We start from the raw sequence: 72,089 nt of genomic DNA on the forward strand, positions 1-72,089 counted from the left end.
TGTAAGTTCGCGTATAAAAAATATGTACATAATGTAAAAATTTTTAAAAATAAAGATGCAAATTACCTATAAAATAACTCATATTTAAAAAAAAAAAATACATACAAAAATACACATAAGATAATTAAATTTGTATTGAAATAAATATGCAAAATACACATAAAATAATGTAAATTTGTATCAAAATATATACGAATACACACAATAAAATAACGTAAATTTTTATGAAAATATATATACAAAATACACATAAAATAATGTAAATACGTAGAAAAATATATATACAAAATACACATAAAATAATGTAAATTCGTATCAAAATAAATAAACAAAATTCCACTAAGAGAATGTATATTTGTAGGAAAATATATACAAAATACAAATAAAATAACTAAAATTTGTATAAAAATATATAAAAAAACACACAAAAATAATTTAAATTTGTTTGAAAATAGATATGCAAAATATATATAAAATTAGGCAAATTTGTATTGAAATACATATACAAAATACACATAAAATAATGTAAATTTGTATGAAAATATATAAACAAATACACATAAAATAACGTAAATTTCCATAAAATATATATTCAAAATATATATTAAATAATTTAAATATGTATATATATATATATATATATATATATATATATATATATATATATATATATATATATATATATATATATATATATATATATATATATCTATATATGTATAAATATATATATATACAAAATACACATAGAATAATGTAAAATAGTTTAAAAATAAATAAACAGAATATTAATAAAATAATGTAAATTTGTATGAAAATAAATATGCAAAATACCCATATAAAAAAGCATATTTGTTAAAAAATATATATACAAAAATACACATAAAATAATTAAATTTGTATTAAAATAAATATACAAAAGGCACATACAATAAAGAAAATTTGTATTGAAATAGATATGCAAAATACATATAAATAATGAAAATTTGTATCAAAATATATATACGAATACACATAAAATAGAGTAGATTTCTATGAAAATATATATTCAAAATACATATATAATTATGTAAATAAGTATAAAAAAATATATATCAAATACCCCTTAAATGATGTAAATTCGTATCAAAATAAATAAACAAAATTCCGATAAAAGAATGTGTATTTGTAAATATACAAAATACACATCAAATTACGAAAGTTTTTATAAAAATATATACAAAAATACACAAAAATTTCAATTTGTATGAAAATAGATATACAAAATACACATATAATTAGTTAAATTTATATTTAAATACATGAACAAAATACACATAAAATAATGTAAATTTGTATGAAATGAAAACAAATTCACATAAAATAACGTACATTTGTATACAATATATATACAAAATATACATAGAATAATGTAAAATCGTATCAAAATAAATACACAGAATATCAATAAAATAATATAAATTTATATGAAAATAAAGATGCAAAATACCCATAAAATAAAGCATATTAAAAAAAAAAATACATATACAAAAATATACATAGAATAATTAAATTTGCATTAAAATTAATATAAAAACATGCACATACAATAAGGTAAGTTTGTGTTGAAAGAATATCGTAAATACACATAAAACAATGTAAATTTCTATCAAAATATATATACGAATACACACACATAAAATAACGTAGATTTCTATAGAAATATATATACAAAATACATATGAAATACGTATAAAAATATATATACACAATACACATTAAATAATGTAAATTCGTGTCAAAATAAATAAACAAAATATCAATAAAAGAATGAGTATTTGTATGAAAATAGATCTACAAAATACACATAAAATATTGTAAATTTGTATAAAACTCTATACAAAAATACACAAATAATAATTTAAATTTGTATGGAAATAAAAATGCAAAATACACATAAAATTAGGTTAATTTGTGTTGAAACACATATACAAAATACACATCAAATAATGTAAATTTGAATGAAAATATATAAATAAATACACTTAAAATAACGTAAGTTTGTATGAAATATATATACAAAATTTACATTAAATAATGTAAATATGTATAAAAAAATATGTATAAAGCACAAATAGAATAATGTAAAATAGTATCAAAATAAATACACAGAATATTAATAAAATAATGTAAATTTGTATGAAAATAAAGAAGCAAAATACCCATAAAATAACGCATTTTTTATAAAAAATATATATACCAAAATACACATAAAATATTAAAATTTGTATTAAAATAAATATACAAGCTGTACATACAATAAGGTAAATTTGTATTGAAATAGATCTGCAAAATACATATAAAACAATGTAAATTTGTTTCAAAATATATATATACAAATAGACATAAAATAACGTAGATTTCTATAAAAATATATAAAAAATACACATAAAATTATGTAAAAACGTATAAAAAAATGTATACAAAATACACATAAAATAATGTAAATTCGTAACAAAATAAATAAACAAAATACCAATAAAAGAATGTGCATTTGTATAAATATAAATACACAAAATACACATAAAATAACGCAAATTTGTATAAAACTATGTACAAAAATACACAGAAGTAATTAAATTTGTATGAAAATACATATACAAAATCCAGATAAAATAAGCTAAATTTGAATTGAAATTTATATACAAAATACATAAAATAATGTAATTTGTATCAAATTATTTATACAAATACATATAATAACGTAAATTTGTTTGAAAATATATAAATAAAATACACTTTAAGTAATGTATATCCGTATAAAAAATATGTACAATATACACATATAATCATGTAATTCGTATCAAAATAAATAAAAAAATAGCAATAAAATAATGTAAATTTGTATGAGAAAACATATAGAAATACACATAAAATAACGCAAATTTCTATAAAAATATATGAACAAAAATACACATAAAATAAAGTAAATTTGCATAAAAACATAAATACTAAACACACATTAAATAATGTAAATGTGTATAAAAATATGTATACAAAATACCTATGAAATAATTTAAATTCTTATCGAATTAAATTAACAAAATAACAATAAAATAATGTAATTTTGAATGAAAATATATATAGAAAATACACATAAAATAACCTAAATACTAATACAAATATTCACATAAAATAATTTAAAATTAAATGAAATAAATATACAAAATAAACATAAAATAAGGTAAATTTGTAAGAAAATATATGTACAAAATACACATAAAATAATGTAAATTCATATGGAAATATATATACAAATACACATAAAATAACATGAATTCGTATAAATTTTTTATCAAATTATATACGAATACACACAATAAAATAACGTAAGTTTTTATGAAAATATATATACAAAATACACATAAAATAATGTAAATACGTACAAAAACATATATACAAAATACACATAAAATAATGTAAATTCGTATCGAAATAAATAAACAAAATTCCAATAAATGAATGTATAATTTTAAGAAAATATCTATACAAAATACAAATAAAATAACTAAAATTTGTATAAAAATATATACAAAAATACACAAAAATAATTTAAATTTGTTTGAAAATGTATTTGCAAAATACACATAAAATTAGGCAAATTTGTATTGAAATACATATACAAAACACACATAAAATAATGTAAATTTGTATGAAAATATGTAAACAAATACACATAAAATAACGTAAATTTGGATAAAATGTATATACAAAATATACATTAAATAATTTAAATATGTATAAAAATATATATACAAAATAAACATAGAATAATGTAAAATCGTATCAAAATAAATAAACAGAATATCAATAAAATAATGTAAATTTGTATGAAAATAAAGATGCAAAATACCCATATTATAACGTATATTTGTATAAAAATATATATACAAAAATGCATATAAAATATTTAGATTTGTATTAAAATAAATATACAAAATGCAAAAACAATAAAGTAAATTTGTATTGAAACAGATATGCAAAATACACATCAATAATGTAAATTTGAATCAAAATATATATACGAATACTCATAAAATAGAGTAAATTTCTATGAAACTATACATATGCAAACTATACATAAAATTAGGCAAATTTGAATTCAAATACATATACAAAATACACATTAAATAATGTAAAATTGTATGAAAATATATAAACAAATACGCATAAAATAACGTAAATTTGCAAAAAATATATATACAAAATATAAATTAAATAATGTAAATATGTATAAAAATATATATACAAAATACACATAGAATGATGTAAAATCGTTTCAAAATAAATAAACAGAATATCAATAAAATAATGTAAATTTGTATGAAAATAAAGATGCAAAATACCCATATAATAACGCATATTTGAATAAAAATATACATACAAAAAAACACATAAAATAATAAAATTTGTATTGAAATAAATATACAAAATGCACATTTAATAAAGTAAATTTGTATTGAAATAGATATGTAAAATACACATCAATAATAAAAAAAATTATCAAAATATATATATACGAATACATATAAAATAGAGTAAATTTCTATGAAAATATACATACAAAATATATATAAATGATGTAAATAATTATAAAAATATATATACCAAATACACCTAAAATAATGTATATTCGTATCAAAATAAATAAAAAAAAATTATATAAAAGAACGTATATGTAGGAAAATAAATATACAAAATACACATAAAATAACGAAAATTTGTATAAAAATATATACAAAAATACACAAAAATAGTTTCAATTTGTATGAAAATAGATAAACAAAATACACATATAAGTAGTTATATTTGTATTTAAATACATGTATAAAATACACATGAAATAATGTAAATTTGTACGATATGAAAACAAATACACATAATACAACGTACATTTTTATAAAATATATATAAAAAATATACATAGAATAATGTAAAATCGTATCAAGATAAATACACAGAATATCAATAAAATAATGTAAATTTGTATGAAAATAAAGATTCAAAATACCAATAAAATAAAGCATATTTTATAAAAATACATATACAAAAATACACATAGAATAATCAAATTTGTATTAAAATTAATATACAAAATGCACATACAATAAGGTAAATTTGTATTGAAAAAATATGCAAAATACACATAAAAGAATGTAAATTTGTTTCAAAATATATATAAGAATACACATAAAATAACGTAGATTTCTATAGAAATATATTTACAAAATACACATGAAATGATGTAAATACGTATAAAAATATATATACAAAATACACATTAAATAATGTAAATTCGTGTCAATATAAATAAACAAAATATCATGAAAAGAATGTGTATATGTGTGACAATAGATAATAGATAATAAATTTGTATAAAATATATATGCAAGATACACATCAAATAATGTAAATATGTATAAAAATATAGATACAAAAAACAAATAGAATAATGTAAAATAGTATCAAAATAAATAAACAGAATATTAATAAAATAATGTAAATTTGTATGAAAATAAAGATGCAAAATTCACATAAAATAGCGCATTTTTTTATAAAAATATATATACCAAAATACACATAAAATACTTAAATTTGTATTGAAATAAATATACAAAATGCACATACAATAAGGTAAATTTGTATTGAAAGATATATGCAAAAATACATATAAAACAATGTAAATTTGTTTCAAAATATATATACGAATACACATAAAATAACGTAGATTTCTAAAAAAAATTATATGCAAAATACACATAAAATTAATTAAATACGTAAAAAAAAATGTATACAAAATACACATAAAATAACGTAAACTCGAATCAAAATAAATAAACAAAATACCAATAAAAGAATGTGTATTTGTATAAATATAAATATACAAAATACACATAAAATAACGTAAATTTGAATAAAACTATATACAAAAATACACAAAAGTAATTAAATTTGTATGAAAATAGATATAAAAAATACACATAAAATAAGCTAAATTTGAATTGAAATTTATATACAAAATACATAAAATAATGTAAATTTGTATCAAAATATTTATACAAATACACCTATAATAACGTAAATTTGTATAAAAATATATAAACAAAATACTCATTAAATACTTTAAATACGTATAAAAAATATGTACAAAATACACATATAATCATGTAATTTGTATCAAAATAAATATACAAAATACCAATAAATTGAAGTAAATTTTTATGAGAAAACATATACAAAATAAAAATAAAATAACGCAAATTTCTAAAAAAAATATATGTACAAAAATGCACGTAAAATAAAGTAAATTTGCATAAAAAAAAAATATATATATATATATATATATATATATATATATATATATATATATATATATATATATATATATAGATATATATATATATATATATATATATATATATATATATATATATATATATATATATATACAAAACACACATTAAATAATGTAAATGCGTATAAAAATATGTTTACAAAATACCTATGAAATAATCTAAATTCGTATCGAAATAAATTAACAAAATACCAATAAAATAATGTAGTTATGGATGAAAATATATATAGAAAATACATATAAAATAACCTAAATACAAATACAAATATACACATAAAATAATTTAAAATTGAATGAAATAAATATACAAAATAAACATAAAATAAGGTAAATTTGTAATGAATAATATGAGCAAAATACACTTAAAATAATGTCTATTTGTATGAAAATATATATACAAATACACATAAAATACCATGAACTTGTGTAAAAATATATATTCAAAATAAACATTAAATAATGTAAATGCGTATAAAAATATATATACAAAGTACATATAAAATAATGTAAATTCGTATCAAAATAAATCAACAAAATACCAATAAAATAATATATATTTGAATGAAAATAAATTTACAAAATACACATAACATAACTAAAATTTGTTTTAAAATATATACAAAAATACCCAGAAATAATTTGAATTTGTATGAAAATAGATATGCAAAAAACACAAAACTAGGTAAATTTCTATTGAAATATATATACAAAATACCCATAAAATATTGTAAATTTGTGTCAAAATATATAAACAAATACACATAAAATAATGTAAATTTGTATAAAATATATATACAAAATACACATTAAATAATGGAAAAATGTATAAAAAATATATACAAAATACACATAGAATAATGTAAAATCGTATCAAAATAAATGAGCAGAATATCAATAAAATAATGTAAATTTCTATGAAAATAAAGATGCAAAATATCAATAAAATAACGGATATTTGTATATAAATATATATACAAAAATACACATAAAATAATTAAATTTGTATTAAAATAAATACACAAAATGCACGTACAATAAGGTAAATTTGTATTGAAATACATATGCAAAATACACATCAAATAATATAGATTTGTATTAAAATATATATACGAAAACACATAAAATAAAGTAAATTTCTATGAAAATATATATACAAAATACACATAAAATGATGTAAATACGTATAAAAATATATATACAAAATACACCTAAAATAAGGTAAATTCGTCTCAAATTCAATAAACTAAATTTCAATAAAAGAATGTATATATGTAGGAAAATAAATATACAAAATAATATAAAATAACTAAAATTTGTATAAAAATATATACAAAAATACATAAAAATAAATTCAATTTGTATGGAAATAGATATACAAAATACACATTAAATAAGGTAAATTTGTATTGAAATAGATATACAAAATACACATAAAATAATGTAAATTAGTATGAAAATATATAAAGAAATTGACATATAGTAACATATATTTGAATAAAATATATATAGAAAATGCATATTAAATAATGTAAATATGTAAAATAAAATATATAAAAAATACACATAGAACATTGTAAAATCGTATCAAAATAAATACACAGAATATCAATAAAATAATGTAAATTTGTATGAAAATAAAGATGCAAAATACCCATAATAAAAGCATATTTTTATAAAAATATGTATACAAAAACACACATCAAATAATTAAATTTGTATTAAAATAAATATTCAAAATGCACATACAATATTGTAAATTTGTATTGAAATAGATATGCAAAACACACACAAAACAAGGTAAATTTATTTCAAAATATATATACGAATACACATAAAAAAAAACGTAAATTTAAAAAAAAATAAATATAAAAAATACATACAAAAATACACAAAAATAATTTAAATTTGTATGAAAATAAATATACAAAATACACATAAAATTAGGTAAATTTCTATTGAAATACATATACAAAATACACATATAATAATGTAAATTTGAATGAAAATATATAAACAAATACACTTTAAATAACGTAAATTTGTATAAAATATATATACAAAATACACATTAAATAATGCAAATATGTATAAAAAAATATATACAAAACACAAATGGAATAGGGTAAAATCGTATGAAAATAAATACACAGAATATTAATAAAGTAATGTAAATTTGTATGAAAATAAAGATGCAAAATACCCATAAAATAACGCTTTTTTTTTTTTAAATATATGTATAACAAAATATACATAAAATATTTAAATTTGTATTAAAATAAATATACAAAATGCACATTCATTAAGGTAAATTTGTATTGAAATAGATATGCAAAATACATATAAAACTATGTAAATTTGTTTCAAAATATATATACGAATACACAAAATTACGTAGATTTCTATAAATATATAAATATATATATATATATATATATATATATATATATATATATATATATATATATATATATATATATATATATATATATATATATATATATATATATATATATATATATATATATTGGCTGGAGTAGGTAGGAAGACACCTACCGAACGGGCGCAAGCCACTCCCGGTGAGGTTTATATGGGAGGTGAGAAGGGAGCTGAAGCCCTACAAAGACCCTTCCCATGTCCTCACTAACCGTTTCCCTATTGTCTCACCAACACCGGAGAGTAGTTCAGCATGCTCTCTAAAGACAGATCCTCTCTTTATTCACACCACACTACATTCACACAACATATACCCCTTTTCCCAAAATTAAAATTTCAAAATGGCGCACATACACCAGGCCTCGGAGTCCCCGCCTGGGGAGGGGTCCTAAATTCCCCAGGAGGACTCCCCTTCTGGCTGCCGACCCGAGAGGTGTCTTGATAACTCCTCGAACCCCTTTCCTCTCAGTTTCTGCAACATTCGCGGTCTTCGCTCTAATTTTCATTCTGTGGAACATCATCTCTCCTCCTCTAAACCTCACCTTCTCTTCCTTACCGAAACACAGGTTTCTGAGGTTACTGACAGCAATCTCTACTCTGTTCCCTCCTACTATCTCTATCCTCAATTTCAATCCAAAGCTGGATGTTGCGCCTACGTGCGCAACGACATCACTTGCTCTCGTGCCCACGACCTTGACTCTTCATATAGTTCTACCATCAGGCTATTAATTGTCACTCTATTACTAAATACGTCTGTGCTGTTTATCTCTCACCTAACTCTACCAGCTATGTAAAATTCTTTGACTATTTGAATTCTAAAGTGGACCACATCTTGACCCACTCTCCCTTCGCTGAAATCTCCCTCCTAGGAGATTTCAATGTTCACCACCAGCTTTGTCTTTCATCCTCTTTCACTGACCATCCTGGTGAACAAGCCTACAACTTTGCTATCCTCAACGACCTAGAGCAGTTGGTCCAGCACCTACACACGTATTCCCGACCGTCTTGGAGATCCGCCCAACATTCTAGACCTCTTCCTTACCTCAAACCCTTCTGCTTATTCTGTCAAACTGTTCTCTCCGTTGGGCTCCTCCGATCACAATCTTATTTCTGCATCCTGTCCTATCGCTCCAGTACACCCTCTGGACCCACCGAAGAGGCGATGCTTCTGGCATTTTGCTTCAGCTCGGTGGGACGACCTGAGGATGTACTTTTCCATTCCCGTGGAATGATTATTGCTTCCAGGATAGAGACCCCTCTGTGTGTGCTCAGCGCATCACAGAGGTGATTGTCTCTGGAATGGAGGCATACATTCCTCGTTCTTTCTCTACTCCTCACGCAAAAAAGCCTTGGTTTAATCACGCTTGTTCTCGTGCTGTCAATGATAGAGAGGTAGCTCAGAAAAGGTACCAGAGCCTTCAAACTAATGCTAATTATGAACTTTACATTTCTGCCCGAAATCGTGCCAAATCTATTCTCCGACTAACCAAAAATTCTTTCATTAATAGAAAATGTCAAAACCTTGCTTTCTCTAACTCTTCCCGTGACTTCTGGCATCTAGCCAAAAACATCTCCTCCAACTTCACTTCATCATCTTTCCCTCCACTCCTCAGTCCTGACGGCAACACTGCCGTCTCATCTATCTCTAAGGCTGAACTCTTCTCTCAAACTTTTTCTAAAAACTCCACTCTGGACGATTCTGGGCATATTCCTCCTACTCATCCCCCCTCTGACTCCCTTACGCCTGTTATAAAGATTCTTCAAATTGATGCTTTCTACGCCCTTTCTGGCCTCAATCCTCAGAAGGCTTATGGACCTGATGGAGTGCCTCCTATTGTCCTTAATGCTGTCACCCTGCCTGGTCAAACTCTTTCGCCTCTGCCTGTCAACATCTACCTTTCCTTCTTGCTGGAAGTATGCCTTCATACAGCCTGTGCCTAAGAAGGGTGACCGCTCCAGTCCCTCAAACTACCGTCCTATAGCTTTACTTTCTTGTCTATCTAAAGCTTTTGAATCAATCCTTAACCGGAAGATTCAAAAGCACCTTTCCACTTCTGACCTTCTATCTGATCGCCAGTATGGGTTCCGCAAGGGGCGTTCTACTGGTGATCTCCTAGCCTTCTTAACTGACTCTTGGTCATCCTCTCTTAGCCGTTTCGGTGAAACTTTGGTATTGCGCTGGACATATCAAAAGCTTTTGATAGGGTCTGGCACAAATCTTTGCTTTCTAAACTACCTTCCTACGGTTTCTATCCTTCTCTCTGTACCTTTATCTCCAGTTTCCATTCTGACCGTTCTATTTCTAGGTGGTAGACGGTCACTGTTCTTCCCCTAAATCTATTAACAGTGGTGTCCCACAGGGTTCTGTCCTATCTCCCTCTCTTTTTCTGTTGTTCATTGATGATCTTCTTTCCAAAACGAACTGTCCTATCCATTCCTACGCCGATGATTCCACTCTGCATTACTCAACTTCTTTTAATAGAAGACCCACCCTTCAGGAACTTAACGACTCAAGGCTGGAGGCTGCAGAACGCTTAGCCTCAGACCTTACTATTATTTCCGATTGGGGCAAAAAGAACCTGGTGTCCTTCAACGCCTCAAAAACACAGTTTCTCCACCTATCCACTCGACACAATCTTCCAAACAACTATCCCCTATTCTTTGACAACACCCAGCTATCACCTTCCTCAACACTAAACATCCTCGGTCTATCCTTAACTCAAAATCTCAACTGGAAACTTCATATCTCATCTCTTACTAAATCAGCTTCCTCGAGGCTGGGCGTTCTGTACCGTCTCCGGCAGTTCTTCTCCCCTGCACAGTTGCTGTCCATATACAGGGGCCTTGTCCGCCCTCGTATGGAGTATGCATCTCATGTGTGTGGGGGGCTCCACTCAACCAGCTCTGCTGGACAGAGTGGAGGCTAAGGCTCTTCGTCTCATCAGCTCTCCTCCTCATACTGATAGTCTTCTATCTCTTAAATTCCGCCGCAATGTTGCCTCTCTTTCTATCTTCTATCGATATTTCCTCGCTGACTGCTCTTCTGAACTTGCTAACTGCATGCATCCCCCCCTCCCGCGGCCCCGCTGCACTCGACTTTCTACTCATGCTCATCCCTATACTGTCCAAACCCCTTATGCAAGAGTTAACCAGCATCTTCACTCTTTCATCCCTCACGCTGGGAAAATCTGGAACAATCTTCCTTCATCTGTATTTCCTCCTGCCTACGACCTGAACTCTTTCAGGAGAAGGGTATCAGGACACCTCTCCTCCCGTATTTGATCTTCATCTTGGCCACCTCTTTTGTTTCTTTTTTAGGAGCAGCGAGTAGCGGGTTTTTTTTTTTTATTATTGTTTTCTTTTTTTGTGTGCCCTTGAGCTGCCTCCTTTGTTGTAAAAAAAAAAAAAAAAAAAAATATATATATATATATATATATATATATATATATATATATATATATATATATATATATAAAATATATATATAATATATACAAAATACATAGAATGAAGTAAATACTTATTAAAAAAAATGTATACAAAATACAGATATAAATTTGTATGAAAATATTCATACAAATACACATAAAATAACATGAATTTGTATAATATTTGTATCAAAATATATACGAATACACACAATAAAATAACGTAAATTTTTATGAAAATGTATATACAAAATACACATAAAATAATTTAAATACGTAGAAAAATATATATACAAAACACACATAAAATAATAAAAATTCGTAACAAAATAAATAGGCAAAATTCCAATAAAAGAATATATATTTGTTGGAAAATATATATACAAAATACAAATAAAATAACTAAAATTTGTATAAAAATATATACAAAAATACACAAAAATAATTTAAATTTGTTTGAAAATAGATATGCAAAATAAACTTCAAATTAGGCAAATTTGTATTGAAATACATATACAAAATACACATAAAATAATGTAAATTTGCATGAAAATATATAAACAAATACACATAAAATAACGTAAATTTGGATAAAATATATATACAAAATAAACATTAAATAATGTAAATATGTATAAAAAAATATATATACAAAATACACATAGAATAATGTTAAATCTTATCAAAATAAATAAACAGAATATCAATAAAATAATGTAAATTTGTATGAAAATAAAGATGCAAAATACCCATATAATAACGCATATATGCATAAAAATATATATACAAAAATACACATAAAATAATTTAATTTATATTAAAATAAATATTCAAAATGCACATACAATATTGTATGCACATAACTAAATAAGTAATAAATAAGTAAACTTGTATTGAAATAGATATGCAATGTAAATTTGTATCAAAATATCTATTCGAATACACATAAAATAGAGTAAATTTCTATGAAAATATACATACAAAATACATATAAAATGATGTAAATAAGTATAAAAATATATATTCCAAATACACCTAAAATAATGTAAATTCGAATCAAAATAAATAAACAAAATTCCGATAAAATAACGAAAATTTGTATAAAAATATATACAAAAAAAAAATAATAATAATAATTTCAATTTGTATGAAGATAGATATACAAAATACACATATAATTAGTTATATTTGTATTTAATTACATGTACAAAATACACATAAAATAATGTAAATTTGTATGAAATGAAAACAAATATACATAAAATAACGTATATTTGTATAAAATATATATACAAAATACACATAGAATAATGTAAAATCGTATCAAAATAAATACACAGAATATCAATAAAATAATGTAAATTTATATGAAAATAAAGATGCAAAATACCCATTAAATAAAGCATATTTTTATAAAAATATGTATACAAAAACACACGTCAAATAATTAAATATGTATTAAAATAAATATACAAAAAACACATACAATATGGTAAATTTGTATTGAAATAGATATGCAAAGCACACATAAAACAATGTAAATTTAATTCAAAATATATATACGAATACACATAAAAAAACGTAATTTTCAATAAAAATATATATAAAAAATAAATACAAAAATACACAAAAATAATTTAAATTTGTATTGAAATACATATACAAAATACACATAAAATAATGTAAATTTGAATGAAAATATATAAACAAATACACTTTAAATAACGTAAATTTGTATAAAATATATACAAAATATACATTAAATAATGCAAATATGTATGAAAGAAACATATACAAAACACAAATAGAATAGTGTAAAATCGTATCAAAATAAATACACAGAATATTAATAAAATAATGTAGATTTGTATGAAAATAAAGATGCAAAATACCCATAAAATAACGCTTTTTTTTTTTAAATATATATATATATATATATATATATATATATATATATATATATATATATATATATATATATATATATATATATATATATATATATATATATATATATATATATATATATATATATATATATATATATACCAAAATACACATAAAATATTTAAATTTGTATTAAAATAAATATACAAAATGCACATTCATTAAGGTAAATTTGTATTGAAATAGATATGCAAAATACATATAAAACAATGTAAATTTGTTTCAAAATATATATACGAACATACAAAATAACGTAGTTTTCTATAAAAATATATATACAAAATACACATAAAATGAAGTAAATACGTATAAAAAAATGTACACAAAATACATATAAATTAATGTAAATTGGTATCAAAATAGATGAACAAAATACCAATAAAAGAATGAATATTTGTATAAATAAAAATATACAAAATACACATAAAATAACGTAACGTAAAATTTTATACAAAAATACACAAAAGTAATTAAATATGTATGAAAATAGATATACAAAATACACTGAAAATAAGCTAAATTTGAGTTGATATATATATATATATATATATATATATATATATATATATATATATATATATATATATATATATATATATATATATATATATATATATATATATATATATATATATATATACAAAATACATGAAATAAAGTAAATTTGTATCAAAATATTTATACAAATATACATATAATAACGTAAATTTGTTTAAAAATATATAAACAAAATACACATTAAATAATGTAAATACGTATAAAAGATATGTGCAAAATACACATATAATAATGTAATTCGTATCAAAATAAAAAAAACAAAATACCAATAAATTAATGTAAATTTGTATGAGAAAACATATACAAAATACACGTAAAAGAACGGAGATTTTTATAAAAATATATGTTCAAAAATGCACATAAAATAAATTGAATTTGCATAAAAATATATATACAAAACACACATTAAATAATGTAAATGCGTATAAAAATATGTATACAAAATACCTATGAAATAATCTAAAATCTTATCGAATTAAATTAACAAAATAAGAATAAAAAATGTAATTTTTGGATGAAAATATATATAGAAAATAAACATAAAATAACCTAAATACAAATATAAATATGCACATAAAATAATTTAATATTAAATGAAATAAATATACAAAATAAACACAAAATAAGGTAAATTTGTAATGAAATAAATGTACAAAATACACATAAAATAATGTAAATTTATATGAAAATATATATACAAATACTCATAAAATACCATGAATTTGTATAAAAATGTATATTCAAAATAAATTTTAAATAATGTAAATGCGTATAAAAATATATATACAAAGTACATATAAAATAATGTAAATTCGTATCAAAACAAATCAACAAAATACCAATAAAATAATATATATTTGAATGAAAATAAATTTACAAAATACACATAACATAACTAAAATTTGTATTAAAATATATACAAAAATACATAGAAATAATTTGAATTTGTATGAAAATAGATATACAAAATACACATAAAACTAGGTAAATTTCTTTTGAAATATATATACAAAATACCCATAAAATATATAAATATATAAAATATATAAACAAATACACATAAAATAACATAAATTTGTATGAAAAATATACACAAAATACACATAGAATATGTCAAATCAAATCAAAATGAATGAGCTGAATATCAATAAAATAATGTAAATTTGTATGAAAATAGAGATGCAAAATACCCATAAAATAAAGCATATTGTTATAAAAATTCATATACAAAAATACTCATAGAATAATTAAATTTGTATTAAAATTAATATACAAAATGCATATACAATAAGGTAGATGTGTATTGAAAAAATATGCAAAATACACATAAAAGTGTAAATTTGTTTCAAAATCTATATACGAATACACATAAAATAACGGAGATTTCTATAGAAATATATATACAAAATACACATGAAATGATGTAAATACGTGTAAAAATATATACAAAATACACATTAAATAATGTAAATTCGCGTCAAAATAAATAAACAAAATATCAATAATAGAATGTGTATTTGTATGAAAATAGATATACAAAATACACATAAAATAACCTAAATTTGTATAAAACTATATACAAAAATACACAAAAATAATTTAAATTTGTATGAAAATAAATATGCAAAATACACATAAAATTTGGTAAATTTGTATTAAAATACATATAAAAATACACATAAAATAATGTACACAAAAGTAATTTAAATTTGTTTGAAAATATATATGCAAACTATACATAAAATTAGGCAAATTTGAATTGAAATACATATACAAAATACACATTAAATAATGTAAAATTGTATGAAAATATATAAACAAATACGCATAAAATAACGTAAACTTGCATAAAATATATATGCAAAATATACATTAAATAATGTAAATATGTATAAAAATATATATACAAAATACACATAGAATAATGTAAAATCGTTTCAAAATAAATAAACAGAATATCAATAAAATAATGTAAATTTGTATGAAAATAAAGATGCAAAATACCCATATAATAACGCATATTTGTATAATAATACACATACAAAAATAAATATACAAAATGCACATTCAATAAAGTAAATTTGAATTGAAATAGATATGCAAAATACACATCTATAATGTAAATTTGTATCAAAATATATATTCGAATACATATAAAATAGAGTAAATTTCTATGAAAATACATTTAAAATGATGTAAATAAGTATAAAAACATATATACAAACATACCTCAAATAATGTAAATTCGTATCAAAATAAATACACAGAATATCAATAAAATAATGTAAATTTGTATGAAAATAAAGATGCAAAATACCCATAAAATAAAGCATATTTTTTTAAAAAATACATATACAAAAATACACATAGAATAATTAAATTTGTATTAAAATTAATATACAAAATGCACATAATATAAGGTAAATTTGTATTAAAAAAAAATTCAAAATACACATAAAAATATGTAAATTTTTTTTAATATATATATATATATATATATATATATATATATATATATATATATATATATATATATATATATATATATATATATATATATATATATATATATATATATATAACTGTCTGCCCTAATGTCCCTCCCACTTTTGAAGTCCAAATGACGCCCCTGATTGTAACAACGTATCTTGTAACACACACGACTGGGTGCCAGTGCAAATCTCCTCATTTAACACCGATAAATTAATCTAGGCTCTAGGGAACTCGGAAAAATCCAAGTTAGAGAGTGCTGGTTGTGGGGATTGAACCAGTGACCGACATACAAAGCCATGTATGTCAGTCGAGCCAATAAAGGAAAAGGTAAAGTTGGGGCATACGCTGCAGCAGCGCGTGGCCTCGGTGCTCATCTCCGTAACATTGGCCCTTGAGCCTGTGGTGAGGTGGGTACCCCGGGACACAGGGCCAGTGTGACATCCGGGTTACCAGTTTCCCCAGGTTTCCCCAGGTAGTCATTTATCGACCAGCCCGAGAGGGAGGATGATCAGCTGGGTGAGCTGCACGCCGATTGCCCGTGCCGGGATTCGAACCCGGGCCCGCGTAGAAGCCAGGCATGCTGACCAATAGACCACGGAGGCGTATTGAAGCCCAATCTCATGTGAACCCACTCACAATGGCACACAATTTTTTTTTCTGGTAAATTTTGTGCTTTGAATGAATTTGCTAACCATTTCTGTCAAAAAACAGCAGAGATTATTTTTCACCCCTTCCACCCTAACCTCCTCAGTAATAAAAAAAAAGAAAGTGACAAAATCATAGCCTTGAGGCAGTAATATTCAGCCCCAGCATCAAACAATTATACTGCTGCCCTATGAAAGGCATCTCTTAACTCCGATGAAGTAGGTGGTAACTTGCAGTGGCAGGTGTCATTGGGCCAGCAGATGATGAAGCAGTGGCTGTTGCCGGAGCAGCTGATGGTATCTTTTCCACAAGTAATGAACAATGTGCTAGCTGGGATGGTCTCTAGCAATACAGCAGCAGGGGTGAAAAAAAGCGTCATATATTAGTTATGATCAATGCATGTAACTTAACCCCTTAACTGCGGATTTCCTACAAGAAAACATCACCAAACTACAGAAATGGAACAAAAAGTGGCTGTTACAAATCAGTGAAGAAAATGTAGTCCTACACTTTGGGAGGGAATATCCAGCATACCAATACCACATGGGAAACACTCCACTATCCACCGCAGAGGCAGAGAAAGACCTGGGACTATTATGTTACCAGGCTACCAGTGAAAGCCAAATCCATGCCAATCGTAGCAGATGGGTTAAATAGGTACGTAGTTGAAGAAAAAGGGTCTTAAAGGTGAAATATTATTTATTAACAGAAATATTCCACTATTTGTTATTGGTTGTAAAATAATTGACTGATTAAGTGTGTATCTACAAAGAATATGAATTTAAGAGTGATTAATAAATTGTTTTAATGAGAATATAAAAGTTTTTGCCAAAAACATACAGGCCAGTCAATATTTCACTGATGCTGCTGTTGCTGCTGTCTTATCCCTAACACATCATCAGCTGTGTCAATGCTGAATGGCTCTGGTACCCCTTCAAATACATGAGACGAGCAGCCTATGATGTCACACCAGTTTATCTACCACAGTTAATGCCATAGTTAGGTAGGCGCCTGCGTATCTGTGGTGCCACACGTGCGGGGCACTCAGGTGCTGGGGGAAATGTCATTGTTATGAAGGGGCAGGGGTAAACCAGTGTATGCTGTGAGGCCTTGGTGTGGAAGATCCCTGTCTGAACTGTGCAGCTAATCCCCCATACAGTGAGGGCCTTTTTTACTCCCTCAGGGGCTGTGCAGCTGAGAGAGAGGTGTACATGAGTGTGAATGTGTGAGTGTGTGCCTGTCTTGGCTACCACCCTTCATTGGGGGAAGATAGCCAAGGTATTTAGATAGATTGATAGTCATTGACAGATGAACATTAAAAAAAATTCTATATCAAATATGCAGTTCACTGCTATGAACTTATTAACTTTAAGCTGAAATAAAGGCATTGTGGCCAGTATAGCTGCATTCTGTGAGCACATAAAAAACTAACTAATATAAGTTTTACATTTAAAGACATAACAACTAAAAAAAATTACCAGTCTGCCGCTGCTCATTCTTGCACTTGGCAATGCAAGGCTTTGATTTTTGTTGTACGTTGTACCAACGCCTCTCACAGTCATCCTGCGTACGGGGTCCACTCCCAGGGAAGGCACTGTCAGGGTATAAATGTGAAGCAAGTTTCTTAATCGTTTCACTATGGCATGCTTTTTATTTCCCATAACTTCTCCAATAACATTTAATACATGCTGTGATGGAAAGCTATATCAGGACCGGTATTTTATTTACATGCATCAAAAGACATTAACTTTTTAGTTGTTATGAACATGGCCATAAATACTACTTTTCATTACCTACTTTTCTAAAATGCTTTTCTCTAAGTAGGATGATATTACACAATACAGCTATACAAAAAAAATCAAAGATTACTCTTAATTCCATTCTTTTGAGTACTTCTAACCTAACATTATATCACCAGAAACTGTTTGACCAATGCTATCAAAATAATATTTTAATCTTACGTTACCATTCTCATCAAATCTACCTATTCCGATTATAGTCTTAACATAAAATACTTGTAAAAGTGTTGAGAGTCTGGCATGCCCAACCCACCCCCCCCAAAAAAAATCTAAATAAGGAATGAATAAAATAACAGGTAAATATGACTTGACTCTCTTATACTAACCCCCTTTCCACCCTAACAAACTTGGGGACCTACCATGTTAGGTTAGGACGTGTTAGGTAGGACAGGTTTATTTATGTTAGATTGTTGAGGGAGTGGGGGTTGCAGCAGAAATGGTCATGATGATGCTATTCACGTGGAGCAGTAGGAAAAAAGTATGTTCTGTTTGGAAACTCTGTGGTTGTGTTTGTATGCAAAAATACCCATTTGACGAGGTTAGGTTAGTTTGCAAGTTACTTGTATCATGAATATGTGAATATGTAACAAAAAAAATAAAAGCGTTAACCTTAATTTCATTATCTTGAGTACATTCCAGTCTAACATTATATCACCATAATCTGTTTGACCAATGCTATAAATATACTATTTTAATCTTACTTTACCATTCTCACGAAACCTACCTATTCCCATATAGTTTTGACATAAATTAGTTGTAAAAATGTCCATAGTCTGGCATGCCTAGCATCCCCTCCCCCCCAATAAAAAAAATAATAAAAAAATAAAAATAAATAAAGAATAAAAAAAGGGCAAATATGCCTTTACTATCTATACCAACCCCCTCTTCCCCCCCAACAAACTTGGCATGTTAAATTAGGATGTGTTCGGTAGGACGGGACAGATTTGGCATGGTTAGGTTTAGTTATGTTAGGTTGTTGAGGGAGAGGGGGTTGTGGCAGAAATGGTCATAATGAAACTATTCAGATACAGAATGAAAAGGTATGTTCTGTTTGGAAGGTCAGTGGTTGTGTTATTATGCAAAAAATACCCACTTGATTAGGTTAGGTTAGTTTGTAAGCTAATTGAACCATGAATATGTGATTACTAACCTTGTTACAGCTTCTGCCACTTCAGTCCACGCTCTCTTCTTATCCTCAGGGGTGATACTCTTCCCATAACACCCTCTGATTATACGTATTTTTTCATGAATTTGTGCAAGAAGACCGTTTCATCTGGCGACCAATTAAACTTACTCCTTTTCTGCGCTGGTTCTCCGGCCCGTAGATGTGCTCATTGGGGCAGATGACGTGGTTATGGTGCGGTAATTTCAGAAGAGCAAGTTGTGACGCAGGAGGGGAGATAAGGGTATTGAGGAGTGACGAAGTGACGAAGAGGCTGCTTCTGTCTGCCACAAAACTCAATATTTTCTTGTGTTTGCCATTTATTATGTTTTTGTTGTACATTTATACATGTTTTCTTTATTTTTCTTTTGAAATATTTACTTAATTCATGTCGGATGTTTACGTTTTGCACGGAGGCGTCCTTAGCAACGAGCCCGCCATAAAGAAGAAGAAGAAGAAGAAGATAATAGTAGCCAGGATTTGCTAATACCTACACTCAAAGTTGACGAGGATAGCTTTTAATCTTAATAATTTGAAACTATTAACTTTGATAGTAACTTTAAGAGTAAAAGTTAACAGCTCGTGAGGATACGGGCACAGGTGCTTGCTGTATACATTAAGCGCTTTACATGATAAAGCAAAGAAGCAAGCAGAAGATTAAATGACAGGCAAGCAGACAAGTAAAATAAGTAATTTATTGCAATGTTCAAACTGTTTCCAATACTTAAAGAAAAAAAAAGAAGCTAAATAAACACTTCCTTACCTATGAGGGGGGTATGGTCTGTAGATTTCCTTTGCCTTGCATACAGAATAATTCACGACAGGCTTCGTTTACTGATGTCAGATAACTTGTCTTGTCATACATCAAGATCGTGAAGCGTTCTAAAGTTTTGAAGATTTCAGATGTAATGTCTATTTCAGCAAAGGGGTGGTCTATGACACATGCAAAGGCCTCTAAGCCTTCTGGATAGCATTTCAAAACTTTCCATGGTATAATCTTGCCTCGCCTGAAGAATGATGATGTGATGTGTACCAGTGAAAGCCTGGAAAGCTGGTAATGCATGATACTTTTCGGGGCCTAGCTTTTGACATAGGGCATTCATTAATGTTGTAGTAAAAGAAATCCTTTCCTGTACCAAAGGCGACAAACAGTTGTACGTAGGTTGGGCGAGACCTTTAGCAAACTGAAGAATAGGCCAATGAGGATAACTACCACATCTGTGTCACCAGTCCGAACTTTTATTCTTGTGTGTCCTTCCTGCAGGGCATGCTTGATGTTTTGTACCATCCGGGTATCAGCTTCCTCATGCGAGCATTGCTCTATTTCCGACCTATCACCCTTCTTGATCACTGATTCACCAGCTGTGATGTAGACCTCCTTTTCTGCAGGCCAGCTGTTTTTGTCTCCTTCGCTTGACAAGTAATCAAACAATTCCGTTTTGATAGTCGTGTGTCGCAGAAAGTCTTTCCATTTGGTAGGAACCTTGGTTTGGGCAGTTACCTTGATGCGTTTACCGGACCCACGTTTCTCCCTTATACTGTCTTTTAGACTGGCAGAGGGATACCTATCCCAGACTACATCAAAGCGATCACTGAACCTCAGTTCACTCTGAATAGTTCTGAGAAACACATTGGTGGCATACTCACTAAATTTTATTAGGCCAGAAGGTGTTCGGGTGTGAAGCAGGAAAGCGCAATATGGCGTAATTCCTACAAGTCACATCTACAAAATTTCGCTTTTTATAGGGTACCGTCATATCTCCGACACGGATAAGGCGTATCTCCTACTCACAAAAATCTATACCGTCACATTTCCGACACATAAACGGCGTATTTCCTACAGACAGCATATTTCCGACTCATATACAGCGTATTTCCTACACACATAAATCAATACGGTCACATTTCCTACACAATATCCGGCGTATTTCCTACACACAAAAATCTATACCGTCACATTTCCCACACAAGATCCTGTTGTGGTGTCTGTCTCATACATGGCCTGAGTGCACGGTGCGCTGGGTTCGAACCCCGCTCAGGAGTCAATAGTTTTAATATTACAGACTTATTAATACAGACACCGTTACTATACTAAGTTGTTTATTACATGTGTGAACAGCATACTGGGTAGTGTAGGTTAGAGTAGTGTAGGCTTGTATATATTTCCTACACAATATACTTGGCCTGACTGGTGCGGTGGGTTCGAACCCCGCTGACAAATCATAGGTGCGTGGGTTCGACAGTGGCACTATTGCCGTGCAGACATGCTGCATCATGTACTAGTTGTATTGATACCCTACTGGGGGAAGCAGATGAAAACAACCCAGCAAAATGTCCCTCTTGTCGGGGTATTATTCAAGACAGGCCAGAGGTATTTATATAAATGAAATTGTGCCTCTATAATAAAATTGCCAAATATTTCTTTTTTAATGATTTATGTTTATATATATATATATATATATATATATATATATATATATATATATATATATATATATATATATATATATATATATATATATATATTTATATATATATATATATATATATATATATATATATATATATATATATATATATATATATATATATATATATTTTTTTTTTTTTTTATTCTATTGATTAAGACATTTTAATAATTTACCTTCTTAGATGAAACTAAGCATGTCATAATTATATCTTTAAATAAAATATATTGAGTCCATTATGTTGAATATTCATTGCCCTAATAATATTATTCTCGGTGTAAAAAATATGCTGGGTACTGTTTTTTTGTGTAGGAGATATGCTGTATACACCATTTTGGTGTAGGAGAAACGCTGGGTACTCCATTTTATGTGTAGGAGATATGCTGTATGTACCATTTCGGTGTAGGAGATATACCGTGTGCACCATTATTGGTGTAGGAGATGTGCCGCATGCACCATTTTGGTGTAGGAGATATGACTGCTGAAATGTAGGAGATATAACAGTATCCTCATTTTTGGAGCCGCGTAGGAAATGTGGCTACGCCCCCGCCAAAGACTGTACCCTCTACTCAGAAAGGAAGCTGTGACTCACTAGACAGGCATTTGAGGAGATCAGACTTTGTTCCATGACGGATGTCTCCAAATTCTGAGATAGAAGGTGGATCATGTCAGAGTGTTTTTAATATTATATTCTAGAATATTAGTTGCACTCTCATTTTGACTTTTCCAGTAACTTCTATTGCATGCAAAACCTTATAGTACATGTATTACACTTACCTGTTGAATGTTTACTGGCAAGGTTATTATCCTTTGTTGTTCGGTGGCTGTATTAGCAGCCATGTTGAATTTATAAAATTCAATACTGTATATACCAGCCTGAAAAAAATAATAACATTACTTTTAAAATTTAATTTGCTTCTGAAAACCACACAATTCAGTTTATATTTGACAGTTGCTATACAAACCGATCATTTTCAACACAAAATCGTTATAAAATCCAATATGGCCGCCCTGCCATATGGTAATAATGTATACCAATTGATGAAAACATCAATCTAGTGTCTATTTATGAAATAGAAGGCTATAGATCAAATTGTTTGAATAGAAAGAATAGGTAGAATGGAAAGACGTGGCATTAAGTGATGTGTCATAGGTTTGGTGGCGGCCATCTTGGAAAACGGCCCCCCAAACGGTCATCCATCACTTTTTTTTTTTTCCTGGGCCGAGAGAAAATGTTGATCAATATGTCCATCCCCACCTCTGTACCAATTTTGGCACTTTTGTCCAGCGTCACCATTTTTTGTCGCTAACAGACCTCACTAAAGACATCAACCCCCAGTCAATCAGTCAGAGCATAGCTACGGTGGGGGACTGCATGTGCTTCGCTCTTGATCTGTGACACTCAAGGCGCTTTGCGTTCCATTTTCCCACAATGAGGGACAAGGTAATATGTTTCGAGGAATACTGGATTTTATTCGTATGGTGTAAGCTTTTCTGCATGTTATACCGTATCTACAACTGTAATAAATTGCAAGTGGAAAGAGCTTTACAATCTGTAATAACCTGCTAATAAGTCAATGAAGTAGTGAAGAGAACCACATTATAATTTTACTTTGTACACTAGCTTATAATTTTGCATTTAGTAAAACCAGGCCAATATTTTGCATTTAGGAATACTATTCTATTATTTTGCATTCATGAATACTAAGCTATTATTTTGCATTTATTAATAATATTCTATTATTTTGAATTTTGGAATACTATTCTATTATTTTGCACTATAAACACTTGCCTGCGCCATGACGGGCTGGGGCCGAACAACATCCAGGCCCCTCAAGCAAGCGTACCGGCGCTATAGGCGTAGACGCAAAAAAAAAAAAAAAAAAAAAAAAAAATAATAATAATAATAATAATAATAATAATAATAAATAAAATTAGGTTATTATTTTGAACTTAGGAACATTACGCTATTACTTTGCATTTAGGAATACTATGCTATTAAATTGCATTTAGGAATACCAGGCTATTATTTTGCATTTAAGAATACTAAGCTGTTATATTGTATTTAGGAATACTAGGCTATTTGCATTTAGGAATATTAAGTTATTATTTTACATTCGTAAATACTAAGCTATTATTTCGCATTTAGGAATACTAGGCTATTATTTCGCATTTAAGAATACTAAGCTATAATTTTGCATTTAAGAATACAAAGCTATTATTTTGCATTTAGGAATACTAAGGTATTATTATTTTTTTTATTTAAGAATACTAAGCTATAAATTTGCACTTGAGAATACTAGGCTACTATTTTGCATTTGAGAATACTAGCTTATTATTTTGCATTCCTGAATACAAGGCTATTATTTTGCATTTAAGAATACTAATCTATTGTTTTGGACTTAGGAATACTACGCTATTATTTTGCATTTAGAAATACTAGGTTATTATTGTGCATTTAAGAATACTAATCTTATTTTGCATTAAGGAATATTACGCTATTATTTTGCATTTAGAAAGACTAGGCTATTATTTTGCATTTAAGAATACTAAGCTTTTTTTTTTTTTTTTGCATTTAGGAATACTAGGCTATTATTTTGCATTTAAGAATACTAATATTATTTTGCATTTAAGAATATTAAGTTATTCTCTTGCATTTGGGAAACAAGGCTCTTGTTTTGCATTTAGGAAACTAGGCTATTATTTTGCATTTAGGAAACAAGGCTATTATTTTGCATTTAGGAAACTAGGCTATTATTTTGCATTTAGGAAACAAGGCTATTATTTTGCATTTAGGAAACTAGGCTATTATTTTGCATTTAGGAAACTAGGCTATTATTTTGCATTTAGGAAACTAGGCTATTATTTTGCATTTTGGAATACTAAGCTATTATTTTGCATTTAAGAAAACTAGTCTATTATTTTGTAGAATTTTTTTTTCTTAAGAGGAATTAATATACCTCTCGTGAACAATTTTATTTATCAATGATGCGTTTTAATGGATACTGTGCTATAGGCTATCATATGGCCCAATTTATAAGTGTTTATAAGTGGAAAAAGCTTGATGTTCTGTACTGTTTTAGCACTTGTAGGTAATGTGTGGCATTTTTCAAGGTATTTTATTTGTAACAGTTCCAATAAATCAGGATCTTCATATAGTCTTGCTTTACCTTTACGCAAAGTTCACTATTACAAACTTTAATATAGGGGTCACGGTAATGCCCTGGAGAGTCTCAGGGTTAAGACGATGAAAAAGGTTAAGAACCACTGATCTAGAATAATACAATTGTTTGCCCAAGAAGATATTATAACAGGTGAAGAATGGTGAAAAGTATTACATTTCTCAGGACGTTTGCTGGTCTGCTGGCGAAGTGAGTACATGACTTTTAATTTTTTTGAAATATTTTAATCATATTACCTGCAATATTTTGCTTTATTGTTTAATATTTTTTTTTGCATTTATTTAGAGAAAGAGTATAACCACTTGAGAGCAAGAATGTATATTATTGGCTAATAAATTGCATTGGTGAGCTCCATTGTGGAGCATCCCCGGCTACCAGAGCTGCGTTACCAGAGGTTCCAATCTCTGGTACCGATAGACCTGGGAAACAACAGGTCAATATGCGGCGCAGAGACCGTCACCCAAGCAATGATCCCAAGTCCGCGAGTCCATCCCAAAAAGATTAGCTCCGCCAGCTCTCATGACATCGACTATCGTATACAATCACAAACGTTTCCTCTACTGAGGGGGAAGGCATGTGTAGAGAAATTCGACGTTATAGCAATCGTGGAAACATGGGTTGATAATGCAAACAAAAACTTCATGTCGGAATTGGAAATTTAATCGTTATCAAATGTTTCAAAAGAAAGAAAGGGAAGAAGGGGAGGGGGGGTTGCATTTTATGTTAAAAACACTCTTAAATATTCCCCTAACAATTCAGTTCAAACAAATGGCGACTCAGAGTCAGTTTGGGTGGACGTCCACAAAGGTAAAGACAGACTAACTCTATGGGTTCTTTACAGGCTATCAAATCTTGGCGGGCAGGACACGGATATATTACTACAAGAGGTTGGCAGGGCAAGCAGGAGTAAAAATATCTATATAATGGGGGATTTTAACTATAGGTATATAGATTGGGAAGGCGTCGTGGGAGATCTAGAATCCAACGATTCTAGTATTGGGAGAGAGCTAGGTTGTAGTGCTCACAAAGAGATTAGGTCTAACTTAGACTGGGCGGTAACCCATCAACTCAACCATGTGTTGATGCCGGACTTTAAAAGAGCCGATTGCGAGGGGCTTAGCAGACATCTTGAGGAGAACCTTTGGGATAAATGAGAGCCGGATAACAGGACGGGAACCTGATGGTCAGAGAAGCTATGTTTAAATGACCTACAATAATTTGGTTAGAGCAATAGCAGATGATCAGAGACTGCATATCCTTTACCAAGAACGTAGAAAGGAAAATAACGACCCTAAATGGATGACCCAACGGCTCAAGCATGAGATTGGTTTAAAGAGGGATTTATAGGAAAATGAAGAATGGGGAAACCCACCTCTGGGGTAGGTATGTTGAACCAGCCAGATCGGTAAAGAAGAACACCCGCCTAGCAAAAAGGAATTACGTGATTAGGGTAGCCAACGAGGCCAAGAGCGATCCCAAGGGGTTCTTTAATTTGTACAGAACGAAAATAATGGAAATAATTGGATCGTTGAACACAAACACTGTTGAGGTCGTTAGAGTGGAGAAGATATGAGTCAAATGTTGAATGACTACTTCCTCTCAGATTCACAGAGGTAAATCTAACAACTATTCCGGAGAGAGTTTAGGTATATGAGGGCGAAGTTGAGGGATGTGATCTCACTAGGCAGGCTGTCCAGGATGAGATATGTAGGTTAAAGAAAAACAAATCTCCGGGTCCAGACGAAATATTCCCACGGGTCCTGACAATTATAGCCAGGAGCATTCGGGACTATCTAGAGAAGAATAGTTTAATTCATGACTCACAACATGGGTTCACGAAGGGTAGGTCTTACCTTACTAACCTGTTGTACTTTCAAACTAAAGTAATCGAGGCGGTTGACGGAAATGAAAATAAATGACATACTATATCTAGATTTCAGTAAAGCGTGTGACAACGTCCCGCATCACCGGCTATTACAAAAATTACAGGCACACGGCTTAGATGGGGAAGTCTTGAATTGGATTAAAGCGTGGCTTGGAGGTAGGAAGCAGAGTGCAAACAATGGTAAAAAAAATCTGAATGCTGTGTTACGAGTGGAGTCCCACAGCGGTCGGTGCTGGGTCCACTGCTTTTTTACATCAATGATATTGACACAGGAATTAGTAGTGATATCGGTAAGTTCGCAGATGATACCAAGCAAGATTGGTAGAGTAATCCAGTCAGACCAGGACGCTAGCGTTTTCCAGGATGAGCTAGGCAGGCTCTATGATTGGGCAGATGGAATTCAATGACGGGAAGTATATGTAGTATGCTGAATGTAAGTAGGAATAACACCTTACACATTTACTCATTAAATGACACTCCGCTGAGCAGGTTTGAGTGTGAGAGACTTGGGAGTCTTTGGGAGCACTGACCTCCGTCCTAGGGCTCAATGCATGCAGGTTAAAAATCGTGAAAACAGAGTACTGGGTTTCATCTCGAGGAGCGAAAAGAACAGGAGCGCTGAAGTCATCCTCAAACTTTACTAAGCAATAGTTAGACCTCATTTCGATTATGCGGTTCAGTTCTGGTTACCGTACTATGATATGGATATCAAGATGTTAGAATCTGTACAAAGGAGGATGAAAAATAATTCAAGGGGTGAGAAACTTGCTTTATGAGGATAAACTTAAGCATTTACATCTGCACTCTCTAGAAAGGCTAAGGTTACGAGGTGACTTGATCGAGGTTTATAAATGGATGAAGGGCTTTAATAAAGCACCTTTGCCGCCTGAGAGGCCACCATCCAGACCCTGATCTCATGTGCGGTTCACGTCAACCTGTTGTGGAAGAACACAAGTTTTTGGGACTCGTCTTCGACATATATGTTACTCATCAGTGTAGTAGCTTTTATTGTAGGTCTGATAGTCCCACTCAGCAGTATCTCTCCTTCGATGTTTGTCACCATTCTTTCTTCCGACTGCTGTGACGTTGACGGCTTAGTAGTTTGATATACATCCAAAATGCCAAATTTTCTTATTATGTGCTTTGGAAGTTTATAATCATAACAGCATTTTCCGTGCCTTCTCAGTCCATATTTGATGGTTAAGAGTGCTTCTAAACTCTTAACAGTTAGTCTATTACGTAGTTTTGACTTAACAATCCCCATCTGACTGAACACACGTTCCACGTCGGCATCAGAATGAGGCAAAGTGAGTATTGTCAGAGCCAAATCAGATAGTTCTTGAAAAGGATTTTCTCCAGCTGCATCCACATTATGAGGCTATTTCTGCCCACAGTCCTACAGTGTCAGAGATTTGTGTCCAGTGTTTGATGAAGCTTTCTCCACTGGAAATCAATACGAGTCAAAAGTACATTTTCACATACAAACCATTTAGCAAGTTCTATTATGTCTGCTTTTATTGGTGTCAGACATTCCGTTGCACTTAAGCATGACACTGACAGCAACACTTGAATGTTTTCAGGCAAACGTTGGCGCAGTTGTGTGACAAGCTCAATGACAAACTCTGTGCCCCTTCGATGAATGTCACCTTCGTCAGGACATTTATCTTCAGCTAGTTCCTTTTCAAACTCGTAGCCTAGGTAGGGTTTAGGATCCAAAAAGTCACACAGCAAATCGCCTTCCTTAATCTGTTTTCCTGGGATGACGATCTTGTTAGTGAGGGAGTCGATGAGATGAACTAGATCACGGAGCAACTTTGTTGAGTCTTGTGTGTCTGCTTCAAAATTTTTATTCACTCTTTGTACTTCACCTAGAATTTGCTTAAAAAATATAAGATAAGCTTAGTTTCTCATGTCACAAAACATAGAATAAAAAAGTTGTGCAGTGTAGCATCGTTCATCTTCTTGTCCATTCAAAACGGGTTTTCAGCTCAGTCCACTGCTGAAATACTTTAACAATTGCTGATTCAATGGATATCCATCGGGTTTGGCTCATCTGAACAAGTTTTAAAGGTCGAATTATTTTGTTGTTCTGTTACTCCATGGTTATGTCACTCCTATAATATGGTATTTATGTCACTACTTTCTATATCTTTTAACATTAAAAAGCGCTACATTTCGCGCAAGGAATAGTACAAGAGAGCTAAATAGCGCCTTGACGCTAAACACAGAACAAAAAGCTAAGTCAGTACAAAACGCGCTTAACCTAGCGCAAAAAAACGCTGCATTGGGAACACTGCTCTCATGTGCGTGCGCGGCTGACCCACCAGTCTCGACTCCGCCCCCACAACACACACACATACACACACACAGGTTCCCATGGCAGATGTTTCTGTCAAACAGTAACGATTTCACCTTTTCCTGGTGTGTATGGAATTATTTGGTTGGTGATTCACACAAATCAAACATACCTAATGGAGAGAAGAGCACACACACACACACACATACCGTCTTGAACTCTGCTCTTCTCTCCATTAGGTGTGTTTGATTTGTGTGAATCACTCACCAAATAGTTTCATATACACCAGGAAATAGTGAAATCATTTCTGTTTGACAGAAGCATCTGCGTGTGTGATGTTAGTCGATCTACGTGCTTATGTGGGCGGAGTCTAGACTGGTGGGTTGGCCGCGCGCGCACATGAGAGCTGTGGGAACAGAGGAGCCACAGCCACACGCACACACCCGCCTCCGCACACTTGAAGCAGTCCACCAGGTTGCAGTCCGACTGTCAACAGGTGACTTTAGATCATCCCCCATATTAAGTCTTTAAGTTGATGCTGGAGTGCCACCCTTAGATACATAGAGACGGACTTCTAAGTAAATACTGGTACAGACTACAACGTCAACCTAACAACCCTGCCTATACCATTGCCTTGGACACCAATCTAGATGAAATATACTGAAACAAGCCTCTCCTACCTCGCCCCTTTGGTTTCCGTGTCTGGAATGTCACTGGGGACATTTCACTACCATATTTCCCTATAGCAGTCTATCAGAAACCCCCCATCACACCGTGGGAGTTTCCACATACATATTTCTGCCGGTACTTCAACTTTAATAAAGCAAGCATCTCAGCGGGAACTGCTCGACAGCTTTTCCTGTCCCACACAGCTAGTCATGCTACGTCTGTACCAGTATACACGGACGGCTCCAAATCCGATGCTGGCGTTGGATTTGGAGCTGCCTCTCCAGACTTTTCCCGTTCCGGAACTTTACCTGCTCTAGCCTCAATTTTTACTGCAGAACTATCTGCCATTCTTTTAGCAATTCGCACCATCTTCACTTTGCCTGTTGGTATTTTTACTGTGACTCACAGGCAGCCCTGTCCGCAATATAAGATTTTAGAAGTACTCACTCTATAGTTTTAGAAGTTTTTAGCTGGCTGGGTCTGGCCAAAAGGCGTGGCCATCAAATAAATATATGTTGGGTAGCTGCACGTCTCTTGTGTGTGGTAACGAGGAGGCCGATGAGGTAGGGCGGACCCTCTGCTTCTCGTCCTCCCTCACAGTGCGCTCTCCATTTAGGGACATATCCAGTGATGGGATTCAGCCGGTTCGCACCGGTTCGCAAGAACCTGTTCTTAGAATTTCTTAAATCCCGAGAACCGGTTGTTACTCAGCTTAAATCAGGGGTTCTCAATTTTTCCCCCATGAACACCTTTTACTTATAACATATTTCGGTAAACCCCTCATAGAGAGAACCTGTTTAAAAAAAAAATGAATCCCACCACTGCTTATATCCCACCGTGTGGTCTGCACTCCAGAGTGTGTGGCAGCGCAGGTGGGAGGCTTTGCTTGCCACGACAAAGATGGGAGAGGTCACGACCAGAGCTGTACGTCCCTGGTCGTATTCCCATCGTTAGGAGTCGTAGGAGGGAGAGTCCTGGCCCGCCTTAGGGTGGGTCACACTAGATATACGTACACATGGCTTCCTCATTTCCCGGCTCCCGGGGAGTCCAGCCGTACTGTGATGACTGCTTGTTCTGACTGTTCGGCACTTGCTGGTCGAGTGCCCCTGTCTGCGGGACCTGCGAGAACGGTACCTCCCCCGGTGTCGGGGTAGAGATTTCATGGAACAAATCAATGCAAAGAGATAAATAAGGAGGTGATTAAAATGGAAACCTAATGCGATAATATACAATAATGAGGCCACGCGTGTGTCTGCCATTTTCAGCTCGGTTCCTCTCGTCTTCTGAAACAAATTGCATGTGGAGTCTATACACACGCCATGGAGCCTGATGAGAAATTCTTATTGAACAAGGAGTGCATGAATTACATCAGTATTACCTAACATAAGACGGACAACGAAAAAATACAGAAAAGAGTGGGCTATATAAGGGGACAAATAACGGACAGTATCAATTTCACTGCAAGTTGTCACATCAAATTTGGCCCTTTTAGTGAATAAGCTCGCCATTATGTAGAAAATGATTCCATTAGCGTATACACGTGGTCAGGCGAAGTAAGGTGAGGCTAGGTTAGGTTTAGGGTGTCGGTTAATTGGTAATGTATAGATACGCTACGCTTCCTTATTTTTCGTCTTTTTTCTCCTAGATTTTCACAGAACCATTAAGATACCTGTAAAACGTTTATCTGATGAGGCGGACAAAGGCTAGAAGTGAAGTTACGCCGCTCATTTTCCTCGCAAATCCACTTTTCTAACCTAATCTAACCTGACCAAACCTAATCTGAACTTTGTCCGTCAGGACAGATTAACGTTTTACAGGTATCTTAATGTTTCTGTGAAAGTCGGAAAAAAGAAAGACGCAAAATAAGAACGCGTAGCGTATCTACACATTTACCTGGCGATGATTTTTATTTCCACCTAATAGCTTACCAACAAAGCCTAGCATCCATCCCCACCACTAATTAAAAGAACCATCTGCCCAAAATGAAGTTCGTTAATTATTGACCGATTTTCATGAATTCCTTATATATACATATATATATATATATATATATATATATATATATATATATATATATATATATATATATATATATATACCACTAAAGAGACGTTCCGTGCCAAGTTTCATAAGAATTGCACGTGAAATAATTGAAAAAATCGCATTTTTTTAAAACTCGAAAATGCGGTTTTTCTTTGAGTGAGACAATGCTGATGAAAAAAATACTAAATAAACTTTGTATAATTCTCAAATGATTGCGCAAGGCAAATTTGTAAATTTCCCTTATACATTAGTGTTATTTTTCTTTTCATTTATACTCTCGTCTAGAGTATATTGCTTATTTATGAAGATAAGTTGCGTTGATCGTAAAATCTTCGTAACGCAAAATATTGTCCATTTATTACTCTTTCAAAGCAAAACTATCTAAGTCGGTGTAATGGTTGTAAAAAGAACAACAAGAAAGGCGGAACAGAGATATTGGCAAGAAAACGCAAACGACTATCTCCCCTCCGCTCCAACGAGTTTTTTGCTTCTCTGCAAACCAACATCAATCATTTCTGTCTATCATTCATGGATTTATTGTGGAGTAATATGTGGTATTCACATGGCACTTTAAGATTTAGCTTGTGCCTGTTCCCCCCTTTTGCAACGTATCATTTGCTCGAAGGCGAGGGAACCAGGAGGTACAACTTTCCTTACTGTCGCCTGGTTCACTAATGTCCTGGCAGAACTTGTTTTTTTTGGGTTTTTTTTTTGGGGGGGGGGCTTCTTTTTGTAAGCAACTCACTTCGTTTCCTTCTGTCCTACCTTCATGGACTGTATGATGTCTGAATCTGTTCCGAACATGTGTTAACTGCTGTCCGGCTGACTCAGGCGGATAGTCCACCGTGGACTGCCTACCCGAGGCAGGTTCAAGCCCCGCTGGGCCACAAGTTCAGCCAGATCTCTTTCCAGGGAAAGGCCCTGAGAAGGTACGAAATCAAGTGAATTCCGACGCCCGGTATGTGCCAGTCTTTGCGTGCTCTTCCGGGCCAGCCAGGCAACTCGGTATGGCGGTGGCCCTTGAGGGGCGCCGCGGCCAGTCCCCTGAACCCCGAGGGGGGTCGCCGGGAGGACCGTCGGTGATCAGCAGGGACAGTGTGTGTGTGTGTGTGTGTGTGTGTGTGTGTGTGCTGGCCATTTGGTATAGAGATGTACCATGGCTAATATAGGTGGCAAGGCTTGGAGGTAGTGTTGTAGAGAACTTGGAGTTGGGGCAATTCTTTTGGCTTCAAGCGAGCCTAGAGTTGAGGAGGGGGACAAAGGTTGAGCATAGCTTATTAGATAACTACCGGGGCCATGGGAAGCAATACTTTAGGGTCCTAGCGTGTCTAGAGTTGAGGACGGACACAAAGGTGGAGCATAACTAAGATAACTACCGGGTCTTCCCGCGTGCAGACTATCAGTCAGTAAACAAAGAGGGGAACTGATTAGATTTGTTGCTGTTGTGGACGGTCGGTGAGGAGGGTCTGTATAGAGGTTTTGCAGCTGACGTCATTAGGGGGGGTGCGGGGGTAGCGCGGGCCTGCACGGCCATCTTGGTAGTCACTTATCAAAGCAAACCTTAATGGCGGCTGCACAAGTGCTCTGTGTGTTCGTCGTGGGATACGTATGTTGTGCGGTTGGATGTTCTAACCGACACGGGAGAGATGCTGTGTCATTTTATAGATTTCCAGCGAATCTAGAAGAGCGGGGGAAGTGGATAGCAGCTGTGAGGAGGGAAAACTGGCGGCCGTCTGCTTCATCTCGACTCCGCAGTGCTCATTTTGTCAGCGGTAAATATTACAGGCAAGATTGATCATTCAAATTATTACATGAGGTAACACTCATTTTCATTTAGGTATTGCCCCGGGTCCCCTAGCTTACTGTGTTGCGGGGGATTACTCTGGAACAGGATTTACATGAGCTGGCGGAGGTAAACACGCACGGCGGCGCTCAAACAGGGGAAGAAAATAGGAAAAGAAATTCAGTGGAGGCAAAGTGCACAGAGGGGCAGAGCTCAGTGCTGGGTGGAGTATATAAGTGTACGCAGGAAAGTGACCAAGAGTGCGTAGTGTAAGATGACTTGCCGTCACGTGCCCTCACCTGTTTGCCTGCCTGTGCTGCATACCTAGGCCAACATAGGCATCACTGGTCAGCAACAGGAGATCGGCCAGGCAGAGGGACAGTCAGTCAACTGACCAGCCAGACAGTCAGCCAACCAACCAATCAGCTAGTCATTCAGCCAGCCAGCCAACCAATCAGCCAGTCAGTCAACCACCCAGTCAGTCATTCAGTCAGCCAGTCGGTCAGTTAGACACAGTCAGTTTACCAATCAACCCACCAGGCAACCAGTCAACCAGCCAGCTAGATAGCCAGTCTACCAGTCAGCCAGTCTACTGGCTACCCAGTCAGTCCGTCTACCCACCAGCCAACCAGACAGTCAGATAAATAAACCATAACAGGTATGATTTATGATGTGCTTACCTTTGTTGTGATGAGCTTGGTGTTAGGTACAGGACCTGGAGTCTTCACATTCTGTACGATGAAATACTTGTACGCCTCAAGGCTTTTGTAGGCCTTGAGCGACTGCCCTGTAAACAGCTTGCTCTTGCTGTTCACCAGATAGCTATATATATCATGGTAACCGATGTTGGGCAGGTCGTTTGAGGATAGCAGGGGAGCAGACTCAGGGTGTTTCCCTAATAAATAAGGATCTGTACCTTCAAAAGCACTGATTTTTTCGATGCATCTTAGCTTCGCAACATTCTCAACCGATCTCGCGCAATCACTTAACACACATGATGCTGAAGGTCCTGCCACATGCCCGCGGATAGTAACTTGGGGATGGGGCACACGTGGTCCGTCTGCTCACTCTGCTGGGGAGGTGACCACCAGCGGGTTTGCAGATGACGCACAAGGTGCAGACGACGCTATTTCGTGACGTCACTGCAAAACCTCGATAGTTTTGGCGGTGAGGACGGGGGGCTGTCTGTAAAGTCTGGGTCTTGCAGGCGGCGCAGGAAGACCTTGATGGCCCACAGCGGCGGGCGCTGGCTGGGTTCGGGCGTGAGGGAGGGTGGGTGGGTTTCATCAAAGTTCCCAAGTCCTTGGAAGTGTGCTCAAGGAGTCCCAAGCGTACGATAAACCTTGGGCATGTTTCACGAAAGCTCCCAAGCTCCCAAGCCTTGGAACTCTGCCTATCTCGCTCGCCGCCTTGGGAGGCCGTGCGGGGTCTCCCATGCGCTCCCAAGAGACCTCTTCTATTTAGAACACTGATCAGCTCTGGATCACTGGCCCGGATCTGAATCTGATCTGGATTCGCTCTGGGTAAATAGAACGCCTCTAGAAGAGCGACAGATCAAAACAAAGCGTGCGCGCGCACACACACACACACAAAATGGCAGGGCAGGATCCGTGCATACCGCGACTGCTCCAAACTTTCTTTGACCGGAGGAAAGATAGAAGAAGCCAAGATAGTGACATGGACGTTCTACCGGCAATCCTTGGCTCGGTCAACTGCATGCAGCAAGTCCTGGCAGATACAAGGAGGTAAGAAACTTATCATCAGGAGTGTGTGTGATGCTCTCAAATGATTTCTCAGATGGATATGGAAACTGGATATATTAACGGCCCCGTAGCTCAATTCCTACCTCATGAAGTACACCTCTGTTTTCATATAAGAGTTAAGATTCGTTTTATTAACTTGCCAGTATTTCATTATCGACCTGATGAAACATCACTAGCTCTTTTAACGTTTCTACAAATGTTCAGCAATCATTGAAACGCTTTTTAAAGCAAATTCAAGGACCATTTCTTTTATTGTTGAAAATAGGAAATAAGTATAGCTACCACCTGGGATGGCCCGAGCAGGTGGTGGGGGGTAGGGGCCCCCAATGTTTGTTGTGAGCTGGTCAAAAATTCTCAGTGAGTTGGTAAAAAATTGAAGTAGACACCAGTGTTTACTGAGTTGGTAAAAAAAAATTAGTAGTGAGATGGTAAAAAAATTTAAGGAAACTTAAAATTTTAGTTAAGCATGGCCAAAGCAGGAAGGGGTCAGGGTTTTGTTAGGTTTGTTAGGTTAGGTTTGGAGGCTAAATTTGGTAACCTATTGCTGCATAATTAGTTGTAGAAACTATAATATGGTAACAGAAGAACAGTTGGTTAAGTAGGAAATGAGATAATGGCATGTTAATAAAAGTGTTTATTTTAATGGCCCCCACCCCTGCATTAGTTGCAATGTCCCACAAATTGTCATCCTCACTCTTGTCGGAAAAGGTATGTTATCGACCCTGCCAGCCACAATATGCTAAGACACTTTTCTGTTCCTCTTTTTAGACTTCACGGAAGACACGACTGCACGTTCTCTGCCACGCTCGAAGAGATGGACGATCTCGCCTTTTTTCAACAGCTGAGACTGTCCAAAACAGCCTTCAACTACCTGCGCAGTCTCCTTCCACAGCAAGAGGTTGTCATTCACAAGAGAGGGAAGAAGAACATCACACTGAACGAGTCGCTTCAAGTTACCCTTTGTTTTTTGGCCAATAAGACAACATTCAGAGAGACTTCAATTCAGTTTAACTTCTCTATCAGTGCCACACACAAAATTGTACTCAGCATGATAAAAAAAATTTGTGCCTTGTTAACACACTTTATAGAGTGGCCAACCAACTTTGACATGACAGAGCAAGAATTTAGGGCTATAGCTGGATTTCCTGGGGTTTTGGGAAGTATTGATGGCACACACATTAAAATATGTCCTCCGGCCAACAGACATAATGAGTATCTTGACAGGACAATGCAACATACAGTCACGTTACTAGCTGTTTGTGATGCTAGGAAGAAGTTCACTTGGATTGCAACAGGTTTTGCTGGTAGCATTCATGACCAAAGGTGTTTATCTTTAAGCTCAATGGCAGACAAAGTGGCATCCTTACCAAATCAGTATTTCCCCCAAAATAGTTTGCACATAGTTGGTGATTCAGCTTTCACTTTGCAGGCTGGATTGATGGTACCATATAAGGACCATGGAAATTTAACCCAGGCACAAGTAATTTATAACCATAAACATTCAAAGACAAGATGTGTTATTGAAAACACATTTGGGTTCTTGAAAAACAGATTCAGGTGTCTTGCAAAATTAGAGGTCAACCTTGAGAAAGCTGCACCTATCATTGCTGCGTGCTGCATCTTACACAATGTAGCATTAAAATTTCCTGATTACCTTCAAGAAGCAAGCACCATGGACTCACCTAATGCATCTCCATCAGACTCTGTACAAGTTGACTCCAATGTCAATCCAAATGCTGCTGCAAAACAAAGAGCTTTATGCTCCATGCTCTCATAATTCCATACACAGGAGATGATCACTAGCCTTTGCTCATTAAACAAAGAGAAGCCTGGATTGCCTTACAAGGCTATATGCTGACTTTTATATACATACTTCCAGAGGTTTAGTTGATAGTTTAAAATTGATATTTTCTTTTATTCCTGGCTTTCATGCGAGCAAGGAGTTGGTGTCCAAATAGTTACTTTTTTACTTGTGAATACATTATATATAAAATAATTGTCTCATTCACTGTTGGTCTCCTTTAACATCTAACCAGAATTAATTATGCCTTTATTCAGAATCACTGTCTCTACGCCTCTTTGACGACCTTTTGGCATCCATAATGTTGTTAAATCGCTGCAGCTCTTTCATCAATGCTTGATCATTTTCAAGCTGTCTTTTTCTAAATTCTTTCCGATTTTCTTCATGTTCCGTCATTAACTTCAGCACCCCTTCGAGTGCCTCAGCATGGCGCAGCAATAATGCCCTTGTCTGGGCGTTGTGTGAGGCTGGTGTTAGCCTGACTTGTACATCCTGCCTCTGCCTGCTTCTTCCTGCTGCCGTTTCTTCAGTGCCATCTACTTGGCACCCAGACGGTCTGGTTGCGGCTGCCTCACCTTTTGGGACACGGCTGGAGGGCCCAGGAACCCCCTCAGGTAGCGCCGGCATACCACCAGGTGCCTCTGAGCTGAGCCTCTGAACAGTCGGATTCTGTTAGGGGTAAAAATTGATCTCTTTGTAGAGGGTGAAGCTAATTACCCAAACAACAAAGGAAGTATCTTGGACAATCATGAAGAAAGAGGAAAACATCACTGGACATATCACTTGTAGAAGTTAATGATCAAGGAGAGTGGGTGTCAGCATTAGAGTAGTAGTACAGGGGGATTGTAGCAGGTAATAAGTGAGTGGCAATAAATGTTACAGTACCTCACGTGCACCACTGTCTAAGATCAGAGTATTTGACGTGTTCACAGAATGGCTGTCACGAACCAATCCATGAATTTCATTATAGTAGGGAGGTATTGGCAGAGCTGCGGCACCAGTTGTTTTACTATTATCAACAAATTTTTTGTAGGCCCTCAGTAGATTCTTCCACTTGGAGTTGCACTGGTCTGGGGTGAAGTTCATCTGAAACTGTATATCTAAGTTACACACATGAAATGTTGCTGCGGAGCTGTGGGGTCTCATATTTCTCGGTGAAATGATAAGTTACTGAAAACTGTAACTAAATAGTCCTAAATAAGAAACTTAGAGAGCACTGACTATAATTTTTGGACTACTCTACCGACCTATACTTCTTAAAACTTAGCTCCAATAGCCTTCACATTGCCAATTTCAAAAGATTGTTACTTTAGTCACACAACTGGATCAACATAAGAAAAAAAAAAAGATAATAATTAAAATTATATCTCTACTAAATATATGTCAAACACCATACAGAAATTGATTCCACAGTAAAGCAGTGGTCTGATACTATACCTTACTATTTAACTCTAATGCAATCGCTTTCCATATGCATTTTTTTTTTTGGTTATTTTGTCCTGCAATTTCTTAAAATTAGCATTAACTAATTGAAGGAAAAGGTCAACCACAGCGGGCAACCACACTCCATCTTTCCCCGGGTTGGTACTGGCAGGATTGTTCAGGTCTGCATTCCAGGTCCTGTTTAAGCCTAGCACTGGGAGAGGAAAGCTGTCGAATTACAACTATGAAAGACATACCGTTAAGAAAGAATGCAGGTTACATTAATAACTCGCAGGAAGATTTCTCCTTCAGAAGTAGCATTGAAAACCATGGCAGTATCAACAATGATATGTTACTTGTAAGAGAGATTTGATATTCTAATTACTAAAGATTTTGACTCCATTTTTTCTTGGTAAATTTATACAAGTTAACTGAGTCTGATATTTGGTTTCTTGGCCACAAGTATTTTACACCCCCTCGCCCAGGGAAAAGTACTCATTTCAGACATAATACGAAACTAATCAGGACGTATACTATCATGGTGCTAACTCCTCGGGTGACTCGCTGTGGGAGGCTAGCCCATCAGTCAAGTCGCTGCACTACATATAATGAATTGGAAATTTATTTGATTTTTGGTGTATTTCTTTAAAGCTCAGCTAAAGTAACCAAACAAAACTAACACAAACCGAACTTACCCTAACTGTTATTTGCAAGGATAAAATTTTTAAACGATTGATGTCGATTTGTTTTACATCACTTTGGAATAAGTTATCCTTAAAAATTACTACATATCAGTGGATGGGGGTAGGGGAAAATATATTTTAAAGAAAAACAATTGTCAGATTCATTCAAAACCGATCAGAATAGACCAGCTAAAAATTCTATCCTTTAAAATAATATGCTTGACTTTGATAAAAATCTATAAACCAAAAAAATAAATAATATACCTGGAGCTTGTTCTGGAGCTGCAGCATGACCTGCGTTCTGATGCTCCAGCAACTGGTCAAAATGGTCAAAAACCAGGCTGCACTCTCCACATGCGTACCTATGGAAGATTAAAAGACACAATAAGTAGTAATATTGTAATACTAATGTCACTAAACCCAAGTCATAACAGGGAGGCTTGGTGTGGCCTGTATATCTCCCACAATTCTGTTGTTTAATACTTTTTACATCTTTTCTGCCTACAAAACCATTTCTGCAACATCATCTTACCTTATTATATGCTGCCTATTCATTATGGGAGGCGCTCTTGGGTAGTACACTGGAAATAAGGTCGGAGGAGATGCTGCGCGTACACGTGTGGAAGCTGGACTGCGGGCTCTTGCTCTTGCTCTTGCTGTACTGGGAGCGAATCCACAAAGCATGGGGAGGCGTTAATAGCGCCGTTTTCTTCCACATCGGCATGCTGGAACGCTCCAAATGGTTAAGCGGTGAGTGTATTTTGCGCCGATTTCTGTCGTTAGTTACACCTAGGTCCGAGGTGGTGTAAAACACATATATAATTATTTTTGTGCACAATTTGACCTTTTTATTAACTGTTTATAAGCTTTATCACCATAGAAGCATGTATATGCCATGCAAAAAGTGAAATTTTAAATGGAACACCCCAAAATATGCCTGAAAACGAGGCGGCTGACAGTCTGCCCTTAGTACCCCTTACCCTAGCGTCACGCATACACACAGCAGCTTACGAAATGAATATTATCCTCGCATATTTTCACGCCCGTGCTCTGAGGAGGGAAAGACGGTTTCGGGATCGTCTTGACCCCTTAGAATTAAGTGACAGTGAACTTATTCAAAAGTATCGCTTCCCTCGGCAAGAACTAACCCTCCTCTTTCAGGAGCTGCAGCCTCAGCTTGAGAGGAGGACAAGGCGTAGCCAGGCCTTACCAACCCACACACAGGTTTTGCTGGCCCTGAGATTTTTAGCAAGTGGCTCCTTTCAACATGTCATTGGAGACACTGCAGGTAACATTTATATAGTTTATTGGTGTTGCATGCTTCCGCCGCTCAGTGCATCTGCCATCACTTATTAATGTCTGTTGCCCTACATTGTTTTGCACCTAAATCTTAATGGTCAGGGAGAATTGTGGGTGCTACTATAGCGTGAGGTCTACCACACTATAGCGTGAGGTCTACCACACTATAGCGTGAGGTCTACCACATTGTAGCGTGAGATCGACCTACCGTTAGTACTATACCACACAGAAATGTAAAAATAAACATGCTATCATATATTTAGACAAATTTATACTACCCAACCTAACCTAACCAAACCTATACTAACCCAACCCAACCTAATCTAAACTAACCCAACGTAACCTAACATAACCTAATCTAAAATAACCCAACGTAACCTGAAGTAACCTAAAATAACCCAACTTAACCTAACATAACCTAAACTAACCCAACCTAACCTAACCCAACTTAACCTAACATAACCTAAACTAACCCAACCTAACCTAACCTAACTTAACCTAACCTAACCGGATGTTCTTTACCCTACATAACCTAACCTAATATAACAACCCAACCTAACCTAACCTAACCTAACTTAACCTAACCTCTTATTTGCCTGATAATCCTTTCCTGGATGCCTACCTTAATCCCCACACACACACCTGGCTGCAGAGCTAATCTGGCTGACTATTTTTATTGCTCTATGATCTAGTATGGCGGTAGACCTCACCCCTGCTCCTGCTGGGTAGGCCACATATGGCGGTAGACCTCACGCTATAGTAGCACCGAATTGTGCCTTCCCTTCAAGGGATTGAGTGGGGGCCTAAATCCTCAATAGGTTAGTTTATTTTCTTAAAGGGGGGTTGAAGGGGAGTGTAAACCCCCACATGCTTATGTTAAGTTACAGTAGTTTCCATATATACACTTTCATGTGTTACACAAGCCAGCATCAGCAGGCTTTGGTGTGGGCAAAGTTCCCAATAGGTTAGTTTGTCTTCTTAAAGGGGGGTTGAAGGGGAGTCTGAACCCCCACATGCTTAGGTGAAGTTACAGTAGTTTCCATATATACACTTTCAGGTGTTACACAAGCCAGCATAAGCCGGGTCTTGGACCGGATTTGCACCGTCTTGAGTGACAAGTCGGTGCAAGAAATCAAGATGCCTCCTACAAATATTGAGCGGAGGAGAATTGCTCGGAAGTTTTTAAGGATTCAAAACTTCCCAAGGGTTATTGGAGCCATTGATGGTAAGATTATCCTTTTTTTTTTATTTAGTGATGCTATTATAATTACACATTCCATTGAGATTCCCTTTGGGTGAAAGGTACCAGATTACCCCTTGCTCCTTTTAAGCATTTAAAAATTTGTAGTATTTAATTTCAGATGTTTCCATATCAAATTTATCAGTTTAATATATATATATATATATATATATATATATATATATATATATATATATATATATATATATATAGATAGATATATATAGATATATATAGATATATAGATATAGATAGATAGATAGATAGATAGATAGATACAGTGACTGTAATATGATAATTTAGTACTTTTATTTGTTTGCACAGGCACCCATGTTGCCATCAAGGCCCCATCTGTAGACGAGGCCCTGTATTTCAACAGGAAAAGGTATCACTCCCTGAACATCCAACTTGTTTGTGATGCTGATGGAGTGATACTCAGTTACTGCTCCAGATTCCCAGGTATATTATTTTTGAATTGCATAAAAATTTCACCTATCCATGTACTGTATTAATTATCATGCGACTGAACAAGATTAGTGTTACTGCAAAAGAAAACGGTGTGATAAGCCTTGACATTAGATATAAATGTGCAAGATCTGATATATTACTATGATATAGGGCTTAACTCTGCCACACCTATTTTAAATATACTTTACTGTGTTTGTCTAAGTTCATGTATATTAAATTCTAGGTTCTACACATGACGCCTTCGTGTGGGCCAACTCTGAGCTGAAACAGCGGTTTCAGGAAGGGGAGTTTGGGGACTTCCTGCTTGTTGGTGAGTATCTACATAAAAAGTGCATGAGTGTACCAGTATTTCAGAGCCATGTCTTATATAAAATAGTAACATTAACTGGCAGACCATCCATCACCTTAGTGACAGCAAACTTACACCTACTGCCGTATGTACCAATGCAGTCTTAATAGGTTGTACAATCTTTATGGCCATTTTTATGTTATCTGAAAAGAAATTGCTTCATACTTAACTTAGAAGATAACTTTTTCACAATACCATTTCATGCATGATAAGCAGGCCTGCTACATGACAAAACAATAAGAAATCTTATTTTGGATCATATTATTGCAGGTGACAGTGGGTATCCCCTTGAGCCCCATCTCATGGTGCCAGTGAGCAACCCCTCCACTGAAGCGGAGAACCGCTACAACAGGGGGCATGCCCAAACGAGGGTGATTGTTGAGCAGACGATTGGGATGTTGAAGAGTCGCTTTAGGTAATGAAGTGAAATAATGCTGTGTAGAGTAGTGCTTGCTATAGATATAATTGTTAAGTATTACAAACATTTTATTTGTGTCTCTATAGTATACTTTGTAGAGACACTTGTTATGAAGGAATCCTCTCTTTTAATATGAAATCTTGCTTCTCACAGGTGTCTGCACTCTTCTGGGGGAACACTGCAATATGCACCCATCAAGTGTGCAAAAATTGCAAATTCATGCATGCTACTGCACAATCGCTGCATCAAGCGTCGTATTCCTATTCCTTCTGATGTATGTACTAACCACATATTTTCATGTACTTTAAAGGAGATATCAATATCAAGGTCATTAGATTTGGCACAGTAGAGGCATGATCGGTCTTTCAATTGTTGTTTGAGTAATAGAAAATGGTCTGATGCATATTCATGGTATGAAAATATATATTTTTTCACACATAATATTGTCTTGAGAATTCCCAGGTTTAGGTAAAAATTTTCATTGTCATATTAAAAGACTACTCTTCTTATATCAACTTTTAAAGAAATGGAAAGTTCATCTTCAAACCCAAAGATATATCAGGCTCTCACAAATGTCATCAACTTATTTCCAGCTTCCACCAGTAGACAACGAGGAAGTGCCCCAGGCTGCCGTCATCCGTGCTGTGCAGAGAGGGCAGCGAGGACTTCAGCAGAGCTGTGCAGCAGGAGATTATACAGCATTTTACCAGCCATGAAGTAAGACAGGCAGACAGCACTGGCATGTGTTATTGAGTATATAAGGATTGAAAGAATGCCTTTCCATGTCTCAGTACATGTAAAATTATATAAGTGCAGGATTTTAATATCAAGAAGAATTCGCTGGCAAATGTTAGGTTAGAGTAATACAAATCTATACCAAAAGGAGTGTATATATTATGGTAACAGTATCACTTAAATATTACACTGACACAATACTATAACTACCAAATTAACAATATCCTGAATCACAGCACCAAGAAAATGCACAATATGGCATTACCCTGTAAATATCACAGTAACACTGTCATGAATCACAGCACGCAAAAAATTAATAAATATTTGAACATTATATTGTACATACACTCTTGAATCACAGCACCAAAAAATACTAAACATTTTAGAATTATAATGTACTTAACATAGGTGCCTCAATACTCCCTTCTTGAAGGCACTAAGTAATAGGCTGAAGGAAATACAGGTTCAGATAGGCTGTTCCAGAGTTAACCAGTGAAAGGGAAGAATTAATACAGGTACATAAGTGGTTTTATACAGTATAGGGGTGAGCTTGAGTAGAAAGACATGGTGTGAAGATTAAGGAATAAGGGAGGCATGCAGTGAGCAAGTTCAGAAGAGCAGTAAGTATGAAAATAATTAGAAAATGGAGAGCGAAGCAACAATGCAAAGAGATTTTAATGGTTGAAGACAGTTACAGAGAAAAGGTGATTGTAGAAGACAACTGACAGGAAACTTTTTTTTTTTTAAGGAGTTCCATAGCAAGAGCTACAAACTCCTGCAGAGAGGCCATCATGCCTCTCTGTGCTGCTGCCATGTTCTCCAGAACGTGCTGGTGCGTTGCAGCCATCTGCTCAATGGCCTGCACCAACCTCTGCAGTGCCTCCCCTTGCTCCCTCTGGATCATGACGAGAGCATCCAGGCTGCACTGCATATCCACTTGTGTGACCTGAGCTTGGGCGAGAACCTCCAGGTCTTTGGAGTGAGCAACTGCATTTAAAAAGGAAAACATTAATTATTTTATTTTTTTACTACAACTTACAAAATATATTTTTAATAAAGTTATGTCTTTTTCCTGAATTACTCCTTATACCTATATATAATACCCACAACTAAACACACATTTGCCAGAAACATGTATACCTAAAAACTTAGACCAAAGCAGCTGGAACAAAAACTGTTACCTGCAGGAGTTCTGCGCCTTCTTCTCTGGGCACCTGGTAGTGGTGGTTGGGAAGCAACAGGCCGGTGGGTAGCGGCAGGCTGGGAAGGGACAGGCCGGGAAGTGAAGGGCTGAGGAGTTGCAGCAGGCTGGGAAGCGACAGGGTGGAGGGTAGAGGCAGGCCGGGCAGCAACCTCACCAGCAGCTGCATCCGTGAAGCTGAAGATATATAAATGAGGGTAGAAGTAAATGTTTTCCTATGTACTGTACAAATAAAATACATTTAATAACTACATTGCTTGACTGTAATAAATAAATTATTGGAAAAGGTTACACATGACACATGTGCATACACTGTTCATAGGTATGTAGTGAAGAATAAATCTTAAGTCATACTTATTCACCTTATAGTGGTGTTCTCTTCTAAGTTGAAAATTTCAATAAATTGGGAGTCCCCCAATGAGACACCAACACCACTGCTGGTGGAAGGCTGCGGTTCCTCCACAGAACCTGACAACTCTGTAGAAAGAAAATGCTTGCATTAATTGAGGTGATATTCTGGCAGATATATATTCTTTTAATGCTCTGTTGCTCCTCTGTTTTTTATTAATACTACATATGATTAATTCCTATTTTCCATGCAGCTCAAAATTATCCCTGGACTGTTGCCTCTCCTCTGGCTAATTTCAGCAATAACTTAGGAAATATAAAAAGAAACTACTATAGAAACAGATTAAGGAAGTGAAATGGGATTGGTGGACTGATCTGTGGAGATGTGGAACTAGTGGGGGAATCCCCACCTGTGGAGATACCACAGTCCAGGGATCAATTTGTGCTGCATGGACCATAATTGTAATTTGTCTTTGTTTCCCTTACTCATTGTGGCACCCTGACTGTCGGGGAGTGGTAGTCCTGTGACTGCCACAGGGGACATCATCCTTAACACCACCTCCTCTACAGCTGTGTAGCTGGTGGTGTCTGAAGGTCCCCCACCTGCAGACATACAAAAGTTGCAATTATCAACCACTTAAAAGCTCTCATGTTAAGCTAAATTCATCTGTTAAATTTTGGCTTTAATACTTATTATGAGGGTAAATTTTGAGAATCATATACCTTTATTAAAGGAGAGAGGGTCTTTGCCCCCCTTAGTCAGCCGCACAAACTAGGTTTACAACTAAGCTACCGATAACGTTTTGAGCAAAAACGTTGGACTCACCGGTGCCTGCGAGGTGCCTCTGCTCTTTGCCCGCCTTAACCTTCACCAGGCTTCGTAAGTCTTTGAACTTGCGGCGGCACTCCTCTTCTGTCCTCCCGACACGGCTGACCTCGTTGACGAGAGCTGTCACCTCCTCCCACGCTCGCTGTTTTTTCTCCCCCGTCACTTTTGATCCCTCCAGCCTTCCTAGAATTATGTGGCGACGCCGCTCCACCTCCTCCACCAAGGTCAATGCCTCAGTTTCAGAGAATTTTGGCCTCCGCTGATGTTTTACGTATGGAAGCGCCATGGTTAGAAACTCGACTGTGGCGCCACAGTATGTAAACAATGCCCTCATGACTCACTCGGCGATAAGAGAGTCTTCTTGTGATTGGTTGCCTTGCGTGTGACGTCGAGTCAGTGACGTATCACCCCCGGCAGCCAATGAGCACAATTTGAGGCGTCTGCGCCAATCCCAGCAAACCTTGAGGTATGGCTTTGTTATGCTGGCGCACAGAAAACTGGCGTTCGCAAAGAGTAGAGTAAAATACTCCGCGTTACCTTAATGTTTTCCAGTATCGGGCCCCTGGTGACCCGATGGAGAGTCCCGTTGGTCTTGGTCTTGGCTACAACCCACCTCGGGGTCTGGCTCAGGCAGATCAGGATCAGGATCCACCAGATCACGAGAATCCAGATCTCGGTGGTAAATAGAACACGGGTTCTCCGGCCAGATCAGTGATCTAAAACGGATTCTTGTAAATAGAAGAGGTCTAAGGAAGGTCCCAAGCGTCAGACTGTAAACATGGCAGCCCGTGAACAACCCCGCCAGCACCGACTGAGGAATTTTCGCCCGAGAAGGGACATCTTTAACGAGTACGATGACATCGAGTTCAAGAAGAGGTACAGGGTGGATCGTGCTGGCCTGTTGTTCGTCACTGACTTGGTGCGACTCGTAATTGGCAACAGGACTGAGAGGAGCCGTGCGGTCACAGCGGAGCTGAAAGTGCCGTTGACTCTGCGATACCTCGCCACCGGGAAAATGCAGCAGTACAGCGCAGATGACTTTGGAGTTTCCCGGGCCACAGTCAGCAGAATCATCACCCAGACCGTGGATGCTCTCGTGACACAAGAGAATATGAGGCGGTTCATGGGCTTCCATTTAAACCGGGGGAGAGCAGCAGAGAATGAAGGCGGAGTTTGCCGAAATTGCTGGTTTTCCCGGTGTGGTGGGTGCTGTTGATGGCACCCACGTAAGAATAGTGGCCCCACATGAGCACGAAAAAGTGTACGTCAACCGCAAAAAATACCACAGCATCAATGTGCAAGTGTTATTTGATGCACAGTACAAGCTGCGGGTCATGGTGGCGAGGTGGCCAGGGCACGGATTCTAAGAGAGAGTGGACTCTGGGATATCTATGAGCAAAATCTAGCTGGCCCTGGGTGTTACATTCTCGGGGACAGTGGCTATCCCTCAAAGCGATGGCTGCCTACACCATACCCACGGCCACAAGGAGGACATCAAGCAGCTTACAACAGGTATGTAAATCTGAAAATCAAGTTTTAGGCCACAGTACCATATCATGAAACACCTCATTTATGTGCAGGAACACATATGTACGCTATTAGAATATGTTGAGGTGGGAAACCCAAAACTTAACCATCTTAACTTTGATCACTCATAATGTAGTCATGTTATGACAGATTGGTGTATTCCACGCACAGCCTTCCTGTATTGTAGGATCTCCTCCGTCCCTTGTGCTTTGAGGGTCCACCATTTTTTTTTTCAACTTCGGCGACATCCCTCATCACTTCACGAAATGATGCATTGATCTGGGTTGTGATCTTCTCCCAGACCTCCCCCCGTTGTCTTGCTGTGATGTGTTGATTATTTTTTTCCCCTCATCGATCCTCCAGTGAGCTGTTACCAGCACCAGGAGGAGAAGGGAGGCCTCCTTCCTCCAGTTTGCCTTCCTTTTGTACGGTATGCGGGAGGATTTCATCATGTTGCACCCCCTGAAAATGCAGAAAAATCAAGAGTTGATAGTGCCAGGAGGGAGTAACATTTTCAATAGTCAACCTTTTCCATTACTGAAGGTTTCTCCAAAAATCCTCTAATGGTAATATAATCTACTAGCTCACTCTCTCTCTCTCTCTCATACCTGGGGCGTCAGACAGCATGTGGTTTATCTTAATCCCCTCTCACACTTAAGGCACACCTTGCTTCCCCATGTGGCCCTAAGCACGCATCTATGCATTTTCATATCCTACTCTTCCTACATCACCATTCACTTCCTTTCTCTCTTCCTTAGGTACTTCAACCTCCCTTTCCTCTTTGCTATGTCCACTCTCGCTCCCTTCCTTTTAGACGTAACACTCCTAAATCAAGTTCTCAAGCCTACCTGTTTCACTGGCGTGGTTAGTAGGTGACTGCGAAGACACAGATAGACGTCTGCGCCTCTCCAGGGTGATGATGGAAGTGTTGAGGCCCGTATGTAGGCGGGGCCTGGCGGGGCGCCGCCCAGCTAAATGTTTGTTTACACCGTGGTGCAGTTGAAGATGCAGACGGAACAAAAATACGTGCACATATTCCTTTTAATGAAGACACTATCGCTGTATTTCAACTAAATATCAATTGTTTATATTTATAATTCCATAATTATACATAAGAAGTGTAATTTAGGTTAATTGAAGACATATTGGAGGTCAAAGCGACGCGGAAGATCGGCATTGCTGGTTTCTCCCAAGACCGCCCCCAATGCTCCCTGGAAGTGGCTTGTGGCGCGGTGATGAAACACGCTCAAGGAATTCTCCTTACTGCGCGTGACGTCACCACGCCTGGGAGAGCACTATGATGAAACCCACCCCAGGTCGGCCACGTGGCCCAGCAGGGTGTAGAGGAAGTCGCTCAGGAAGTGGCGCTGCACCGTCTGGATGAGGCGGCCCAGCGCGTACACGTCGGCGGCGGCGGAGATGACAGTGCCGCCGCGGGCCGCCTGGGGACACATCCAGTTTTAGGTGTCCAAATCCACGTCCCTGAAGCCGCTGTCCCCGCCCGGGCAGCGAGGCGAAGCCTAAGTCGATGACGTGGATCTCCAGACCTCCCTGCGGAGTGTGGCTCATCAGCACCTTGTCGCCCTTCAGGTCCAGGTGCACTAGGCCAGGGTTGTGCACCTGCTGCAGCTTGACGCTCAGGTTCAGCAGGACGTGCAGCAGCAGGTCCAGGGGGGGGGGGAACCTAGATAGACGTCCAGAGTGAGGCTGGAGCCACAGAATGAGGTGAACAGGGTGAGGGGCTGTGGGTTCACTCCCAGCAGCGCATGGGCGCCGCCTGCCCCTTGCAGGAGGCACAGAGCGTAAGCCTCAGCATAACTGTCTTGGTAATGAATACTTTCCTCACCACCACCTCACCGCCAGTCAACCAAGTCCACTGTGCCGTAGGCCCCTTCGCCCAGCCTGTTAATCACAGTCATTAGAGGTGGACACCCTTAGGCCATTCGGCGGTGACTGAAAAATCGCAGGTGGTTGCGGCCGATTCGAACTCGCATCACCCAGGACGCGACGAATGCGGGACCGCCACACTAACCACTCATCCACCGTCTCCCATGTTTTGAGATAGCAGCGCATGCGTACAGTACAAGATAATCCTTTTCCTCCTGAAGGTTCCTTTCATCCTGCTACACCTCCTGTTTACTCAAATTTTGAGTTGCGTTGGTTGGGCAACACTGGTCGAACCAACTTAGACACTAATAACGTCTTCCATTAGACACAAAACCTGGAGCCAGGTTCGGGCTTAAATCCAGACCCAGGTCCGGGTTTTCGCGCCATAAATGGAACGCATTTAGGCGGATATGTAAACAGACATTCTTCTTTTTCTTCATTTGACCTATATCGCTCCAGTACATGCACGATGGCCGAGCGAGTTGTTGCTGGGACGTCCCCTGCTATAAACGCAGCCTTCCTTGCTCTAGAGGAGGACGATGATGATGACAGCTTGGATTTGGTCGAGGACAACGTTTTCCTTGCCTGTATAGCAGATGAGATGAGGTAAACAGCGGGAAATTTCATACAAGAACGTAAAATTAAGCTTAGGTTTCAGCTCGTATTGTCGTGTTGTCATACAATAACTTATATGTTGAGGGTGGGTAGTAGACCTAGATTGGGTTGTTGTTGCTTTTTTAAGGAAATCCAAAGTAGCAGCACGTATCATAGGGAGCAGTTCCAAATTGGGTGTACTTCTAAATATTTGTAGTGTATTATTCGTTGCTTGATTTGGCAATTGTCCACTGGGGTTTTGTTCACTGAGAATTTCTCATGGTACCCGTGGAGTAGCTAGGTGATTGAGTTTAAATATTTGGGGACAGTTCTATGGAAGTATGGAAGGTGAGGTGACAAAGAGCAGTGTAGGGCAAACAGATATTAGGTGTGTTGGAGCGAGTTATGAGAGGAAGGAGTGTGAGCATGGAGGTAAGGAGGGGAATAAGGAACCGTATTATCCTGCCAACTCTGTCATATGCATCAGAGGCGTGGACATGGAATGCAGCACAACAATCGAGGAAAGGTGCAGTAGGAATGAGTTATATAAGAGGTGCATGTGGTGTGTCAGGATGGCATGGAGAAAGTAATGAAAGCGTGTGTGGGAGGTTTGGTATGGGTGTGGCAGCGAAAGGAGTGGAGTGTGGAGTGGGTGAAGCGTGCTGCGTTGAGAAGGTTTGGACATGTGATGAGAATGGGGGAGAATTAATTCGTGAGGAGTGTATGAGGGAGGGGCGTCAGAGGAAGACCACCTGTGAAGTGGATCAGTAGGGTTAGCAAAAATTTGGAGGAGAGATTTAGAAGTAGCAGGATTGAGTGTGCTGAGAGGGAGTGCCAGAACAGAGAGAGGTGGAGACTCTTCTACCACGGCCCCCCCTGGAGGGAAGGTCCTGTGAGTGAACATGGCCTTGGAGATATAGATAGATAGACCCTCATTTATAGATGATCCGGTGTGACACCCAAATTCGTCTGGCTATCCAAATACGGTACATCTGGGTCTGATCTGTGCGTGCACAAAACCCAGTTATTACAAACAAAATTTGTTGTTAAACAGAGAATTGCCAAAAATGTATGTTGAGATGCATCAGCGGAAATTTAGCTGTCGTCTCGCTAAACAATTTTTTTGCCAACCCTTTGTTTCTCAAGTTTAGTTAGCAAACATTGGGTTCTGCACCTGTGCATATCAGACCCGGATGTATTTGAACAGCTAGACAGACTGATTTGGACGGGGTGTCATATGGTACGTCAGAGTATTAGTCTTATTTAATGTTTGTAATACTTTGCTTTTTTTAGCTAATTTAAGAGGTGGCTGTAGGGACATTTGTAGGCAACATTGAACAGCAGTTAATAGTAGGTTGTAGTAGCATAGTGTTGTATGAGTGTAGGAGAAAATAATTTTATCGTATCCGTCTTTTGCTGCAGTGAAGCACAGAATACTTTCCTTACCTTTATAAGAAACTATTTTTTCACATATAATTTACAGAAATAAGAATGAAAAATGTGTAATATAACTGGGTGATAATTACTATGTAACACGTCAGCTGTAGGTCGTTAAGGGAGGTCGCCGTCCTCAGCGACAGGACACATACTGGTCCTTGCCAGTCTGTCACCGGTCGGCGTATGGGGGGCGTCTTGGCCTGACTTCAGGTGTGAGGTCAAGGGGTGAATCTTACCATGGGCGTCGTCCGCCACCCACTGGACGGATATTAAACGGCCACCGGTAGCCGTTCGGTTGCACGTCTACTTTGCCACCAATGTGGTCGGGGAGCGGTGGGTGTGAATCGCAGCATTTTGCGGTCGCGGGTGGTCGTTAGCAGGTCGTAAAGTCAATGTGACTGTAGCTTTAGTCACAAAAAAAATCACGTCAGTGTGATTATCCCAGTCTACTTAATTTAATATGGTAAATCTATCGAGTCCATGAGGAACATGATGCCTCCTTCAGTTCAATGCTTGGGACCCTGGATGACCTTTCCTTCTTCCAGCACCTTAAATTATCCAAAGCTGCATTCAACTTCCTCCATCAACTCCTGGAGCATGAGGAAGTTCTCGATCAGGCATATGCAAGAGGAAAACAAAATTCCTCTTAGAGTGCCTCCACATCACCTTGTGGTACCTAGTAAACAAAACAACCTTTCGTGACATTTCCAGTCATTTCAATATTTAAATTAGTTCTGCATCAAGGTTTTTTTATGAGACTTTGTTGAAAATATGTGCTATTTCCAGGAACATTATAAAGTGGCCCTCAGATTTGCATCAAACTCAGACTGAATTTTAAAACATTGCTGGTTTCCCAGGTGTAATTGGGGCCATTGATGGAACGCACATTAAAATTCGTCCTCCTGCTAATCACAATGAATATTTAGATAGGACAATGTCACATAGCATCACTCTCCTAGCAGTGTGTGATGCAAATAAAAAGTTTACTTATATTTCAACTGGATTTCCAGGCAGTATTCATGATCAGCGGTGCTTGTCTCTCAGTGCCTTAGGTGGAGATGTGAGATCCTTCCAAATAGATTTTTCCCAGGACAGGATGTCCATCTTATTGGTGATTCAGCTTTTACTCAACAAACAGGAATGATGGTGCCATTCAAAGACCATGGCAGGTTATCAGAATCACAAAAATATTACAATCATGCACTCTCTCCGACACGTGTTATCATAGAAAATGCTTTTGGTTTCCCCCAAAAAACAGATTTAGATGTCTCTTAAAATTAGAAGTTGATTTGGAACATATGTCAAACATAGTAGCTGGATGTTGTACACTACACAACTTGGCTTTAATGTTTCCTGATGGTTTGCTTGTACCAAGGGAACCAGATGTTACACCTGTTGTGCCTGTTAAGGATGATGAAGCTTACCTAGCAAACGCTACTGCTGCAGCAAAAAGGCAAGCTATTTGCTACACAGTGGCAGGTAACCTGCAGCAATAGTGTTTCTTGAAGTAGTTTGTATTTTGGGAAGTTATAATCACATTGTACATTGTTCCATTATGATGTGGCCGTTATCACATGGCCGTTATCACATGAAGTATTTCATTGTTTATTTATTTTATTTATTTATTTTTTTTTTTTTACGTCGTTGCCTGTTGCGCCGGTAGGCATCTTCCTGGTGGGGCCTGATAGTCGGCCCAAGGCTTCTTCCAGGTGGGGCCTGATGGTCGGCCCAGCCCGTTCTGGCGCAGGCGAGTGTTTATAGTGGCGCCATCTTGCATTGGCTCATGCTGCCCCCCGGAACTCGTTCTTGATTCGCTTGGACGGCTTCCTCTAGAGTCCGGGTTGATGGGTGGTCTTCAGGACAGCATGTGGGTAGTTTTAAGCCACTCGGCGGTGGCTGAAAAATCCGAGTGGTAGCGTGGGGATTCGAACCCGCGTCGTCCATCACGCGGTGAATGTGGGCCCAGTACGCTACCAGTTCGGCCACCGCCTACCCTTGTAAACTATCATGGTGCTTCAGTTCTATCATTCAATCAGCACAAACAGGGCTTTGGGAATTAAATTAGTCCTGTCCCAAAGCATGAGAAAACAAGTTAAAAAAATGTTTGTAACATATACGATAAACTTTGCAAGTAACCCTAAAAACTTAGATATTGATTTTTTTTTTTATTGATGACAGAACATTTTTACAATGGGTCGTATTACAAGTCGAATCCATGAAGTTTCGGGTCCCATCATAGTTTAGTCTAAGTGCCGTATTACAAGTCCAATCCGAGAAGTTTGGGTTTCTACAGAATTATTCATCTCGAACTCTGTATGGACACGAAACTTCTCGGATTGAACTTGAAATGCGGCCCCTAAACCAACCTTTGTATAGACCTGAAACTTCTTGGATTTAACTTGTAATACGGCACCTAAACCAAACTTTGTATGGACCTGAAACTTCTTGGATTTAACTTGTAATACGGCACCTAAACCAACCTTTGTATGGACCTGAAACTTATCGGATTTAACTTGTAATACGGCACCTAAACCAACCTTTGTATGGACCTGAAACTTATCGGATTTAACTTGTAATACGGCACCTAAACCAACCTTTGTATGGACCTGAAACTTCTTGGATTTAACTTGTAATACGGCACCTAAACCAACCTTTGTATGGACCTGAAACTTATCGGATTTAACTTGTAATACGGCACCTAAACCAACCTTTGTATGGACCTGAAACTTCTTGGATTTGACTTGTAACACGGCCCAATGTGTCTTCAGGAACTGCCATGCCATGATGATGGTGAATAATAACAACAGGAAAAAAGGTATATAAAATCAGTTTTTGTAATTTTAATGCAAAAATATCTAAAGGTGAAAACATCAATGATATGGAGACCTTAGGAGTCTTAGTGAGCGTCCGAAGGCTCAATGCATTCAGGCTAAAAATTGTGCAAACAGGGTACAGGTAACTCGATTTACGTGAGCTTGGTTTACACGTTTTTATTTTAAATAACGCGGGGTCCAAAATCCAAATAAATGTTTAATTTACACGTTTTTTCACATACGCGATATTTTATGGAGTGGCCACCAGATGTCTGACGCAACTGGACTCAAACGGCGCCGCGGCCACACAGCTGAGCTCAGTTCTTCCCGCGCGCCACTTGAACATCAGTACAGTACCCACGCTGCCACGCTACTCAACAACAACACCCTCGCTGCTGTGCTACCACGAGGGGAAGGGCAGTCAGAGGAGGAACCACGAGAGGGAGAGGAGTCAGAGTGATACAGTAGGTAATAAAAGTACAAACCTACCTCTTGTTTGTTTTACATTGTTTTTTTTTATTTACGCGACCTCTTCAAGGACACAATACTCGCGTAAATCGAGTTACCTGTACTGGGTTTCATCTCATAAATCAAGGAATTACTCTTTGCTGCTTTACACACATGTGACTCCTCAATCTGTGACCTATGTAGCAGAGCTGCCCAGACTACAAAAATATATTCTTCCTTATCAAAATACACATGACAAACTTTCAGTGAGCAAATAAATATAATGTACACAGTGGTACCTCGTGATTCTAACGCCTTGTATCATGATCCCACCCATCTGTGTGTGAGAGAGAGAGAGAGAGAGAGAGAGAGAGAGAGAGAGAAAAAGACACCGGATCATATCCGACCTACATCCTAAAAACAATCGTACAATATCCGGGAAGAAATAACTCGTATGTTGGAGAGAGCGAGCCAGGACGCAGTATGCGCGTCCTCTGATATGGTATGGGGCACCCAAGGACGCAGTATATGCGTCCTCATGTTGAAGGAGTTAAACGACAATGATGAACTATGTCTCTCTTAACCCCTTCAACACGAGGACGCGTATACAGCGTCCTTGCGTGCCCCGTAGCATATCAGAGGACGTATATACAGTGTCCTGGCTCGCTTTAGCCAGCACAGGAGTTATTTCATCCAAAATATTGTACGATTGTTTTTAGGATATAGGTTCGATATGATACAGTGGCTTATTTGACTTTCACTGCTGTTATTGTATAATAACGTAAGTATTTCGCGTTGACCGAAGTCAGTGGCTGTGGAATACCAATGCGCTGATGGCGAGCCCGCCGCCACTGCCTCCTCGAGCTCCCTCCTGCTCTCGGCTGAGGCGTGCTTAGCTGCGCCCCGTTTTACTTGTGAGCCGCTGGGTGGTAGCCTGTGCTTAACCACAGGGAGCAGTGTGGCCTCCGCAGCAGCCCGGTCCGCAGCCTCGTTCCCTGGAACGCCGGCATGGCTGGGCACCCAGTTGAAATGAATTACCCGCCCCTCCCTCTGCATTCCTTGCATCCGGGCGTGGATGCTGGTAAGGAGGGAGATGTTGTCGGTAGCGGGTTCGGCGAGGAGGGACTGAATGGCCGGCACCGAATCGCAGTGGAGGACGACAGCCCCCACGCCCTCCTCCTCAGCGTGTTTCAGGGCCCAGCTGATGGCAACAAGCTCCGCCTGCGTCGATGATGAGCCATCCGACAGTCAAATGAGCTCTGTGTGCCCCGCCGTGACAAACGCTGCACCGACGGCCCCTGTGTGGAGGTCGACAGAGCCGTCGGTGTAGTAAGTAGCTGCCCGAAGGTGCGAGACTTCCTCCACCCTCGCTGCGGCCTCCCTTGCCAGCCTCTCCTCAGACAGAATGGCCTTTTTTGATGGCAGGGGCTTGATGGTGGCGGTGAAGGACCGTAGAGCCCAAGGCGGTGGAGCCACATAGGCCGGGTGGGGCGCGTCAGGCGTCACGATGGAGGCACACGCCAGGGCATGTGGCCTTAGCCTAGCAGCTGCTACCGCCGCCCACAACCTTCGTCGGAAAAGGTCTGGGTCTTGTAGGAGGGCCTGCCCCACGGAGTCACGGAGTGACTCCGACCCCCTGAGGCGGAGCAGCTTAACTTGGTGGCTGATGGAGAGTTGGTTGACCCTGGTGGAGATGGAGGGCAATCGGGCCTCGCTCTTAGGCACACGCATTTTGTCCTTCTCAGGGCCCCGAGAATGTGGCGGAGTGCCGCGTTCTGGGCCACCTCAAGCGGCTCGAGTGCAGCAGGGCTAACGGTGAGGAGGCATGGCGACCCATAGTCCACAGGAGCGCACCGCCTGGACATAAAATCGCCTCGGCACCCTGCCGCTCGCACCGCCTCCGTCCGTGCCAGGGCGCGCATGATGTTGGTGCGGCTCTTCACCCTCGCACTGAGAGAGGCGATGTATGGCACAAATGAAAGCCGTGAGTTGATGGTCATGCCCAGGTACTTGTACGAGGGCACCCACGGTATCGGCTCGCCGCCAAGCAGGTCCCACGAGTTGCCAAGTGCCTGGCTATATAGTGCATTGTCTCACCACCACCTCGGCTCAGGGACGCGGGAACTCCGGTCTCCCCCTCCCTGCCTCTACCTTATATTCATCTCGCTGTTTCTGTTCTCGTTCTTTCTTCATTCCTTATACATCCTTCCTTTAGTGTGTGTGTGTGTGTGTGTGAGAGAGAGAGAGAGAGAGAGAGAGAGAGAGAGAGAGAGAGAGAGAGAGATAAAATGCTTCTCCCAATCTTCCTTCTTATCACTGAGGTGTCAATCTTTTGACCCCCCCCCCTCTCTCTCTCTCACACACACACGGCGTTTCGGCCATTTACTCCGTAATATCAGTGCGTATTGCCGGTGAATCAGTGGGATACTTTCCATGATCTTACTTACGTCTGTGTCTTTCCCTTCTCTCCTCCACTTTTCTACACAAATCTATTTCTTTATCACAACTAATATAAGGAAATAAAATTCAGCAGACACGCGTCATGTACGAATAATGCAAATTTCTCAGTATATTTATGCGTACATCTCAAAATTATCAAATAATTTGTCTCTTTATGTGCACCACTTAATTTTGCATGTTTTTATACTTAATACATGATGATTATATTGATATTATGGCTGAAAACTTCTTGTAATCAGAAGCGACATTTGACATTGTAAGGGAGAGGCAGGGAGGGGAGGCCGCGTCCTTGAGCCAAGGGGGTGGTGAGTAATGCACTCACTAGCCAGCCACTTGGGAACTCAAAGGAAGAGGAACTTCACACACATACACATATATCATTTCTTTCTCATTATTTTTGTTATTTTCTGTTGGATTTGATTGTTACTGTCAAGTACAAATGCGCACGAGACACTTACATTATTACACTATAATAATATTGAAAGTCAAATAAGACACCATAGCATACACGAAGTCTCTAGGTAGAGCCAGAAAAAAATATGGGATCACTCGGCAACAACTAAAACAAAATATAATTATGACGCCAACGTCGGCGTCTCCGTATATGCCACGGGCGCTTCATGATGCCGACATCGGCGTCAGCTATGGAAAGGGTTAATCACTGTCATCAATACTTGTCAAATTTCTTTTTTTTTTTTTTTCATGATTTTCTAAACTCCGCTCAATCGCACGATGATGGCGAATAAGTTCCTTTAATAAAAGCTCTCTAAATTGTTCCTTTTTCTCTCCATCTACTTTCATTTTCTGTAGTTTTCTCTTGATATCTCAATACTAGCCTTCAGGAGAGACTGCATTTGGGCATGGTGGGATGATGGGGTCAGTCTCCTGGCATCTCTGCGTCCTCTGCGGCTAGTATTACTTGGTTCCCCTATGGCTCCAGGTCCTCTAACAGGGTCATCTGGTCCATCTGATGAGAGAACTATCATCAAGGTGGCTAGCAGGCTCCTGTGGTGGCTGGTCTTGGGAGGTGCTAGCAACACCCGGATGAAATGCCCTGGCGTCTTGAATTTCTTTTCTTGGGAAATCTGCAAAGATATGTATCACTGTCTTTAATAATCATTTTATCTGAACTTTTGAAGGTCTGCCAAATTTAACTGCAGAACTTAGCTCAATATTTGTTGGTCATCACCCACCTTATGTTTTAATGGCCTCCTGCAGGAAGATGTCATGAAGGATTGAACAATGCTTTGGGACCCAAAGGCAAGCACTAATAAATCATGGTTGTACATAGACATCCATTAATCAAGTAAAGTGATGGTTTGTGAGCTTAGTAGAAGTGAGGTTGTGGATTTTGTATGCCCATATAGAGTGGGAATTGAATGTGAAAAAGAATGCAAAATAATTTTGAGTAGCGAAGAAATGGAGGAGGTTAATGAGTTTAAGTACCTTGGATCAGTTATGTGTAAGCATGGTGGTACGAAGGGAGATACAAGAGAAAGGGCATTGCAAGGAAGAAGGGTGGCAGGGTCTTTGGGACGAATCATGAATGGCAGAAGTGTGAGCATGGAGGTAAAGAGGGATTTGAGAAATACAATAATAGTACTAACCCTCGCATATGCAAGCGATACATAGGCCTGAAATGAAAGTCAGGGGCTGGTTTCATTAAAGGTCCCAAGTCCTTGGAAGTGTGCTCAAGGAGCTCCAAGCATGCAGTTTCATCAAAGGTCCCAAGTCCTTGGAAGTGTGCTCAAGGAGTCTCAAGCATGCTTGGGACTCCTTGAGCACACTTCAAGGACTTGGGACCTTGATGAAACCGGCCCAGAGGTCTAGAGTGCAGGCAGTGGAAATGAGTTATTTGAGGAGTGCTTGTGGTGTGAGTAGAATGGATGGAATGAGTAATGAAAGTGTGTATGCGCTTTGGAATGTGTCACAGTGGTGAAGGGAAGATGTGTGGAGTGGTGGAAGAAGTGAAACGACTGACTTTTAAGTGGTTTGGTCACATGGAGCGAATGGAGGAGAGTAAGCTGACCAGGAGGGCGTATGTGAGTGAGATAGAGGAAGGGAATGTTAGAGGACGACCTCCAGTGAAATGGAGAGATAGAGTACAGGAGTACGTTAGGGAGAAGGGGAAAGATCCGCGAGAAACTTTGAACAGGCAAGGAGGGGTGGGAGCTCGTAGGAGCAGGTGTCGATGAGATGATGATGAATAAACATGGGCATGTGGCCATATAATCTGAAGTATTTATTATCGATTACATAACGATAATAACTCACTACTATGTCTTTTGCATTTAAATTTAATTAAGAGGACTAAATGATGTACATCTCGTATTAAAAGTTGGGTTAACAGAAAACTTCGTTGTTACTTGCGCTAGGACGTCCAGAATCAAAGGGACATCTTATATTCATGGCTAGGTTCCCTTGCACAACTTCTTGAATTTCATCAAAATAGGCTGGTTTCCGGATTGCTGCAGCTCCTGATGTTTATGCATTGTCTGTGAACTTCTTGTATGAACGCAGGAGATTCTTCCACTTGTTGCAACACTGATCCATGGTGAAGTTTTTTCTGAAACTGAATTTGGATTTGTAATGGCATGTCTAATAGGTTGCTAAACTATTTTCACTGAGGTTTTTAACATTTATTTTTCTTTACTTTAGAGTGAAAAAAAACAAAAAAACGTAGGCGTTGCTCCTATAAATGAACCAGAACAATGTAGCCAAAAAAAGAGTCAACTGTGGATGGAGAGGTGTGATACTCCCCTCTTGAAAGAGTTTGTGGTAGGTAGGAGGAAATACAGAAGAAGGGAAGGCTGTTCCAGAATTTACCAGTCAAGGTACTACTACTACTACTACTACTACTACTACTACTACTACTACTACTACTACTACTACTACTAGTACTACTACTACTTAGCAGTTAACACCAGGTTCATTTCCCTGTTTCTCGATCATTTGCTTCACTTTTTTTTACAGCAGAGGAGTCAGTTCAAGGGCATTAAAAAAAGTTAACATGTTAAAAAAAAGCCCGATACTCACTGCTCCTAAAGAGTTAGAGGAGTGGCCGAAAGATAGGTCAATTTCGGGAGGAGAGATGTCCTGATACTCTCGTCTTGAAAGAGTTCAAGTCGTAGGCAGGAGGAAATACAGATAAAGGAAGATTGTCCCAGAGTTTACCAGCGTGAGGGATGAAAGAGTGAAGATGCTGGTTAACTCTTGCGTAAGGGATTTGGACAGTAAAGGGATGTGCATGAGTAGAAAGTCGTGTGTGGCGAGGCCGCAGGAGGAGGGGAGGCATGCAGTTATCAAGTTCGGAAGAGCAGTCAGCATGAAAATATCGATAGAAGATAGAAAGAGGGGCAACATGGTGGTGAAATTTAAGATGTAGAAGACTATTAGTAAGAGGAGGAGAGCTGATGAGACGAAGAGCCTTAGACTTCACTCTGTCCAAGAGAGCTGAGAGCTGATGAGACGAAGAGCCTTAGACTTCACTCTGTCCAAGAGAGCTGTGTGAGATGCATACTCCATACGAGGGCAGACAAGGCCCCTGTAAATGGATAGCAACTGTGCGGGGGAGAAGAACTGGCGGAGACGGTACAGAACGCCCAGCCTCGAGGAAGCTGATTTAGTAAGAGGAGATATATGAAGTTTCCAGTTGAGATTTTGAGATAAGCATAGACCGAGGATGTTTAGTGTTGAAGAAGCTGACAGCTGAGTGTTGTCAAAGAATAGGGGATAGTTGTTTGGAAGATTGTGTCGAGTGGATAGATGGAGAAAATGTGTTTTTGAGGCATTGAAAGACACCAAGTTCTTTTTGCCCCAATCGGAAATAATAGTAAGGTCTGAGGCTAAGCGTTCTGCCGCCTCCAGCTTGGAATCATTTAGTTCCTGTTGGGTGGGTCTTAATGCAGAGTAGAGTCATCGGTGTAAGAATGGATAGGACAGTTGGTTTTGGAGAGAAGATCATCAATGAACAACAGAAAGAGAGTGGGAGATAGGACAGAACCCTGCGGAACACCACTATTAATAGGATTAGGGGAAGAACAGTGACCGTCTACCACAGCGGAAATAGACCGGTCAGAGAGGGAACTGGAGATAAAGGTACAGAGAGAAGGATAGAAACCCTAGGAGGTTAGTTTGGAAAGCAAAGATTTGTGCCAGACCATATCAAAGGCTTTTGATATGTCCAGCGCAATAGCAAAGGTTTCACCGAAACGGCTAAGAGAGGATGACCAAGAATCAGTTAGGAAGGCAAGGATGCCCTTGCGGAACCCATACTGGCGATCAGATAGAAAGTCAGAAGTGGAAAGGTGCTTTTGAAACTTCCGGTTAAGGATAGATTCAAAAGCTTTAGAGACAAGAAAGCAAAGCTATAGGATGATAGTTTGAGGGATTGGAACGGTCACCCTTCTTAGGCACAGGCTGTATGAAGGCATACTTACAGCAGGAAGGAAAGGTAGATGTTGACAGGCAGAGGCGAAAGATAGGGAAAGATAGGGGGATGCAATCCCCGTATCCTCTTTCTCTTTCACATCTTTCATTTTCTCTGGGTTCTTGAGTGTTTTTAGGCTGCAGAAAAGGCAGTGTATAGTGCTGCCACACCTCCCTCTCTACCGGTTTTGTCTCATAATAATAACGGAGGACAAATACTTCAGGCATGCATACTAATCATCCTTTCAAGAAAAAAATATGACAAATATATTTCCGTTTCAAATTACGTACATTAACAGGTACCATACCTTCATATTTAATTTACTGGCAAAGCTCCAAACCTTTTTTTTCTTCACCATCTTATCTTGTAGTTTGGAATAATTCCCCTTAACTAATTTTATTAATTCGTCAACTATAATAGGTTGCCAGTGCTCTTCACCTTCAGCAGAGTTGAACTCTGGGCTCAGTAATTCTGAATAAAGAAATGTGGGCAAAATAAGAAAATTTTCAATATATATATATATATATATATATATATATATATATATATATATATATATATATATATATATATATATATATATATATATATATAGACACACACACACACACACACACACACACCAGCAGGGCTATTCAGGACGATTTTGCAAGTTTTTGCTGATAACTTCTTACCATCGAGCATTTTGGGATCATGTTTAGGCAACTTTACCAACTCCCGTGTTACCCTGGGGTGTTGTCCTGAATTACCCCAGGTTGCGGATATGGCCGCCATTTTGTTTTCCGTGGAGCAATTTTTTTTTATTCTTACAATGGGACGTTGTCAGATAAATTCTACATTCAATACTGTATAATACGTAATGATCGTCTTTATAGTTTCTCCTCCACAGACCTTACCAGGACCAACTTCTAAAACGTAAAAAAAAGAACCTTTTTATTTTAATTTTAGGAGGGTTGACGTATATAGCAAAAAAGTTGAACTTTACTTCCTATATTTTAGATTTGGAAATCGAAGAACCTTAGCCGCTAAGGACGATTACAGCGCTGTCAGAAATTTGTCCCGTATTACCCCAGCTGTCCTGAATAGCCCCGCGCTACGGTATATATATATATATATATATATATATATATATATATATATATATATATATATATATATATATATATATATATATATATATCTTGCAATTTGTGATTTCATTAGAGAAAAAGTCAACCAATATGATAAAAACGTAATGTATTTTAGAAATGTTGCCAGGTGGTTCCTACATTAATATTAAATACACCTAAAACTACATTAATCTTGATTTGCCAAACTGAGATTTAAATTATAAACAATGAAAAATCTTTACCACAACTTTGTTCAAGTTCTCCCACTGCTGCTGCAGAATGGCCTTCAGCTCCTCTTCCTTGGTGCAGCTTCAAGTGATCAAAGATGCCTTGTATTGTGTTGAATTGAACATCACACAGCCAACAGACATACCTGTTAAAGATGTGATACATGAATCCATGTGTATAATGTAATAATAAATAGAATAATCAATTATGGTGCCAAATGAAACATTTGGTACTTTGGAATAAAGGTAGAGGGTAAAGTTGGGGGCATATGCTATAGCAGCATGTGGCACCTGTATTCATTTCTATCTTGTCTGGGTAAGAACCTATTACCCCAGGTCACGGGGTCAGTGTGACATCCAGGTTACCACAGTTCCCTCATGTACCCATTCATTAACCACCTCGATAAGGAGAATGAACACTTAAGTGGGATGTGCATTGACTGCCTGGGCCAAGATTTGAACCTTGGCCACCAAATTCCTGCAAACGCTGCCAGATGAGCCTCCTGTTCCAGGCTACACGGCTTACTGTAGGGCAGCCTCAAACTCTGTGTCGGACCAGAGGCTCTCCTGAAGGACGACTCTCGGGCTGGCTGCAGCAATGGACCACCATAGTTGTGAGAAAGACCCTCTAGATTAGACCAAGTAAAGCAAGTAAATACGTGCTCTTTCTCGCCATGAACTTTGTGGGCGTTCCCTTGACCTTTTCCACTAAGGGTTGTCTCTTACAGAAACAATCAAGTGAGAAAGGTTGGCTTCTGGTAGCGTACCATGTGCCCATATAGGCTAGCTGGAGTTGGCATTGACGGAGTATGCGGGCATGTTGACTGAGTCAGCTTCATGGAGTAATCGCTGGTTTGACAGTCATTCTAGCGACTTTCCATGATTCTGTGTAAACACTTATTACAATAAGCAAATAGAGGCACCAGAAATAATAGTTTCATCCTCTCAACATGCATCAATGCAGTCTAACAACAACAATAAAATTTAACAAAACTAATTTGACCTGTTGCTCTCAATTTATCGTTACCGTTACCGTTGATGAGGTTACAGGCCCCATAAATTGTCTGTCGGTTTTCATAATAAACGGATAGTAAACTAACTGATTATAATAATGATGAAACATGTCAATCACTATTGATTAATTGAGAGAATTCATAACTATGGTTATTAATTAGTGTCTGTACTCAAAGGTAAATTGAGTATGATGAATGTTCAGTGTGTGGGATATAATAGTTGGATATTTGTGATACTATAATGAAAATATTAGACCTGAACACTGAACTAATGGGTGTATGTGCTATTATTCGTGAAAGCAATTAAGACACTACGATGTTTGAGAATAAGTGCATCGAGGACTATTATTGAGGCTAACGTTGTAAATGTTGACGGCCCTCGTAGAGCGCTGCATCAGCTGCGGAGCACGGACTGAAATCTCATCAACGGTAAACGGTAAATGTTAAACTATAATTTGGTGTAAGTCTGGATAAAATATTGTACCAATCAAGAGCCTTGACTACAATTAGTTTGCTTCTAGCAATGCATACCAAATCGTTCTCACAACTCCTGTGGGAGGGTGCTGCAGGCAAATGGACCATAGCTCCTTATTTATTTAATCATATACATTTTATTACAAGTTGACTTCATATGATGCTCTATCAAGCTTTCACTAGTACTTGTTTTTGTGTGTAATTATATACTGAGAGCTGGCGCATCTGCAGGGTGCTTCCTGGTATCCCTCCTCATCATGGGGACTGTGGGGACGGGTTCTTTATCGTGATGATATGGCAAGCATCTGTTTGGCACAAAATGCGGTAAAAATGTAGCAGGAGTAGGGGTATTATTTTCAAGACACATGTTTTCATGGGCAATATATGACTACTTTTTGTGTGTGGAGATAGCTTTAGCATATTCTGCGCAAACCAGTAATAAAAAAACTTTTATGGGGGTACATATATCAGGAATGCTACAGTTCCCCGTAGCACACTCCGCACGCTCTGCCGTTCACACCCATTGGTAAAGATTCGTTTTAATACCGTCGTGTCAGTATTTCATTACCTACCTTATGAAACATCACTAGCTCTTCATATATCTTTTCTACAAACGTTCAACAATCATGGAAACGCTATTTATTGTTGAAAATAGGGGATAATATTCACGAAAGAGTAGCCTCCTTTGGCGGCCGCGGCGACGGTGTCGCCCCTGCAAAATAGCTCGCAGAGGGTTTAAGGTCGGGGAGCATATTCAGACTACTCCAACCGAACTTTGCGACCTGCTAAAGAGGGGTCTTCGTCCCCCTCGACCCCCCTTTTAACCAGGGGGGGCTGCAACCCCCCCACCCTTTGAACATATTTTCTAGATCATTTCCAATGCTCAATAGATTAATTTGAATATACTGAGGTATAAACAATATAGGATATAATTATATGTCCCTTGTGCTTCACAGACCACGCCTACTCCCACATATTACCCAAAAATGCGGCCTATCTTCATATCATGGTCCTTATTGAACCTATTCATCAATGAAGGAATATTGCCGAGGGTAATGACCATATATGTTAGCAATTACGCCGAATTGTTTCAGCCAATGGATAATAATGTGTCCGTCTCTTCCTTCCAACCCCGTCCCTCCCCTGCATCGCCAAACCACAAAACCCTTATTCTGCGAAACAGAAGGCTCTCCACACGTTTATTCATCTAAACTGCCTTCGTTATCAGATACTGTGAGCTCTCCACCGGCAAAGCTGCCTAAGGCTGGGCCAGACGGGAAAGTCAATCCCTCTTCGTCCACCACTACACCACTTTTAGCCCTTTCTCATGATTTTCTGGCAATATCTATGACTAAATATAAAATAACAAATTAGTACCTATTTATTTGGATTTCCAGACATGCAGCAATTCTGAACAGTTCCGCTAAATGGAACACGCCAGATCACGGCCCAGAAACGGGTCACGCTAAATGGAAGACGCTATAATATGTTTTGGCATTGATGACCACACTCGACGAGGATCTCTCTCTCTCTCTCTCTCTCTCTCTCTCTCTCTCTCTCTCTCTCTCGTGAGCGGGTGATTGCACCATAGCTACGTCACTGCTAGCCTCACACCGGGTCCTCTATAAAACATGGCAAAGTTTACCCTTCAGCCACTTATGTCTTACGTTTTTAATTACCTATATCATGTTATGAAAGTATCACTTACGGAATAGTCTGAAACATGATGCGCCAGATTATCATCCTTCCCTGACGCTTTGCTAGAAGGTTATTCCCGAAAATTTGTATCACACGGTCTCGAAAGAAAGAGTAAAGCCCCGTTCACACTGCGCCGACTCTGGGCCACGTCAACCCAGCGACTTTTACTAAGTAAAGCTACGGCTACACTAGTCACTGTTACCCCTGGGATGGACGATTTTGCCTTGCAAAGTTTTCTTGGGGTAGTCCTTGTGTTGTTATGTTCCACAAGTCACAAGACCTCACGATCCCTGACTTTCTCCAAGAGGCTATATATGGCCTCTTGTGGCCATAAAATTGATTTTTCTAGAGATACCATGGTAACTTAGTTGGCTCGACGAAGGCTTGTTTGTTTACATCTGGTTTCCAAGTCAAGCGAGTGTGAAAGTGGTGTGTTTTATTAATTTGTGTGCCGTTAGTGGTCATTAATTATACAGGAAAACTAATAATTTAATTATATAGTAATATAACAATTATATATTTTATTATATAGGATAATTTGGATTTAGTTGTATGCTTAAATACTACAGTATCTCAATACCCTCTGCTGCTCCCAGCAATACCGCCCAGAGAACAACGATCCAGCGCATCCACCAAATTTGCCCTGGGCTGGAGGATTTTGGCTGGGCTGGGTGTCCAACCCTGCCGAAATAGCCCAACGCATGGGGTAGCAGTGACTATAGTCCGGCAAATCTTAAGAGGCGGCTCTGACGTAGACAGCCCGCTAGACTCTGTTGCTATGTCTCTAAGTGACCTCGCGTACCGTGCCTCTCACAGCCTTCTCTCTCTCTCCCCCCCCCCGTGTCTCTCTCTTTCTCTCTCACTCTTGTATAAAAAATAAATATGGTTTTTATGATTGATTCTATATCTGTGAGTGAATACAAAGAAATTTGTACAACACTTGGCAGCGTTGCCACCGCGGCGTTGTCAGCTCAAGTCTGAGTCATGCTCCTCAACGCAACACACCGCAGTTGCCAGTTGCTCTGCCTGTTTTAATTATCGCATTTCTGCCATTTTTTAGTGTGTGTCTGCCATCTGCCATACAATGTCAGCTATATGGCATAATTATGATAAAATATGGAGACTGTACCTGTATATGGAATGCCAGGACCGTCAAGCAAATTCTGATGCGAGTCATATGTAGGTGAATGGTGAGGCTCCGCTGGGGATGGCCAGGGAGTGGGGAAGGAGTGGTCGCTAAGAACAGTAAAATATTACACTTTGACCTTATTTCCACACCACCCAAGGGGTAAGGAGTCTTAGTGCGATTTTTTTAAAGAGGTTTATTATTATTATTATTATTATTATTATTATTATTATTATTATTATGCATTGTCGTGCACCATACTCCCCGAATGAGAGTACACCCCCACTTTTCTCGCACACACACACACAGAGAGAGAGAGAGAGAGAGAGAGAGAGAGAGAGAGAGAGAGAGAGAGAGAGAGAGAGAGAGAGAGAGAGAGAGAGAGAGAGAGAGAGAGCTGTGAGAGGCACGGTGTGCGAGGTCAGTTGGAGTCGTGGCAACAGGGTCTAGCGGGCTGTCTACGTCAGAGCCGCCACTTAAGATTTGCCGGACTATAGTGTAACCACGGCTTAAATATTAAGGGGGGCGACTAAGGGTATTTTTTTTACGAATACATTTAAAATCGGACAAATACGTTTTTTTCGCTCAGCATGGCCGGGGTAGCCAAAATTGCCATGTGGTAAGGTTTGTTTTCGTAAAATTAAAACCCCTCACCCTTGAAAGCCATATTTAAATGGCTCGCGCTATTGCATCATAGCCTGACTCGCGAGCCAACACACGCTGTACCATTCAGTGCCTGTAAGTACGTAAAATTTGCATTGGATTTTTTTTTTTCCGTAAATTTTGTCATCTGTCATACCTCTCGTGCCGGATCGCAGGGAGGGTGTGAGTTGAGGAGAGGAGTGTGGTGGAGCCAGTACCTACCCAGACAACAACGGGGAAGCGCACACAACCTGTTCGTTTGTACTCCAGCCAAATTAAGGTCTTTAGAAATGACGTACAAACGCAAGTTGAGTAGTAAGAGAGCCATCAACATGAAGAAGGCTTACTGAACAAGAATGGAACGGCCAAGACCAGGAAGAGGGCAGTTTCGGAGCTTATGAAGCGAGTCGTGATCTTGCCACGCTCACCCGCCGCTCATCACCAGCTGATTCGCCACTCCCTACACCGAGTACCTCTTCACGCTCTTCTCCACCACCACCTGCTTCATCACCACCTACTCCACCACCACCTACATCACCACCAGCTGCAAAATCATTGCCACATGAAACATCACTGCAGCTCCAACAACAAATTCTGCACAGAGGTGTTCAGTTGAACCCTCCTCCTCCTGATACAAGCGAAATTTTTATCACCGTGTCGCTTTCCCAGCTACAGACACACATAGCGAGACAGAAGTGCCCAGTTTTTTTGCATAAACCAATTTTATAAAAAAAAATTGTAGATTTGTAATTTTTTTTTTTTTTTTTTAACAGCGATTAACTGAAAAATAAAGTCTGGAACAAAACAAAAAAAAAAAAAAAAATACACTGAGTCTCCCCTATACTTCACCCAAATTTCATGAAATTCACAGAATGTCATATATTTACAGAAACAAATAACAAACTAAGATTTCAAAGCTATTGGACGTACCATATGAGAAGGAGGACCCCCTAATTGCCCCCTTAAGCAGTGAAACTTGTGGTATTCGGCGTGAGGGAGACGCGTTCCACGCTCGCCGCAACGGTTAGTGGGGGGGGAAGGCCCACATGAGTGGTGATGATACGCATTAGTCTCTTTCCATCGTGGACAGATTTTAGGATCGTAGGTGTATGACCTAACAACTGTCCACAAAGGAAACAAAGAAAACACAAAGGAAGAACAAACAACAGCAGACCTGCTGGTCCTTACGAGGCTGTTCAGACAAGCTACACTAACTATCTAATCAAAGGTGGAAGATGAAAGGACAGTAAAGGCGAAGGCGCCTCCCCGTCCCCCATCCTTCCAGCCAAAGCTGGCAGGAAAGGAAAAAGAACCCTGCAGCATGGAAAAACTGCATGGAAATTATGTAGGAACGAGGAAAGAACTACCATTACTGCTACCACTAACCGGGCGATAAAAAGCGGACAAGGGCACCAGTATTCGAAAGAACTTAACGTTATTGCGACAATGAGTAATATCTTAGTTGCTGATTGGATTCAAAATACTTGTCTGATCTGTTCTTGAAGGCCGTAACTGTTGTACTATCAACGACATCACAAGGAAGAGAGTTCCAAACATTAACAACTCGATTGAAGAAGAAGTGTTTAGCTTCGTGCGACGAGAATCTTTACCACTTATCTTCAAATTGTGATTTCTTCTAGTTCTATTGATCGATCAATTATAAAGTAATCTTCCGCATTAATATCACTGAATCCTTTGAACATTTTAAACACTTCTGTTAGATCGCCTCGCATTCTTCGTTTTGATAGGCTGAATAAATTTACTTCTTTAAGCCTTTGTTCATATGACAAATTTCAACCTAGGAATCATCTTTGTTACTCTTCGTTGAACCCGTTCCAACTTTTCTGTCTTTTCTGTAATAGGGAGACCAAACTGTACACATTACTCTAGACGGGGTCGAACCAATGAATTATACAGTTTTAATAATACTTTTTCCGATTTATTATTGAAGACTCGTCCGATGAAGCGAACCAATTTGTTTGCAGTCTTAACTACCTCTGAACAATGCTGACCGGGCTTTAAATCGCTTGATATAGTGATTCCAAGATCCTTTACTTACTGCAGTAAGTTGTTGGCCATTCATTACGTACCGAACGCGATTGTTATTTTTTCCGATGTGCAACACTTACATTTGTCAACGTTAAATTTCATTTGCCATTGATTGGCCCAACGTAGTCGATCTAGATCTGATTGTAAAGCTTCTTCGTCGAGTGTCGCAGTTACTTTACTTGCAATTTTTGGGTCATCAGCAAATTTTGATACTTTGCAAGTGAGCCCATCATCTATATCATTAACATAAATTAAGATAGAGCCAAGCACTGAGCATTGAGGTACGCCGCTTCTGACATCGGGCCAGTTAGATGTAACACCATTTAGAACTACTCTCTTTCCGCTCAGAGAGCCAGTCCACAAGGCAATTGGGAATGTTACCCAATATACCGTGCGCCAATAGTTTGCTGAGCAAT

The 72,089-nt window shown here is 37.4% G+C and overlaps 3 protein-coding genes and 1 long non-coding RNA gene across 4 annotated transcripts; 2 read left to right on the plus strand and 2 right to left on the minus strand.

Moving 5' to 3' along the window:
- Positions 1 to 38,024: 38,024 nt before the first annotated feature.
- On the plus strand, positions 38,025 to 38,730 carry LOC126991451 (putative nuclease HARBI1). Its single transcript, XM_050850212.1, has one exon. It carries the CDS (start codon positions 38,057 to 38,059, stop codon positions 38,723 to 38,725), a length of 669 nt encoding a protein of 222 aa, XP_050706169.1. The 5' UTR covers positions 38,025 to 38,056; the 3' UTR covers positions 38,726 to 38,730.
- Positions 38,731 to 42,698: 3,968 nt separating this feature from the next.
- LOC126991453 (putative nuclease HARBI1) lies at positions 42,699 to 45,344 on the plus strand. Its single transcript, XM_050850213.1, has 6 exons — positions 42,699 to 43,378; positions 43,718 to 43,852; positions 44,085 to 44,171; positions 44,481 to 44,625; positions 44,782 to 44,902; positions 45,222 to 45,344. Exons 1-6 carry the CDS (start codon positions 43,291 to 43,293, stop codon positions 45,342 to 45,344), a joined length of 699 nt encoding a protein of 232 aa, XP_050706170.1. The 5' UTR covers positions 42,699 to 43,290.
- Positions 45,345 to 47,205: 1,861 nt separating this feature from the next.
- On the minus strand, positions 47,206 to 48,301 carry LOC126991454 (t-SNARE domain-containing protein 1-like). Its single transcript, XM_050850214.1, has 2 exons — positions 47,739 to 48,301; positions 47,206 to 47,515 (listed from the first exon to the last, which is right to left on the minus strand). The coding sequence occupies exons 1-2, from the start codon at positions 48,073 to 48,075 to the stop codon at positions 47,304 to 47,306; spliced, it is 549 nt and encodes a 182-aa protein (XP_050706171.1). The 5' UTR covers positions 48,076 to 48,301; the 3' UTR covers positions 47,206 to 47,303.
- A 7,317-nt stretch (positions 48,302 to 55,618) lies between these two features.
- Positions 55,619 to 55,933, minus strand: LOC126991452 (uncharacterized). Its single transcript, XR_007745519.1, has 2 exons — positions 55,771 to 55,933; positions 55,619 to 55,656 (listed from the first exon to the last, which is right to left on the minus strand). It is a non-coding gene; the product is annotated as an uncharacterized LOC126991452 (long non-coding RNA).
- Positions 55,934 to 72,089: the final 16,156 nt, after the last annotated feature.

This window comes from Eriocheir sinensis, unplaced genomic scaffold (genome assembly GCF_024679095.1).
Source record: "Eriocheir sinensis breed Jianghai 21 unplaced genomic scaffold, ASM2467909v1 Scaffold285, whole genome shotgun sequence".
Taxonomy (NCBI): domain Eukaryota; kingdom Metazoa; phylum Arthropoda; class Malacostraca; order Decapoda; family Varunidae; genus Eriocheir; species Eriocheir sinensis.

Bases quoted from the DNA above. Each gene is read 5' to 3' on its own strand.
- LOC126991454 (XM_050850214.1), bottom strand. From the start codon at position 48,075: ATGAGGGCATTGTTTACATACTGTGGCGCCACAGTCGAGTTTCTAACC. The intron at 47,516-47,738 runs GTGAGTCCAACG...GTATGTCTGCAG, and splicing joins GAGGCACCTCGCAGGCACCG to GTGGGGGACCTTCAGACACC.
- LOC126991451 (XM_050850212.1), top strand. From the start codon at position 38,057: ATGACAGAGCAAGAATTTAGGGCTATAGCTGGATTTCCTGGGGTTTTG.
- LOC126991453 (XM_050850213.1), top strand. From the start codon at position 43,291: ATGCCTCCTACAAATATTGAGCGGAGGAGAATTGCTCGGAAGTTTTTA. The intron at 43,853-44,084 runs GTATATTATTTT...ATTAAATTCTAG, and splicing joins TTACTGCTCCAGATTCCCAG to GTTCTACACATGACGCCTTC. The intron at 44,903-45,221 runs GTATGTACTAAC...ACTTATTTCCAG, and splicing joins GTATTCCTATTCCTTCTGAT to CTTCCACCAGTAGACAACGA.